Source organism: Apium graveolens, chromosome 8, assembly GCF_009905375.1.
Source record: "Apium graveolens cultivar Ventura chromosome 8, ASM990537v1, whole genome shotgun sequence".
In the NCBI taxonomy this organism is placed as follows: domain Eukaryota; kingdom Viridiplantae; phylum Streptophyta; class Magnoliopsida; order Apiales; family Apiaceae; genus Apium; species Apium graveolens.
The window spans coordinates 240,138,315-240,210,403 of NC_133654.1; the positions used below are offsets into that span (position 1 = coordinate 240,138,315).

Genomic DNA, 72,089 nt, shown 5'->3' on the forward strand with positions numbered 1-72,089 from the left:
ATATTATTTGAGTATTTTAATTTTTATGTGCTCAGAATAAAATATAGATAATTGTGATAATTTTCTGGTAATTTTTGGACTGTTAGATGATTTTATAATGATTTATGGATTTATTAATTATTTTCTGAATAATTACAAAACTATTTTATAAAGTCGGGAATCGTCGAACCTCAACCGTTTTTGCGTTTTTACAACCCGAAACTCTTCCGAAAACTCCTTCCTAACCTAATCTGGTAATTCCGGACATTTTCCATGTTTTGACTTTTTCAATCCGGATTACGGTTTGACCCGTGCGCGGCCCGGCGCAATATTTTTGATACGATAACCATTTCGATAAATCAACAAAACCCGTATTCTCGAGAAATGGGATATTTTTACATTATTTTCGTATATGATATTTTATAAAAAGCTCGGTTTTGATAATAATCCAATTCCGGTATTGAATTGTATTGTTTTTATAGTTACTTAGTGGCTAAGCAACTAATTTAACGATCCAAAACGATCCAGAACGAACCAATATTCCGTAAATATAAATAGTCTATTTCTTATTTTGTTTATTCCGTTTATTCATTTTGCAACCAGTTAAAATACCGTAAATACAGAGAAAAACCCGAGAAACCGATACGTTCCCGAGAATCAAACACACGAACGAATGCGTTATCGAACTCCGATTCGGGCGTGCAGCATATCAAAACGAAGCTCTCGAAATCTTCTTTCTGAATCAATCATCAGTTTCTTCCCATAAATCATGGTAATTTTCTTATTTATTTATTTATATTCGAATTATTTGATAATTAAATTATGAAAATTTGTTCTTGGTGTTGTTGATGTGATTTGATGCTTCCATGTTGTAGAGCATGTTTTTCTGGTCGATTTGGTATATTATACTTCAAAAATAGAGTTTAATATCATATAGAAATTGAAGTTTGATTTTCTGAAAATTAATTGAATATGTGTTCTTGGTGTTCTTGAAAAGTTCTGAGAATCAAACCCAAATTTGAGGGTGATGCAGATCTCAGTTTTTGAAGTATGAGTAACTAAAATGTTCAGATTTTCATGCTCTTTCTGTTTATGCCATCAAATCATTCAAACGATGGGTAATTTATTAATTTCGTAATTTAGGGTTTATACCCGAATTTGGGGCTTTTTGATTAAGCAATATTTGACTTGTTTTGATGGTTTGTATAGCTTTATGACGTTGTTTACAATCGATTTATGCTATTATTGTGTTCATTCTATTGCTAAATTGATGGAAAGTGAGTTGGTCGGAATCTATAGCTTGTCCCGCCGGTTTTAATGGAGTCGAAGCTGGATTCTTCGATTCGGTGACCAATTGTTGTGGTTCTGCTCATACATGAACTGATTGGATGGTATTGAGTGAGTTTGCTACGAAAACGGGCAGGAAGGGGCTGGCATGAGGCTTGAATCGCGGTTGGCCGTAAAATCGGACCTTCACCGGAATCTGCAAAAATCCGGCAAAATCCGGCGGTCCTAATGTTCTTGCTGACCCGTTTTATGACCCATAAACCCATCCTTGACCCGGTTTTTTTACCCATGTTTAATCTGAAAATACCCAAATCCATTTTCAATTTATGTTTCTACAGTTTTCTTTATTTTACAAATAAATCAAAATTCATTTTTTAGTTTTAAAAATTAGTTTCTTTTATTCTAAAAATCATTATTTTAATTCTGAAAATTTATTTTTAATTTAAAAATAAATCCAAATTATTTAGTTAATTAATTTTAGTTGATAATTAATTATTTAATTAGTCAATTAATTTAAGTATTAATTGATTAATTAATTTAATTAGTTATTAATTAATTTTAATTGATTATTTAATTAGATTTAATTATTATTTTGATTTAAAAATTCCGAAAAATAGTTTCGAGCTTTAAAATATTATTTTAAATTATTTTACAAGCTCGATAATTTTTCTAAAACTATTTTCGAGTGCTCGAGCCCTATTATTTAATTATTAAATGATTCGGAAACCGTTTTAATTCTGAAAAATATTCAAAAATTCATAATAAATAAACCGTTTATCCGTTTAATACGAAATGAACGCGTATAGACTCAGAAAAATATTTCGCTTTCATTAAAAATACTTTCGAGACCCAAATTCTTTTGTTTCGAAAGGTCGCTTATTTTACGAATCATTCTGAGTCCATTATTGATCGATAAATCGTATTTTGACCCAATTTCTGTTTTAAACGTACCGAGTCGACCCTTCTGATGAACCGAGTATTTTGTGATATGAATTATGTGATATATGAGTTATGTGCTTATGTGCTATGTGAATTATGTGTGTATGTGGATCAAGGGTCATGTGTTTGTTTGTTATATTTATGTGTGGGTTATCGTATGGGTAGTCGATAGGCTTTTGACGCGCAGTTCGTCAAGTGATTATCCTTTAGGCGATTAAAGTGTATCTTTTAATTATAGATGCGGATCGTTCGAGTGGATCAGGACAAGACGTTGGATAAAGAATAAGATGGAATGGTATTGGGTAGCTGGCTTCTAGCAATCGCAGGAGCAGAATATCAGTAAAGTGTTGAAAATAAAGACGGTGATGTCTTGAGACAGAATGTCAGAATAGATGCGATGTTACGAATGTGACTAACTGCTAAAAATCTCAAAGGCAAGTATTCTTATCATCACTTATTGTTCAAGTGATATTATTTCGAATCTTATCATGCAAGTATTGCTTTCCCTATTCTCAGTTTAGAATCGATAAATGTTTTACATATCACTAAATTAAATAATTCTGTTTATGCAAGTATTCTTCCGCTATTCTATGTTCAGAGTAGCTAAGTGATTTTACTTATCCAATTATCGGATTTACAAATGTTTTGGATTTTGAGAAAAGTGATTTGTTTGCGAATATTCCTATCCAAGAATTGGGGGAATAAAATTATTTCGGGTGTCGATTATTATGACCCCATTTCAATAAAAGGTTTTAAGATTGGATCATAATTGCGTAAGTGACCGGGACGGACGGTCCAGCGGAGGGCTATTTCTAAGTGCCATATGAAATATTATGACACCATTTTTCCACAGGCGAGTATTGCCTTTTGTTTGAGTGCTCGTGTTTTTGGGGTCACGTTTCTATGAATCATGACCTTGTGCTATCACACGGGCTGATCAGCATGTGATAGTACGTCCATCGGAGAATGATCATAATCTAAATTATCATATCGTTTTTGATATTCATAGAATAAATGATTTATCAACTGTTTCTGTTTTAGATAATGGTAAAATACAGTTTTGATTCAGATTCTGATTTAGCTTATACTTACGTTGTTGTTAAATATCAAAGGTGGTATTAGTATAGATGATTTATGTTAACTTCAGTATGGGTGTTGTGAGCATCAAAGTTCGTATTGATATCTAATTTGATATGACAACAAAGTAAGTATTAATTTGAAGAGTTCGGTTTTGAATGAGTTTATGATCTACTCTATAATCATTGTTTCATGTTATTGTTGTTTACGATATTTCCGTAAACACTGTTTTACGAGTTTTATTATCGTCAAGATTTAAAGTATTGTTGAATCATTTCGCTCAAAAAGATCAAAATGGTTTTGAATACAATTAAGGAATCAATTATGGGGTTCCTCAACTAAAATTTTATGATTCAGCAATTATGATTTTAAATGTTCTGCGCTGATGCAGATGTCGGTTTTATATCAAAACGACCCTATATATGCTATAATGATCTTGCTGAGCATTTCTTTCGCTCATACTTGCATGTTTTCAAATTTAACCTCCAGTGAGGATTAGCTTGCGCTAATTAGCTGTGTAATTCGAGGAAGCAAAGAAGAAGCTTTTGGAAGGTGGTTAGTCCAGGGTTTGCGGACTAGTGTAAGTTTTATTATATAAAGTTGTTTATATTATATTATATTATAGTTGTGTATTTTATTTGGGCCTAGTATACTTCATTTCGAAGTTATACAAGTGGGTTTAGTTTTGAGTTGGTATTTGTTGAAAAGAGTTTTAAAAGTAAAAGAAAGAGAAAAATTATTTATGGAATTTGGAATTCTTGTTTCTAGAACTGTAACCTTAAAAGATCTTGGATTAGTTTGGGGTCATAGATGTTAGATATCTTTCGCTGGCATATATTTATTGATTAAACAGGTTGATTTGGATTGAAGTTTTATAGTGACGACCAAATCCTCTGACCCCGGATTTGGGGGCATTACAGGTTGGTATCAGAGCTGAGGTTATAGTAAACTAGAAACGAGAGTGTGTAGGAGTGTGTATAGCTATGTGAGGACGTTTGAGCTCATATCGAGTTCTTGTTGGACTATCGGATATAGTACCAACGAGTAAGTTAAGATAGGCGCATTCGTTTGAGATGGTTGTGCTGAGCTGGATGGGACTTCGGGAAGCTGCAAACTTCTATGGTGGAATCTTTCGAGGCTACTAGGATTCGATGAAGATTATCGATAGCCTTGGAACATGAAGAAGTGTCTACAATCAGATGGCGAGTCAACTGGAGAGTTCAAATTGGAGATAAATATTAAGACTTTGGCAATACCTTTTCTTTTTATAAATTCTTTTGACTTCTTTCAAAAAGAAATATAAGTTAGAAGACATAATCCCTAACACCAGTTTATTCATTTTGTTCCAGAATTTTTATTCTCTGGATTTCATTTCCTTCAGAAATATCAGCTTTGAAATCTTTTCAGTTTTATCCATTTGATTTTGAATTTCTTCCCTATTCTTTTATTTTGACTGAGATGAACAACCCTATCTATAAGGGACACAAGGTATACATGTATGTGTGATAGGAGTTGGATGAGACGCCATCGCTTGTGTGTGTTGTGAATACATGAAGGTTAACAACCTTTAGTAGTGTCTTAATTTGGACACGCAATACCAAGTTCATTTGATCATATTGATCTCTCAATTATTCTTTTATTTCAACAATACTTTTTCTCAAATTCAGATTTTGGTCCTGTTATGGCTTCAAATTCTTTTCTTTTTGAAATTCTATGATTTTATCATTCTAAATATTCGAAGGTATGCCAATCAAGTTAAGCTGAGTATCCTGGTCAAGTCAAAGTAAGGCGATGTGATGGAATTACGAAGGACGACAGTGGAGTACAATGCGATTAAAAATGTCAATGGCATAGAGCGAAGTCAATCTGTTTCTTTATTTCTCTCTATCTTTCTTTCCTTTTTCTTTCTCTCTATCTTTCTCTCTATTCTTCTTTCTCGCGATCAGTAAAAAGTAATTCTATTGATGAATTGATCAAAGGATGTGAATGGAACAAGGGTGCCCAGTGAAGCACCTGTAAAAGTTTTATTATATAAGGAATATAAGATTTGTTTGAGATTATGGAAAGGTTATTTGGAAATGGAAAGTTGGTTAGAAAACCCTTAGTGCTTTCTTCTGCTAATTCCGAGGACGGAATTCTTATAAGGAGGGTAGATTGTAATATCCCATATTTTTAAATATTATTTTTATAATTATTTGGATTTGTTTATGTGATTTTTATGTGATTTTTATGTGAATTTTGGTGAATTATCTGATATTGGAATTGGTGTTTGGGTGTGTATATGTGATATTATTTGAGTATTTTAATTTTTATGTGCTCAGAATAAAATATAGATAATTATGATAATTTTCTGGTAATTTTTGGACTGTTAGATGATTTTATAATGATTTATGGATTTATTAATTATTTTCTGAATAATTACAAAACTATTTTATACAGGCCGAGAATCGTCCAACCTTAACCGTTTTTGCATTTTTACAATCCGAAACTCTTCCGAAAACTCCTTCCGAAAACTCCTTCCTAACCTAATCTGGTAATTCCGGACATTTTCCGTGTTTTGACTTTTTCAATCCGGATTACGGTTTGACCCGCGCGCGGCCTGGCGCAATTTTTCGATACGATAACCATTTCGATAAATCAACAAAACCCGTATTCTCGAGAAACGACATATGTTTACATTATTTTCGTATATGGTGTTTTATAAAAAGCTCGGTTTTGATAATTATCCAATTTCGGTATTGAATTGTATCGTTTTTATAGTTACTTAGCGGCTAAGCAACTAATTTAACGATCCAAAATGAACCAATATTCCGTAAATATAAATAATCTATTTCTTATTTCGTTTATTCCGTTTATTCATTTTACAACCAGTTAAAATACCGTAAATACAGAGAAAAACCCGAGAAACCGATACATTCCCGAGAATCAAACACACGAACGAAGGCGTTATCGAACTCCGATTCGGGCGTGCAGCATATCAAAACGAAGCTCTCGAAATCTTCTTTCTGAATCAATCATCAGTTTCTTCCCAGAAATCATGGTAATTTTCTTGTTTATTTATTTATATTCGAATTATTTGATAATTAAATTATGAAAATTTGTTCTTGGTGTTGTTGATGTGATTTGATGCTTCCATGTTGTAGAGCATGTTTTTCTGGTCGATTTGGTATATTATACTTCAAAAATAGAGTTCAATATCATATAGAAATTGAAGTTTGATTTTCTGAAAATTAATTGAATATGTGTTCTTGGTGTTCTTGAAAAGTTCTGAGAATCAAACCCAAATTTGAGGGTGATGCAGATCTCAGTTTTTGAAGTATGAGTAACTAAAATGTTCAGATTTTCATGCTCTTTCTGTTTATGCCATCAAATCATTCAAACGATGGGTAATTTATTAATTTCGTAATTTAGGGTTTATACCCGAATTTGGGGCTTTTTGATTAAGCAATATTTGACTTGTTTTGATGGTTTGTATAGCTTTATGACGTTGTTTACAATCGATTTATGCTATTATTGTGTTTATTCTATTGCTAAATTGATGGAAAGTGAGTTGGTCGGAATCTATAGCTTGTCCCGCCGGTTTTAATGGAGTCGAAGCCGGATTCTTCGATTCGGTGACCAATTGTTGTGGTTCTGCTCATACATGAACTGATTGGATGGTATTGAGTGAGTTTGCTACGAAAACGGGCAGGAAGGGGCTGGCATGAGGTTTGAATCGCGGTTGGCCGTAAAATCGGACCTTCACCGGAATCTGCAAAAATCCGGCGGGTCCTGATGTTCTTGCGGACCCGTTTTATGACCCATAAACCCATCCTTGACCCGGTTTTTTTACCCATGTTTAATCTGAAAATACCCAAATCCATTTTCAATTTATGTTTCTACAGTTTTCTTTGTTTTACAAATAAATCAAAATTCAGTTTTTAGTTTTAAAAATTATTTTCTTTTATTCTAAAAATCATTATTTTAATTCTGAAAATTTATTTTTAATTTAAAAATAAATCCAAATTATTTAGTTAATTAATTTTAGTTGATAATTAATTATTTAATTAGTCAATTAATTTAAGTGTTAATTGATTAATTAATTTAATTAGTTATTAATTAATTTTAATTGATTATTTAATTAGATTTAATTATTTATTTTGATTTAAAAATTCTGAAAAATAGTTTCGAGCTTTAAAATATTATTTTAAATTATTTTACAAGCTCGATAATTTTTCTAAAATTATTTTCGAGTGTTCGAGCCCTATTATTTAATTATTAAATGATTCGGAAACCGTTTTAATTCCGAAAAATATTTAAAAATTCATAATAAATAAACTGTTTATCCGTTTAATACGAAACGAACGCGTATAGACTCGGAAAAATATTTTGCTTTCATTAAAAATACTTTCGAGACCCAAATTCTTTTGTTTCGAAAGGTCGCTTGTTTTACGAATCATTCTGAGTCCATTATTGATCGATAAATCGTATTTTGACCCAATTTCCGTTTTAAACGTACCGAGTCGACCCTTCTGATTAACCGAGTATTTTGTGATATGAATTATGTGATATATGAGTTATGTGCTTATGTGCTATATGAATTATGTGTGTATGTGGATCAAGGGTCCTGTGTTTGTTTGTTATTTTTATGTGTGGGCTATCGTATGGGTAGTCGATAGGCTTTTGACGCGCAGTTCGTCAAGTGATTATCCTTTAGGCAATTAAAGTGTATCTTTTAATTATAGATGCGGATCGTTTGAGTGGATCAGGACAAGACGTTGGATAAAGAATAAGATGGAATGGTATTGGGTAGCTGGCTTCTAGCAATCGCAGGAGCAGCATATCAGTAAAGTGTTAAAAATAAAGACGGTGATGTCTTGAGACAGAATGTCAGAATAGATGCGATGTTACGAATGTGACCAACTGCTAAAAATCTCAAAGGCAAGTATTCCTATCATCACTTATTGTTCAAGTGATATTATTTTGAATCTTATCATGCAAGTATTATTTTCCTTATTCTCAGTTTAGAATCGATAAATGTTTTACATATCGCTAAATTAAATAATTCTGTTTATGCAAGTATTCTTCCGTTATTCTATGTTCAGAGTAGCTAAGTGATTTTACTTATCCAATTATCGGATTTACAAATGTTTTGGATTTTGAGAAAAGTGATTTGTTTGTGAATATTCCTATCCAAGAATTGGGGGAATAAAATTATTTCGGGTGTCGATTATTATGACCCCATTTCAATAAAAAGTTTTAAGATTGGATCATAATTGCGTAAGTGACCGGGACGGACGGTCCAGCGGAGGGCTTTTTCTAAGTGCCATATGAAATATTATGACACCATTTTTCCACAGGCGAGTATTGCCTTTTGTTTGAGTGCTCGTGTTTTTGGGGTCACGTTTCTATGAATCATGACCTTGTGCTATCACACGGGCTGATCAGCATGTGATAGTACGTCCGTCGGAGAATGATCATAATCTAAATTATCATATCATTTTTTATATTCATAGAATAAATGATTTATCAACTGTTTCTGTTTTAGATAATGGTAAAATGCAGTTTTGATTCAGATTCTGATTTATGCTTATACTTACGTTGTTGTTAAATATCAAAGGTGGTATTAGTATAGATGATTTATGTTGACTTCAGTATGGGTGTTGTGAGCATCAAAGTTCGTATTGATATCTAATTTGATATGACAGCAAAGTAAGTATTAATTTGAAGAGTTCGGTTTTGGAATGAGTTTATGATCTACTCTGTAATTATTGTTTCATGTTATTATTGTTTACTATATTTCCGTAAACACTGTTTTACGAGTTTTATTCTAGTGGGTTTAGTTTTGAGTTGGTATTTGTTGAAAAGAGTTTTAAAAGTAAAAGAAAGAGAAAAATTATTTGTGGAATTTGGAATTCTTGTTTCTAGAACTATAACCTTAAAAGATCTTGGATTAGTTTGGGGTCATAGATGTTAAATATCTTTCGCTGGCATATATTTATTGATTAAACAGGTTGATTTGGATTGAAGTTTTATAGTGACGACCAAATCCTCTGACCCCGAATTTGGGGGCGTTACAAATTCTCTTTTCACCAGAGTATTGATTGCTTTGTAGTTCAAGTGAGAGAGTTTCTCGTGCCAGAGTTTGCTTTGTTCACTAGATGCCTTGGTATAGAAGCAACATATTTTATCCTTGTTTGCTGAATTCAAATATGCAATAAACAGGCTTCCATTTCTTACTCCTTTCAAAGCAACTTGGCCAGTTTTCTTGCTTATGATTGAGCAATCTTCTTTTTCAAATTGACCTTAAAACCTTTGTTTGTAAATTGTCTTACACTAAGAAGATTCACTTCAAGACCTCCAACCAGTGTTATATCTTCAATGATAACATTTCCAGAAATTACCTTGCCATATCCCATTGTGAATCTTTTGTTGTTGTCTCCAAAGGTCACCAAAGGGCCAGCCATCTCCTCAAACTGTGATAGCAGAGCTCTATCACCTGTCATATATCTGAAACATCCACTGTCAATGATCCATATGACTTTATTCTTCTTGCCTTGTACATAATAAGTTTTAAGTGTGTTTATCTACCCAAACAGTGTTGCGCACTTTCTTCTTTTTCACATAATTAGCAGAAGTAGAACTTGAACATTCAAAAGGAAAAATATTCTTAGTTTGATCAATATTTTCATCTTTAATCATATATCTAAATTTAACTTCTTTAAGATCTTTTCTCAACTTATGAAAACTGGTCATAACTTTCATGTTGCATAGAATGCAATCAAACTTGACACAGAAAGAATATGGGTCATCTGTCTGTGCCTCATTGTATTTGCAAGCTCCATACTTTGGCTCACTAACAGCCTTTTTACAAAAGTGAGTTATATAATTGGCTGAGCCACATTTTTTACACTACTTTCTTAGAGCATCTGCAACATAGGCATAGTTGTTTCTCTTGTTCACACCTATTTTTCCATTCATGTTCATTTTCTTTTTCCAACATTATCAGTTTTAACCTCCTTGGTTGGTGTCTTGATAATTTGATTGATTATTGGCTTCTTTTCACGTTCATTTATGGTGGTGGTTTCTGCATCCTTTTTTTCACCGTCTTCATCTGCAAGTTCTTGCTTGATGACCAACTCAACCTCACTGAAATTAACCTCACATGCCTTGTACAAAGGTACATCTACTTTTCTCAGCATAACTAGGTTATCTTGATTTGCAATTGATTTCCCTTTGTCACATTCATTTTTCTTGTTACTGTTCAAGGCATCATAGTCCAAACCAATAGCTATATTAGCATATGATTTGTTTTTCTCATGGTATTGTCCAGGCAGTTGAGATGCATTTTTGAATGGTTTGAGCTTCATTTCATTGTTCTCAGTTCTTTCTCTCAACACTGCTTCTACTTCACCAGCACACTTCAACTTGTTCTTGAGGTATTCATTTTCTTATTTAACTGTTTCAAGACTAATAAATTGTAGTTCTAGCTTTTATTTTTCAATATCAAGTTAGTTGTTTATTTTTGACAACATATTTACTTCCTCAATAGCTCCCATCATGCTTGTATGAATGTGGAACATTTCTACACTCATCTTCTCAACAGTTTCATTATATTGTGCAGTATTTAAATCAATGGTTGTTAAGGTAGGTACCTCGGATTTAGATACAGATGACTCTCCTTGCTCCAATATCAGGAGAGCGTAGTTTCCATGTTCTTCATAATTATTTTCATCATCGGTGCCATCCCAACTTTTACTGTGACACCCTTGTACCTTATTTTATTTATATGATTTAATCTAATTGAATATATATACTCATAAAAACCAAATAGGTTCAAGTGCTCAAATTTTAAATTCACACAAACATATGTACTAATATTACAAACCACATTCTTCCTCTAGTTATACAAACGGATTCGACACAAAAATTATAAATAACTTCCCAAAAGACTTAGCCACATATAGCTATATATACAAGTGCTGAAGAGTAGGGAGTCTGGAGCATTAGCTGGCCGACCTATGACTTAAACATGTATTTACCACTCCAAACTTGCCATCACGCAAAAGTCTATTTTTTTGGATAACATGTAAAATATTTGCATTTGATATGAGTTGCAACTCAATGAGCATAAATCAATATAACTTTTACTCTAATAAATTTAAAAATATAAAAGAATAATAAAATACTTATGTCATGTACATGAATATATATGTGCTAATATTCTCTTGACTTTTATTGTTGTGACCAATCAATCTTTTAGTATCATTCCGGAATTCACATTGTTTCACGTTATTACCTCAAAGGCTCATAATTCACGTTAATAGCCAAAAAGGCTGGAAATTCACATTAATAGCCACAAAGGCTACTAATTCACGTTAAAAGCTAGCTAGGCCTATCTTTGATACTATAATATTGATGGTCACGGCGCCTTTAATTAATCCAAGTGCTTATTCATCTTTATAGCATGTTAAAAAGAATCCAAGTAGCAGTTTATACGATTATAACTATTTTACAGCCAGTACAACATAATAAGTATACAGTCACATAATATAAACAGTTTACAACATGCACATATAATTAAACAATATATTCAAGTAATATTCTCATAATCAAGTAATTAAAATGAACTTATAAAGATAATTATATTAGGACAAAATTCCGATTTATACTCACCTCGTGTTGCTTTCACGTTGATTAATTTATCCAAATTCCTCTACAGGGTATTAGTCTTATCACCGATTTTTGGACAGACCTTTATCCGCGAACAAGAGCAAGAGACTAGTACTTGTGCTTTGTATTCTCAGCCACCTTTCTTCATTTTTCTCCTTCCTATTTTTTTATCTTCTTTTTTTTTCTCCCTCTAACATATCTCTCTCCCTCGACTTAATACTACCATAGAGGGTTAGTAACACCAAATATGGACACTAATCTTACCCCCATATCTCCACGTTTAGCAGCCTCAAATTATTAACTATTAAACTTATTTGATATATCCAAACTTAAGTTATTGGTAACCATCCAATAAACCCATTTTTCTTTATTTACTTAAATATATTATATTCAATTTCTTTTACCAAAACTAAGATCCTAAAGTAATATCAATAAATAAAAGCCCCTAGTGTAAATTTTCATATTTCGATCCTAACCTAAAAGTTCTCATAATTCGCTTAATTACAATTTAATTTTTTTCTAAACCTCAAATCAACTATTATTTTACTATCATTCAATTCTATTATTATCAACAAATATGGCCACATAATTATTTTTATTAAAACAAACCATTTTTTTGTAAGAAATTATTAACTAATTAATCTATTCTTTATTCATTTTCTTTTTAAATCTAATATTAGCCTAAAATAATTTGATAGCCAATTCCATATGCTATCTTATCATTTATATAATAATAGATTTTTGGCCATAAACCAAGTGACCTCAAGTTGGTCACTCCCCGTACATGCCCATTTTCTAATTTCTCTCTTCTTCTTTTTCAAGGATACAAACTAGAGACTTGGTTTTATTACACCCTTTTCTAATTTATAACATAAATAATTTGTGTGACCATTTTAATATTAGATCATGGTTCTCCTCTTTTTAGAACACTTAAAATAAATGATATATTATAACACATCTAACCAAACTTGTTTCTAATAATTGGTTCATAAATGAGATGTTAAAGAGCATAAGAGGTAGCCCATTTTAATTATTATTATTATTTCATTTTTTCTATTTTTTTTGGCCCATCTCCCCTTAGTAATCTATGTCAACACTTCATTTTAATTGGGCTTTGCAAATTATAAAAGAAGGGCCTATGAAACCGAACTCATGTACTACTAGTTCATGTACTTTAATAATATTATTTATTTCTTTTACTAACATTCAATATTTTTTTATTATTATTATTATTATTATTATTATTATTATTATTATTATATATCATCATTTGTTTATACATCTACTTCTATTCTAATTTAATTTTAAATACATAAACTTGATAATGATCGTGTAACTCTTGACATTTTAATATAACTCCTTTAGCCTCAACTTGTATTTGAAAATCAAATTTAGCATAACCGTATATCAATTTAAATATTTACCTAGCAAATTTTGAATCTCTGTAACTTTAATAATTACTTTTCTGATAATATTAAGCTACCACATAAACGTCAAATAACTATATGCATACACTTCGAAATATTTAAATATTTTACATATTTGATACTAAATTCTCTTGACTCATTATTAACAATAACAAATAACACAATTAAAATCTTAAATAAAATATAAATGACTTATTATTAAATATTAAATGCATGCTCGTGTGTGCTTCTCCGACAGAGATGTGACAACTCTCCCCTCCTATTAAAAATTTCGTCCTCAAAATTGGATACCTGTATTGTTGAATAGGTAGGGATATTGACGTCTCATGCTCTCCTCTGTTTCCCACGTTGCTTCTTCTCGAGTATGATTCCTCCATAATACCTTAACTAGTGGTATCTCTCTATTCCTTAACTGTGTGATCTTTTGACCCGTAATTTCTACTGGTTTTTCTATATAACTTGCATTTTCATAGATCTCTATCTCTGGATCTTTTAAAACATGTGTAGGATCAGAACGATACCTCCTTAGCATACTAACATGGAAAATATTATGAATCTGAGAAAGCTCTAAAGGTAATGCTAGCTTATAAGCTAAGGGTCCTACTCTCTCAATAATTTCATACGGCCCCATATACCGGGGACTTAACTTTCCTTTGTTTCCGAATCTCATCACCCCTTTCCAAAGAGAGACTTTTAAGAACACCTTTTCCCCAATCTAATACTCCATTTCTCATCTGTGTTGATCAACATAACTCTTTTGATGATCCTGAACTGCCTTCAACTTTTCCTTCAAGATGTTAACATTATCAAGTGTATTTTAAACAATGTCAGGTCCCTTCAAGATTGTCGTACCTTCTTTATCCCAATACAATGGACTTCTGCACTTTCTTCCTTATAATGCTTCGTAAGGTGCCATGTCAATACTACTATGAAACTGATTATTGTATGCAAATTCCATTAAAGCGATATATTCATCCCACGAACCTCTAAATTCAAGTATACAGGCTCTCAATATACCTTCCAAAGTTTGGATTGTCCTTTCTGATTGACCATCTGTTTGAGGATAATACGATGTACTGAAATTTAACCGATTACCCAAGGCATCTTGAAAACTTTTCCAAAATTGTGATGTAAATCTAGGATCCCTGTCAGAAATAATCGATAAAGGTACCCCGTGTAGTCTCACAATCTCATTGACATACCTATTTGTTAGATGATTAAGTGTGCAACCCCAACGAATAGGTAGAAAATGATCCGACTTTGTCAAACGATCAACAATAACCCATATAGCATCATTTCCCTTCTGCGTCTTAGGTAAACCCATTACAAAATCCATAGTAATTCATTCCCATTTCCATTCAGGAATTGATAAAGGATGCAACTTACCAGTTGGAGCTTGATGTTCTGTTTTCACCTGTTGACATGTCAAACACTTTGCTGTGAATTCTACTACTTCCTTTTTCATTCCAGGCCACCAATAATGAGGTTTCATAGTCTGATACATTTTGGTTATTCCAAGATGCATAGCGTATAGTGCATTATGAGCTTCATCCAAAATTTCTCGACGTAGATTATCAATATCAGGAACACAGATTCTCTCACCACACATAAGGCAATCGTCTTGTAATCTAAAATCGGTATATTTTCCTTGCTTCACATTCTCGATAATATCTACCAATTTTAGATCACGTGGTTGTGCTTCTTGTATCCTCTCTTTCAACACTAGTCATATTTTTAATATAGCAAACAACACTCCAATACTCTCAATATCTAAACTTACATTCATTGCCCTCAATTCAATCAAGGATGGTAGGGAAGATACCTGAAGACTTGACAAACTGCTATTACTTTTTCTGCTCAATACATCTGCCACTGTGTTTGCTTTTCCTGGATGGTACTCAATAGTGCAGTCATAATCTTTTAAAAGTTCGACCCACCACCTTTGTCTTATATTTAAATCCTTCTGACTCATTAAATACTTCAAACTCTTATGATCAGTAAAAATCTGAAATATTTCATTATATAAGTAGTGCCTCCAAATTTTTAAAGCAAATACCACTACTGCTAACTCTAAATCATGAACCGGATATGAAATTTCATGTGGCCTTAGTTGTCTTGAAGCATATGAAATAACCCTTCCATATTGCATAAGAACACATCCTAATCCTTGGTGAGATGCATCACTATAAATAACAAAACCTCATTGACCTGATGGAGTAGCCAAAATAGGAGCTGAGGTCAATCGATGCTTCAATTCCTCAAAACTTTGTTGTGTTGCTTCATTCCATTGAAAAGGCACATTCTTTCGAAGTAACTTAGTCATTGGTCCTGCAATCTTCGAAAATCCTTTTACAAAATGTCTATAATAACCAGCCATACCCAGAAAACTTCTTACTTCTGTGATACTTTTTGGTGCCTCCCAATTAAGTACCGCCTCTATTTTCTTTGGATTAACTTCTATCCCTCTACTAGAAATAATGTTTCCTAGAAATACCACATGGTCTAATCAGAATTCACATTTGCTCAACTTGGCATATAATTGTTTCTCTTTTAAGGTTTGCAAAACCGTCCTCAAGTGTTGTTCATGATCTTGTGCACTTTTGGAGTAAATGAGTATGTCGTCAATGAATACTATAATAAACCTTTTAAGAAAAGGTTGGAATACCTTATTCATTAGCGCCATAAATACAACTGGTGTATTAGTTAATCCAAAAGACATAACTAGAAATTCAAAATGACCGTATCGTGTGCGAAAAGCAGTCTTGGGAATATCTTCCTTTGCAATCTTCAACTGATGGTAACCTGATCTCAAGTCAATCTTTGAGAAAACACATGCACCTTGTAATTGATCAAACAAATCATCAACTCTTGATAATGGATACTTGTTCTTTACTGTGACCTGGTTCAGCTTCCGGTAGTCTATACATAATCTCACGGTACCATCTTTCTTTTTAACAAGTAATACGGGCGCACCCCGAGGTGAAACACTTGGACGAATATAACCTTTCTCTAGTAACTCTATCAATTATTTCTTTAACTCTTTCAATTCTACTGGTACCATTCGATATGGAGAATTGGAAATTGGTGTTGTACCTGGAAGAAGCTCAATAGAAAATTATGTATCTCTATCTGGTGGCATTCCTGGCAATTCTTCTGGAAATACCTCTGAAAATTCCTTAACCACGGGAATATCTATAGATTTACTTGTAGTGGCATTAGTATCAACTACATGTGCTAAATAAGCATCACAGCCATTCCTAATCATCTTAAAATCTTTCAAAGCATAAACTAAACAACTTGGTATCATTTGACGACCACCACAAAATAATACTCTATTCTGACCAGGAGAATCAGTCACAACTTCCTTGGTATAACAATCAACCTTTGCATGATGTCTAGATAACCAATCCATACATAATATTATATCAAACTCATGAAATGATAAGACTATCAAATCTGCATGTAGCTTTGCCTCGCTTATCTGAATAAAACCATCTCTATATATTCTATCTACAACTACTACCTCACCCAGTGGAGTGTAAACATTCACTTTAGAATCTAACATGTCAGGATTCTTATGCATATGTGATGTCATTTTAGATGATATGAATGAATGTGTAGATCTAGGATCAATAAGAACACAAACTTCTAAGTTATTGAAAAGAACTTTACCAGTGATTACTTCAGGTGCTGCTGCGGCTTCATCTCTGGTTAACGCAAAAACTCGTGCATGTGTAGGTGCCCAGAGCTTTGTGCTTCAGACTGGCCAATACCACCACCAGCGTTAGTAACTTTTCCTCGACCTCTACCAAAAGATGTTCTCGTTCCTCTATTCTGAACAGTTGTCTCTGATGCAGCTTGCCCACTGTTTACTCTTCTGGGATATTTCTCACAAAATGTCCTTGTTCACCACAAAAATAGCATCCTCCAGAAATTCCTCGGCATTCCCCAAGATGTTGTCTATTATAGTGCGGACATATGGTTTTTTTTTGCATTGTTGCTGGTTGATTTCTGTTAGTATTCCCTGAAAATAAGGACCTTCCACCCCTAGATACGAAAGTACATCCTCTTGTAAATGATTGTGCGGGTGAACTAAAATTCTGACGTTTTCCTGGTCTTCCACCAAATCTACCAGAAAATCTGGATCCTTCTCTTTTGGGCCGTTGAAAGAAAGTTGGTTTTTCCTTGATTAAACGTTCAGCCCTAATGGCTGCAGCTCGCAAGTTAGTGTAACTACGAAGATCTCCAGGAGTAATCTTGCTTCGAATATCATATTTGAGACCTTCTTCAAAACACCTACATCGATTCCTTTCAGTTGAGACCATAGTCACTGCATAATGGGATAATTGTTTAAAATTTACCTCATATTCAGCCACACTCATAATCCCTTATTTCAAAGTCAAAAACTCCCTTTGCTTTTCATCCCTGTATATCTCAGGCATATACTTGTCTCTGAACTCACGTAGAAAATCATCCCAAGTCAATATTGGTGGTTGTACAGCTGAGTCCAGAACGGTCTCCCACCAATCATATGCATCTTCTTGCAGTAATGACACTGCATAATCAAACTTCTCCTCTGGAGCACAACGCATCATAATGAATACCCTTTCAGTTATTTTCAACCATTTTTCTGCTTCAGCGGGATCTACAATGCCATAGAAGTCAATTGCCCCTAACTTCCTAAGTTCTTTATAGTCACGTTTTATATGTTCATCTCCAGGAACAATCCTAGGTCCTTCCACTTCATGTTCTATATCTACATTTTGTGCATGCAAGTGTACTTGTGGAACATATGATCCACTTCTAGACTGTTGGCCAGCTACTCCTCCACTCCCTTGTGCAATAGGAACGTGAATATTTTGATTCATATCCATAGACCTATAAATATATGCATATAGGTTAAGACTATATAAAATAACTTATCATATGCACATGAATCAATATATGTCCTAAGAATCATATCCCTGCTCTGATACCAACTAAATGTGACACCCTTGTACCTTATTTTATTTATATGATTTAATCTAATTGAATATATATACTCATAAGAACCAAATAGGTTCAAGTGCTCGAATTTTAAATTCACACAAACATATGTACTAATATTACAAACCACGTTCTTCCTTTAGTTATACAAACGGATTCGACACAAAAATTATAAATAAATTCCCAAAATACTTAGCCACATATAGCTATATATACAAGTGCTGAAGAGTAGGGAGTCTGGAGCATTAGCTGGCGGACCTGTGACTTAAACCTGTATTTACCACTCCAAACTTGATAACACGCAAAAGTCTATTTTTTTGGATAACCTGTAAAGTATTTGCATTTGATATGAGTTACAACTCAATGAGCATAAATCAATATAACTTTTACTCTAATAAATTTAAAAATATAAAAGAACAATAAAATACTTATGTCATGTACATGAATACATATATGCTAATATTCCCTTGACTTTTATTTTTGTGACCAATCAATCCTTTAGTATCATTCCAGAATTCACATTATATCACGTTATTGCCTCAAAGGCTCATAATTCACGTTAATAGCTAAAAAGGCTGGAAATTCATATTGACAGCCACAAAGGCTACTAATTCACGTTAAAGGCTAGCTAGGCCTATCTTTGATACTATAATATTGTTGGTCACAGCGCCTTTAATTAATCCAAGTGCTTATTCACCTTTATAGCATGTTAAAAAGAATCCAACTAGCAAGTTATACGATTATAACTATTTTACAGTCAGTACAACACAATAAGTATACAGTCACATAACGTAAACAGTTTACAACATGCACATATAATTAAACAATATATTCAAGTAATATTCTCATAACCAAGTAATTAAAAGGAACTTATAAAGATAATTATATTAGGACAAAATTCCGATTTATACTCACCTCGTGTTGCTTTCACGTTGATTAATTTATCCAAATTCCTCTACAGGGTATTAGTCTTATCACCGATTTTTGGACAGACCTTTATCCGCGAACAAGAGCAAGAGACTAGTACTTGTGCTTTGTATTCTCAGCCACCTTTCTTCGTTTTCCTCCTTCCTATTTTTTTTATCTTCTTTTCTTTTTTCTCCCTCTAACATATCTCTCTCCCTCGACTTAATACTACCACAGAGGGTTAGTAACACCAAATATGGACACTAATCTTACCCCCATATCTCCACGTTTAGCTGCCTCAAATTATTAACTATTAAACTTATTTAATATATCCAAACTTAAGTTATTGGTAACCATCCAATAAACCCATTTTTCTTTATTTACTTAAATATATTATATTCTATTTCTTTTACCAAAACTAAGATCCTAAAGTAATATCAATATATAAAAGCCCCTAGTGTAAATTTTCATATTTCGATCCAAACCTAAAAGTTCCCATAATTCGCTTAATTACAACTTAATTTTTTTCTAAACCTCAAATCAATTATTATTTTACTATCATTCAATTCTATTATTATCAACAAATATGGCCACATAATTATTTTTATTAAAACAAACCAATTTTTTGTAAGAAATTATTAACTAATTAATCTATTCTTTATTCATTTTCTTTTTAAATCTAATATTAGCCTAAAATAATTTGGTAGCTGATAGGGGATAAATAAATCCTGATTGTGTAATTAAATATTACATTAATTATACATGGTTTGGGCTACTAGGCACAACAAGAAGATGTATGACATTCAGACCAAAAAGGTTAACACATTGATCAGGCTTGATGAACCAGATCAGGCCTGATGGAACAAAGAAGGCCCAAAACCCTAAATATTAATTAATTTCATAATTAATTAATAAGGAAAAAATCAGCTATTGAGAAGAGTCCCAATAAGGACATAAATCCTTGCAGATTAGCCTCTAAGGGACCTAGAAGGATAAGGAATCAGTTTCCTACCATTTAGGACTCCAAAGTCCATTCTAATTCTGAGACTTGGCTACCAAGTCTCCTATACCAAGTCCAATTCAAGGACCCCCAACATCTATATAAGGGGCCTCACCCCACAAATCAGAACTACATATTTTGACTTGATCCTTGACAATCAGCAAGGTACGTAGGCATCTTGTTAAGGCAGATTAAGTCACGAAACATAAGAGTAGTCAAATCGAGCCTTGAAGCTCACGTTCCTTAGTAATAAATACAGCAGTTATAATACTTTAGTTTTTGATCCATAACATTTGGCGTCGTCTGTGGGAAAGCACAACAACAACCATGGCGAGAACACAGAGAACAGTTAGAGCCCTTGAAGGAGGAACACCAACGGGGACAACCCAAGTGATTTCGTCAACCGTGGAGGTACCTCCTCATTCAACTTATGCAGCCACGCAAGGAGAAGCCCAGATAGGGGCAACTGAACCTCAGCCACAAGGGATGATTCCCTCGACTACTCAAGGTACGAATACCCAAGTTCAACAACTACATGCACCTGTGAATTCTTGACCCATTGGGTATGAGTATTCAACTATTGTGACTACTAACCCCCCATATGGGATGCCCCTTTAGCCCGAGGTTGGAGGAAGGGGACATGCTGGGCGGAGTGAGGCACGAGGGCGATCGCCCCCTATATACAAGGTTTGGCTCCAATCCCTGAGGATCAGGAATTTTCTGGTCCTTACACTGAGAGAGACTCAGAATCTTCAGATGATGAAGTGGCCCCAAGAAGGAGGCGTGCTGGCAAAGAGCCGATGGCTAATGGTCGCCAACGTCCTAGGTGCACCCAAGGGACGAATTCCCAAGAAGTGCAGGAAAGGATCAGGGCTCATGAGGCTGAGATTCAAAGGTTGAAGCGCGACTTGGAGTCACACCAGAACACCAGACTCCTATTACCCCCAAGGGGGAGGAATTCTCCCCCTATCATAGACCTGGATGGTCCGATACAGAGAAGGGCTGTTGTCTCAAGGGCTGATCCGAGCAATCTTCTTCCCCTAGGAGATCCTGATGATCCCACTCCACCATTCACTGAAGAAATAATGAATTCCCATATCTCAAGGAAGTTCAAGATGCCCACTATTAAAGCTTATGATGGCACTGGAGATCCCGCCAATCATGTCAGGACATTCTCCAATGCACTGTTGCTACAGCCCGTGAATGACGTTATTAAGTGTCGGGTCTTTCCTCAAACCCTGTCGGGTATGGCTCAAAGGTGGTATAGTCATTTACCTCCAAACTCTATTGGGTCCTTTAGAGAATTAAATCAGGATTTTATTAAGCAATTTATCAGTGGGAGAGTGCATGAGAAAAGCTCAGCATCCCTCATGAGCATTGTGCAGGGGGCGAAGGAATCCTTAAGAGACTACCTGAATCGTTTCACAAAGGAAGCTTTAAAAGTCCCGGACCTTGATGACAAGGTAGCCATGAGAGCACTGCAACAGGGAACTAGAGATGAGTTTTTCAAGATGTCCTTGGCCAAACGCCCCCCTGAAAGTATGTTGCAGCTCCAAGATAGGGCAGGGAAGTATATCAAGGTGGAAGAGAGTATGAGAAAGACAGTCGTGAGTAACGAGCCCGCTGGAGGCAAGAAGCGGAAGACCGATCTGGAATACATCGCTAAGGATAAGTATCCTAGAACTGAGCAGAATCCTGACTCAACTCCCAAGAGAGGAGGACCTGGACAAAAATTTACTGAGTATGCTAAGCTGAATGCTCCAAGGAGCCAAATTTTAATGGAAATCGAGAAAGATCTAGATATTCGCTGGCCTAAGCCCTTGAAGGTCGATCCTGCCAAGTTAGATAAGAGCAAGTATTGTAGATTTTACAAGGATATTGATCATGACACCGATGAGTGTAGGCAACTGAAAGATGAAATTGAGTTCCTTATTAGAAAAGGGATATTGAACAAGTACACTGGAGATGGAGGAGACAGGAGCAACAACATGAGAAAAAACTTTGATGATCGAAGAAGAGATCAAGAAGACCAGGGGCGAAATCCCCAACCTAGGGGACCGGTGATAAATACAATCTTAGGAGGACCGCGACCCCGAGGGCCTGTGATAAATACAATTTTTGGAGGACCAACTGCTGCTGGGTTATCCAAGAACTCCAGGAAAGCGTATGCTCGAGAAGTTATGCATATTGTTGGGGAATCCCCGAAGAGGGCCAGGACAGGAGTAACAATGTCTTTTGATGATTCTGATCTGGAGGGTGTGAAATTTCCCCATGATGACCCGTTGGTCATAACCCCGATAATAGGGAACAGCCCGGTAAGAAGGGTCCTTGTGGATAATGGTGCTTCAGTGGATATCTTGCTCCATGACACCTTTTTAAGGATGGGATATAACTACTCCCAATTAACCCCAACCGACATGCCGATATATGGATTTACGGGAGTGGAGTGCCCCTTAGAAGGGATAATCAAGTTGCCAACAACCATAGGACAGGAACTAAGGCAAGCAACTCAGATGTTGGACTTTGTAGTGGTGAAGGCTAGTTCGACTTACAACGCTATCATGGGAAGAACAGGGATACACACCTTCAAGGCAATCCCTTCTTCCTACCATTCAGTTATAAAGTTTCCAACCCGAGATGGGATCGGAGAAGAGAGAGGAGATCAAAAAATAGCTAGAAGTTGTTATGTTGCCTCTTTGAGGGCAGACGGAGTTGGGGGGCAGGTTCTTCCTATTGAAGATCTGGATATCCGAGAGAATGACGAGAAAAGAGGAAATCCAGCAGAAGACTTGGTTTCAATTCCTTTAGCCCCCGAAGATCCTGAGAAGGTGACTTTTATTGGATCCACGCTTGAGGAGCCCCTTAGAGGGAAGTTGGTAAAATTTTTGCAAGAAAATAGTGACGTATTTGCATGTTCAGCAGCTGATATGCCAGGCATAGACCCAGAACTGATTACTCACAAGCTGAATATGGACCCAAATCGGAAGACAGTGAAGCAAAAGAAAAGAAGTTTTGCTCCAGAGAGGCAAGAAACTATAAAACAGGAAGTAGAGAAGCTCTTAGAGGCTGGTTTCATTGAGGATATTCAACATCTGGAATGGTTAGCAAACCCTATAATGGTAAAGAAGGCCAATGGAAAATGAAGGATGTTTGTGGACTTTATTGATCTGAATGATGCATGTCTTAAGGACTGTTTCCCGTTACCAAGGATCGATACTTTGATAGATGCCACTGTTGGGCATGAGATGTTGAGCTTTATGGATGGGTTTAGTGGATACAATCAGATCAAGATGCACACAGACGACATTCCAAAGGTATCATTTATCACTGACTTTGGTGTTTATTGTTATCTTGTTATGGCATTTGGTCTCAAGAATCCAGGAGCCACCTATCAAAGGTTGGTAAATAAATTTTTTAAGGATCTTATTGGCAAGACCATGGAAGTCTATGTTGATGACATGTTATTCAAGAGTCTAGTAAAGACTGACCATATAACCCATTTGAGGGAAGCTTTTGAGGTCCTGAGATATTATAAGATGATGTTAAATCCTACGAAGTGTACTTTCGGAGTAGGGTCTGGAAAGTTTTTAGGATTAATGGTCTCCAAGAGAGGAATCGAGGTAAATCTCGATAAAATAAAGGCAATCCTGGACATGGAGCCGCCAAAAACTATCAAAGATATTCAGAAGCTCACAGAAAGGGTTGATGCGCTGGGACGATTCATCTCCAAGTCAGGGGATAAGTGTTTGTCATTCTTCAAGTCCCTAAAGAAGGTCAAAGATTTTGAATGGAGTGAGGAAATCCAGAAGGCATTTGAGGAATTAAAGAAATATATGGATCAGACCCCGTTGTTGGCCAAGCCAACTTTTAATGAATTTTTATACTTATACTTGGCCGTTTCAGAGAATGCCTTGAGCGCTGTATTGGTCAAGGAGGAACTGAAAATTCAAAACCCCGTGTACTATATCAGTAAAATTTTGCATGGAGCTGAGTTGAATTATTCAACTATTGAGAAGTTTGCTTTAGCCTTGGTAATGGCTCCGAGAAAGTTGTGTCCTTACTTCCAGGCTCACAATATTGAGGTGCTAACAAATCAACCCCTGAGAAATATCATTCATAGTCCGAAGGCTAGTGGAAGGCTGATTAAGTGGGCAATAGAGTTGGGAGAATTCGACATCAAGTATAAGCCACGAACGGAGATAAAAGCCCAGGCATTGGTTGACTTCGTGGTGGAATGTACCATACCCAACCAAGAAGTCAGGGGGCAGGAAGATACCATACCTCAAGACAAGGAAGTTGATAAGGAGGACAAAGAAAAGATTGATAAGGAGAAAGAATATTGGGTTCTCTATTTTGATGGAGCATCAAAAATAAATTCAAGTGGAGCAGGTTTGGTTTTACAAAGCCCTGATGGGTTCTTAATTGAGTATGCCATGAAGTTAGACTTCCCAACCATAAACAATGAGGCAGAATATGAAACTCTGATAGCTGGTCTTGGCTTAGCAGGGACACTTAGAGTCAAGAACTTAAAAGTCTGTGGACACTCGAAGCTGGTCATATCCCAGGTGAAGGGAGAGTTTGAGGCAAGGGATAATATGATGGCTAAATATATTCGTCTAGTAAGGGCTGTGATGACCCAATTCGATGAATTCCATGTTGAGCACATTCCGAGGGAGGAAAATGCCAAGGCAGATGCATTATCAAAGTTTGCTTCATCGGAGATAGAGGAGAGTTCAGGAAGCGTGTACTTCCACGTTCTGAAGACACGGAGCATTGATGTTAAGCTTGTAGCTCTTATAGGTCTGGGGATGTCATGGATAGATCCCATTAAGACTCATTTTCAAACCGGTTGGTTGCCGAACGATGCTACTGAAGCACGAAAATTGGCTGTTCGAGCACTAAGATACTCTTTGATAGATGGAATTATGTACAAAAGATCTTTCGTGGTTCCTTACTTAAGGTGTCTGAGGCCCGATGAGGCACGCTTGGCTCTTGAAGAAGTGCATGAAGGTATCTGTGGGCAACACTTGGGGGGCAGGGCCTTAGCACATAAGATAACCCGTTTAGGCTTCTATTGGCCGGAAATGATGGCTGATGCCAAAGAATATGTAAAAAAGTGTGACCGCTGTCAAAAGCACGCACCAGTCGTTAGACAACCCCCCGAGATGCTGACCTCCATCATCTCGCCCATCTCCTTTGCTATGTGAGGAATGGATATACCGGGGCCTTTCCCCATGGCCACGGCACAAAGGAAGTTCCTGATTGTAGCCATTGATTATTTTACTAAGTGGATTGAAGCCAAGCCTTTGGCCAAAATCACAACTAAGCAGGTTACACAATTCTTGTGGGAAAATATCATGTGTCGGTATGGAATTCCCCGCATCCTAGTCACTGACAATGGAACACAATTCAACAATGAGGAATTCAAGAAGTATTGTGAGGAGAATGAAATTGAGTTACGATTCACCTCTGTAGCTCACCTGCAAGCCAATGGGAAAGTGGAAGTAGCGAATCGAATAATCCTGGATGGACTAAAGAAGAGGATCGAGAAGTCAAGGAATAACTGGGTGGATGAAATACTCCCAATACTATGGGCCTATAGGACTACCTGTAGAGTCACGACTGGAGCAACTCCCTTCATGTTAGCATATGGGGCAGAAACAGTTGTTCCTGTAGAGATATCACATTCCTCCCCTAGGATTCAAGCTTTCAATGCTGAGGAAAATGAGGAAGGGCAAAGGTTAGCCCTGGATCTAATTGATGAAGTACGAGATGAGGCACATGCGAAGATAGTGGAATATCAGAAAAATGCTTCATTCTACTATAACCTAAGGGTTAAAGAAAGGTTCTTCAAACAAGGTGACTTAGTCTTGAGGAAGGTGGAAGCTTCTGGTGTAGGGCAGAAAGGGAAACTTGCCCCTAATTAGGAAGGGCCGTACAAGGTTAAGAGCGTTCAAGTTAGAGGAACCTACAAGCTGGAGACTATGGATGGTTTTGAAGACCCGAAAACTTGGAATGCACAAAACCTGAAGGTTTACTATATGTAAAATAGTTAAGCACGATTCTCACTTGTCAGAAGTGACAAGTAGGTTTAAAAGCACCTTGAAGCTTTGCTTGCTTAGGATTTTTATAGAAGATATGTTTAGATTTTATCAGGGTTGAACCCATCTCATGTAAGGTATCAAGAATACCAAGTTATAATAAAAAGCGTTCGGCTTATTCTAGCCTATTAGATTGATGCATTGTGAAGGATAAAACCAAGTTATAAACTTGAGTTCAAATACTCGAAAAAAAACACGATGATACTTGGACAATACAAATGAAAATAGTAAAAGTCAATTACAAAGTTTGATATTGTCTAAAAAAAGAAAAAAATACATAAAACTTAGGCCTTGGAAGGCTCAGATTCTTCAGAACCACTATCCGAAGTCTCCTCGGACGTCTCTTCAGTCGGTCCCTCGGAAGTCTCTTCAGAAGTCTTCGCAGAGGTTTCCTCGGAACTATCCTTGGACGTTTTGGATGCCGCAGGAGACGCTGGTTTTGGATGCTCTTCTACCCTGGCCTTTTTTATAACAGGCTCGGTCTCCTCCTCAGAAGAAGATTCCTCCTCTTCAGAGCTGGATTCAAGCACCTTCCTTTTTTGGCCTTGGCCCTGACTTCCTGATGGGCCGTCCTTAATCAGGTCGGCAAGCTTATTTGCAACGCCCCCAAGTGTTGGGACTTGCACAGGGCAGGGGAAAGAAGATTGTTCAAGAACCTCATAAAAATCTTCATGTATAACCTCCACAGCAGCGTCCCAGCCTTCTTTGTAGCTGACTGGATGTAGGAGGGCATCATGCTCCACCATTAGGTCTTTGAATTCTTTAGTATCCATCCAGCCGTCAAAGGCTTTGTCTTTTTGAACCTTGAAAATAACAACCTCAGCCCTGGCCATTTCAAGATCAGAAGATGAGGAGGCAAGTTGGGCTTCAAGAGGCTCTATACACTGGTTAGCCTCCTCCAGCTTCTTGTTTGTGTCTTCCAGACCAACTTTCCAAGCCTTGGCTTGGTGAATTGCCCCTTGAAAGTGGACGTTCGCCTGCAAGAAACAAAGGAAAAGTGAGAAACAAGAAAAATTACGGCAGGAAGCTATAGATATCAAAAGAAAAAGGCGTACCATAGCCAAGGCCTGAGCTCCGAAAAGCTCGTTAGCCTTCAAGTCCTGTTGAAGGACAAGATCATGATAATCCATAGGAGAAATAGAATGCATAGACCATTCCTTGGCAAGCGTTGTGTTGCCAACAATCGAATCCTTTCCCCGGATTCCCCAAGCGGGTTGAAAGAAAGCCCCTGGTTTTTGTTTTATACGTAAAGGTTGGTTGGGGCCTTCCTCGCCTGCTTTCTTCGCATGGAGTAGGAACTTCAGAAAGCGATCCCCTAGGCGCGGATCTTTGAAGACCTTCCCAGCACATTTCATCCTGGTCGTTTCCAGGTCTTTAGGCTTTGTAGCCTCCTCGATCTTCTCATCCACTGCAACAAATAAGATAAGTGAGTTGGGAAATTAGCAAAGTAAAAAGTGGGAGAAATGAAGACAACTAGAGAAGGAAGGAAACATACTCTTTTTAGGAACAGGAGAAAGGCCACGTTCTACAAGAACGGTCTCCTTGATAAGATCCCAAGAGTGGGAAGTCCCATTATCTTGAGTAAGGAGGTTGAAAGCTCTGGTCTCCTCCTCAGACAAAACTATATCATTAGGGCTCCCATCTACAGCTAGCACAAAAGATGAACGAAAGAGAGTGCCCCAATCGCCGCCCTCCCAAAGGACGTACAGAAAATCTTTCTTCCACCCCAAATTATTGTCAGGGATGGACTTCCCGTTCACTAGTGGGGAACGGTTGGGCGCTGGTTCAAAGAAACCCACCCCGGATTCTTGTCGGGACTGTTCTTGAACTGAAATTTTTTCTAAATACAGCAACCGAGGTAGGAATGTTGTGTTTGGCGCATTACGATAAATAGCACAAAATCAACCTCCAAGAGTTTGGAGGGAGTTGGCAAGGGCTGATGCCCACATCAGCTAGCAAAACAGGGATAAACGGGTGAAAGGGGAGTCTGATACCTGCCCTTAGAGTGTCCCTGTAGACATATAGTGCATCCTTCATCCATTGACAGGCCCTGTCGGCCGGACCCGCAAGAACCAGCTTGAAGGGCTCCTTGATTTTGAAATAAGCAGTTAACTTGTCCAGCTCCTTTGGATCCCGGAAGACACTGATATGGTCATGCATGTCCAGATGCGCGTCAGATGGGTACTCATCCCCTCGGCTGTTGATCATATCAATCAAGGAAGTGTACCTCGATCGAATGGGGAATTCACTGGACTTTTTGGCCACGTTCATCTTGGCCAAACGTGTAATTCTCTTATCAGCCATCTGAGAAAAGGGTGCAAAAGAAGACAATTTTAAAATATGAGCTATGCAAAAACGAGCAAAAGAAAAAGAAAGGAAGGTATTTTACCTGAAGTAAACGCTGCAAAAAGGGGCTGGCTTACTAAGTAAAGGTTTTGGAGACTCAAAAACTCCGACCTACAATTATTTCTCTGAGAGCATTAGAAGAAGAAAAGAGAAAGGAAATACAGAAATGAGAATGTGAGAAAATGAGTGACCCTAGTTACTCCTTTATATAGGCAGAAAAGGGAAGATGAAAAGGCAGAAAAGCCCATTAAGCTGAAGGCCCAAAGAGAAAGCCCAAATTCTAGAATGTTTTAGAATATCTTGAGAGTTATTAAGTTCTGGAACCTTCCATAATATCTTCAAGAAATTCTTATGGACCGAAACAGGGCCCAAATCCAAAAAGGGGTTTGGAAAAGTAAAGGCCCAAATCCGAAAAGGATTTGGAAAAATAAAGGCCCAAAACGAGGCCCAAATCCGAAAAGGATTTGGAAAAGTAAAGGCCCAAACAAGGCCCAATCCAAGTTGGGTTAGGAAAAGCCCAATGAAGACCAGGATTGAGGTCGAATTTGAGGTCGTAAATCCTATTCGAACTCTTTCGAACAGGCGCCCGTAAAGTTCGGGTTAAAAGACCAGGATGAAGGTCGAAATTGAAGTCGTGGATCCAGTTCGAATTCTTTCGAATAGAAGCCAGAAAAGTCTTATCAATAAGACCTGGATTGAGGTCGGAATTCTGGTCATAAATCAAACACAAAAATTTTAAAAAAATCAAGATAAAGGTCACAGGTTCGACTAGGATCCAGGTCGAAACCCTGGTCGAGAATCCTGGTCGAAACCTTTCGAACAGGAATCAAATAAGGCTGGAAAACTCGACTAAAATCCAGGTCGAAGGTTCTACTAGGATCCTGGTCGAAAACCAGGTCGTGAATCCTAGTCGAAACCTTATGAACAAGGGTCAAATAAATACAGAAATTGCGACCAAAATCCAGGTCGAAGGTTCGACTAGGATCCTGGTCGAAAACCAGATCGTGAAACTTAGTCGAAATCCTTCGACCAGGAATCAAAACCAGGACATAATTTTCAACCAAAATCCAGGTCGAAGGTTCGACTAGGATCCTGGTCGAAATCCAGGTCGTGGATCCTAGTCGAAATCATTCGACCAGGATTGAGAGGCTGGCCCAAAATTCGACTAGGATCCAGGTCAAAATTTCGACTAGGATCCTGGTCGAAAAAGGGCTGAAAATTAAAAAAAAATGTTTGTGAAAAATTGTAGAAAATTTGGGAAAAATCTCGGAAATAAAGGGAAAATTCCTAAAAAATACCAGAAAATTTCTAAAAAAAGGAAAAAGGTAAGGAAATAATAGGGAAGTTTTTAAACGACCCTGAAGCTGCGTGCAAGGCAAATCGTTGTGAATGTGTAGGTCGCTCTACACTTTACATAAAACGATATCCTGTAAGGGAATGAGTGAACTTAACTTTTGCGAAATCTTATACGGTTTCCCAAAAGTTGGGGGGCAAATGATAGGGGATCAATAAATCCTGATTGTGTAATTAAATATTACATTAATTATACATGATTTGGGCTACTAGGCCCAACAAGAAGATGTATGACATTCAGACCAAAAAGGTTAACACATTGATCAGGCCTAATGAACCAGATCAGGCCTGATGGAACAAAGAAGCCCCAAAATCCTGAATATTAATTAATTTCGTAATTAATTAATAAGGAAAAAATCAGCTATTGAGAAGAGTCCCAATAAGGACATAAATCCTTGCAGATTAACCTCTAAGGGACCTAGAAGGATAAAGAATCAGTTTCCTACCATTTAGGACTCCAAAGTCCATTCTAATTCTGAGACTTGGCTACCAAGTCTCCTATGCCAAGTCCAATTCAAGGACCACCAATATCTATATAAGGGGCCTCACCCCACAAATCAGAACTACGTTTTTTGACTTGATCCTTGGCAATCAGCAAGGTACGTAGGCATCTTGTTAAGGAAGATTAAGTCACGAAACACAAGAGCAGTCAAATCGAGCCTTGAAGCTCACGTTCCTTAGTAATAAATACAGCATTTATAATACTTTAATTTTTGATCCATAACAGTAGCCAATTCCATGTGCTATCTTATCATTTATATAATAATAGATTTTTGGCCATAAACCAAGTGACCTCAAGTTGGTCACTCCCCGTACATGCCCATTTTCTAATTTCTCTCTTCTTCTTTTTTCAAGGATACAAACGAGAGACTTGGTTTTATTACACCCTTTTCTAATTTATAATATAAATAATTTATGTGACCATTTTAATATTAGATCATGGTTTCTCCTCTTTTTAGAACACTTAAAATAAATGATATATTATACCACAGCTAACCAAACTTGTTTCTAGTAATTGGTTCATAAATGAGATGTCAAAGAGCATAAGAGGTAGCCCATTTTAATTATATTTTTTTTATTTTTTTTGGCACATCTCCCCTTAGTAATCTATGTTAACACTTCCTTTTAATTGGGCTTTGCAAATTGTAAAAGAAGGGCCCATGAAACCAAACATGTACTACTAGTTCATCTACTTTAATAATATTATTTATTTCTTTTACTAACATCCAATATTTTATTATTATTATTATTATTATTATTTTATATCATCATTTATTTATACATCTACATCTACATCTACTTCTATTCTAATTTAATTTTAAATACATAAACTTGATAATGATCGTGTAACTCTTGACATTTTAATATAACTCCCTTAGCCTCAACTTGTATTTGAAAATCAAATTTAGCATAACCATATATCAATTTAAATATTTATGTGGCAAATTTTGAATCTCTGTAACTTTAATAATTACTTTTCTGATAATATTAAGCTACCACATAAATGTCAAATAACTAAATGCATACACTTCGAAATATATAAATATTTTACACATTTGATATTAAATTCCCTTGACTCATTATTAACAATAACAAATAACACAATTAAAATCTTAAATAAAATATAAATGACTTATTATTAAATATTAAATGCATGCTCGTATGTGCTTCTCGGACAGAGATGTGACATTTACCTTCTGCAATATTACATTTTCCTTGTTGCTTTCTGAGAAGTGCTTCATACTTAGCTTTCAATTCCAAATATGCCTTGTCCTTCTTCACCTTCTTTGGCTTCCTGGATTTCGTGCCAAAGTAACCAAGTTCATCACAGTTGTAGCACTTAATCTTTGATATGTCCACAGATGCTGACTTGTAGTCACTTTTGTCAGTTATATTTGTCTGAGTTTTTCCTTTCTAGTTGTTGTTGAAGGATGTTTGGCCTTTACCCTTGAAAATCTAGGCTTCTTAACTCTGATATTTAAAAATTTCCTTGCTAGATAAGCCATAGATTGGTCCATTTCATCCATTTCATCAAGAGTATAGTACTCATCTTCTTCCAACTCTAAAATAACTTGTTTTTGAGGTTCCTTGTTTTTCTGCTCAACAGCTTGAATAACTTGAGTCTGGGGTTCAATTTCTTCTTCAGTCATTTTCTTGTCATTTATTATCAAGGCACTTGATACATCCACAACATGCCCTTTACTTGCTTTCAATGACTTTCTTTGCATCATTTCCAACTCATAATTATTGAATTTATGTAATCACTCAATGTATAAAATGTTGTATTGTTAATATGTCAGTTTTTATGTAATAATTTGTAGCTTAAGGTTAGTCTTGTTATCAGGAATGAATTTGTGTTAAGCAATCTTCTCACAAATTGGGGGAGATTGTTGTGCAATACATGCCTACATGATAACAAGACTAAATCACATTGACAACCCTAAGATTTAGTTGTTTGATATTCAACTTTGTGTTGTGTATTGTATTACTTGATCTGTAAAATGGTTAGAAGATTAGACTTGAGTATTTTTCTGTAAACAGATTCAAGCTAAGGAATAAATTCTGGAAGAAGATCAAGCCATGATCATGCCTCAGAGAAAAGTGAAGAATCTTGGAGTTGAATAAACTGTTTTATGAAAAATGTTCAAAGTCAAGATATCGACAGGTCACAGATCAAGTAATATAGAGAAGTCATTCGAGAACTCCAGAATGACTTATCGAGAAGTCCAAAATGGCTTATAGAGAAGTACCAGAGATATCGACAAGTCAGATGAAGATATGAAGATTGGAGATATCGACAAGTTAATTTTTCATTAGAGATCTCAGACATATCGACAAGTCATTCAACATGCAAAGATCAAGAGACCTCGACAAGTCAAATATACCTATAGAGAACTCAGAGATCTCGATAAGTCATTTTACTTATCGAGATGTCACTTCTCTATAGAACAAACCGAAGATTTTGATATGCCTCTCAAATACAGAATGCAAACAAATGAAGATTCAAGATTATCAAACAATAAATGATCTATCAACTAGATTGAAAAGTCGACAAAGTAGCTGGAGAGAATACAAGATCAAGGGCCAAGATTAACTAGACAAAGGATGGTCACAGACCTGCAAGATTCTGCATAGATTTGCTAAGCTAGAAATGGAAATAGAAATAGGTTGCTTTATAAAAGGGTTTACTACATTTTAGTGCAAGTTTTGTGAACCCGTGCTGCTAGTGTATAAAGCATGCAATGGTCCTTAATTTAGAAGAAACAAACAAATCTGCTACTTCTTTTGAGACAATACAAGATTTCTAGATTTGTTTTATTTTTTTAAACAAAGGACATGTGACATATTTTACAGAACAACATGCACAACTTACAAATATTACACCAAAATGGACTAACACATTTTCAAAAGTCTATTTGTCTATTTCCATTTAAGTGTCGCACATCTTCATACAATATAACAGGTCTGTGACCCTCCTTTGTCCAGTTAATCCTGGCCCTTGATCTTGCATTCTTCAAGCTGCATTTGTAGACTTTTTAATTCAATGATAATTGTTAGTTGACTGATAATCTTCGATCTTCAAGTTGTATGTATTTTGAATGTTGAGGTTGTTATCGAGATCTATTCTACTCAATAGAGAAGTCACATATCGATATGTAAAATGACTTATCGATATCTCTACTTCTCTGTAAGTATTATGACTTGTCGTGATCTCCAGTTTTCTACAAATAGATTGACTTGTCGATATCTCCAGTTCTCTTTATAAGCTTTTGACTTGTCGATATTTCCAATTCTTTACAAGTATATTTTGACTTATCGATATCTCCAGTTCTCTACAAGTAGATTTTGACTTGTCAATATCTCCGGTTCTCAAAATGGACTCTTTGACTTGTCGATATCTTCACTTCTCTACAAGCAGATTGACTTGTCGATATCTCTTTGGACTTCTATACAAGTCATTTTTGACTTATCGACAGACATCTCTATACATCTTGATATGTGACTTGTCGATATGTGACTTAGAATATTTTTTCAAAAACAACATTATTCAAATCCAAGCTTCTACACTTCTCTCTGAGGCATGATCAAGATTGATCTTCTTCCAAAGTTTATTACTTAGCTTGATGGTTGTTAATAGAAATATCCTACAGTCTAATCTGCTTAACACTTTTACAAACTCAAGAAATACAAATACAAAATATTATTAGATTACCATACAACTAATTCTCAGGATTGTAAAAGTGACTTAGTCTTGTTATATAGAGGCATGTATTGCACAATATTTTAAAACAAAAACAAATTTACCCCGTGATAACAGTTTAATATTAATTTAATGTTTACTATAAATTAATAATATTTTTTATTAAATTTATTAATATTTTAATAGATTACGAGACACATTGTTCAGATAATGTTCTAGTAAGTAAAACTACTAAATTACTCTTCCAGTAGTTAACGGTGTTAACTATCTTTGACGGAAGTAAATAATTTGCTAGATTTTAATAAGTACATGTATACACTTTGTTATATATCAAAATTGAGATACACAAAATTGAGATACACAAATTGCATAATTGTGTAACTCCAGCTACACACAATGCATTTAACTCAAAAAGTGATAAGAGATAGTCATTAGGCCTTTATTTTGTAAGCCCAATCCAAATAACTACTGTAAACACTGTTTTTATCCAAATTAATATCATGTTGCTGGGCCAATCAAATTTAATAAATAAATATAATGAAATCATAAAACTTTCAGACAGCTTGTTAAAAAAACTCCTAGATATGGTCTTTGGGCCTTTATTATGTAAGCCCAATCCAAATAACTAATGTAAACACTTTTTTTATTCAAATTAGTGTCATGTTGCTGGCCCAAACAAATTTAATAATTAAATATAACAAAATCATATATGTGAAAGATTAAAACCTTAAACAGTTAAGATAAATTATAACAAAACCATAAAATATAAAAGATTTACTTTAAATGGACGGCACCAGTTTGAGAGCTTTGAAAAATTGGGCTTGGACAAGTTCTGAAAACTGTATAGTGAGTCAAAATCCAGGGAATGCCAGACAAGCTGTGGGCTTGCTATGCCTTCTCCACTGCTTGAATAATGTATTTGATATCCTATCACACATGGGTACTTCATATTTTGTTTGTTATGTTTTCTAAAGATAAACTGAAATTATACGAAAAATTTAAAATTTACCATACACAAACATGGAATGTGGTCAAAATAAAATACAGAAATGCAATATATTTACATTATAGGAATTAGGAAATAATGAAGTAGTAAGAGCGTATCAGACCAAACAGGACACCAAATATTATATTTGGACTGTATCATTAACTAGGTATCCAAGTAAACTATTGTGGCCCATATCCTTGTTTTTTGCGTGGGGATTAACATCGAAGTTTGTAAGTTGTTTGTAACCCGGCTGACCCAGAATTTAGATCCTTAGGCCGGATAAGATTGGGAACAAAGAAAAAGTAAATTCCATCAATAATTCACACAAAGTAAATACTTTGAGTTGGAACGAAGCAAAACATATTCAAAAATTTATTGTTGGTAGTAGGGGCTGAAAAACAACCACAAAATTTCGTAAAAATGTTCAAATATAATCAAACACGTGTTCATGTCTTTTGTTTTTGAAATATTTAAAATTTTGAAGATGTTATTGAGTTTTTTAAAAAAGTACATGAGATTATTAATAAAAATGTTATGACTGCAGATTCAGCTTAATATATTTTTGTATGTTAGAATTTACTATTTAATGAGGTACTGAGGTACCGTTTGTTGCTCATTTATCTCATACATTTGTATAAACTCTTTTTATCCATTTATAATATATATAATAAAGTAAAAAAAAAAGTTTTTCTTACTAAATACTGTATCTTAAGATTATTTAATTTATCCAAAAAAAATGCAACTAATAAATCTATAATAAGTATTTGGTTGAGGTTCTGATAACAAAAAGTTAAAGTTGCACTAATTTAATCACAAAAAAATCAAGCAAGACGTATCAAATTGAGTCGTGGGTAATTTTAGATAATACGATTTGTAATGAATAAACCAATTAAGTTGATACCTATTTTCATAATGACAAATTTCTGAAGCACGTATTCATAGTTTCGTATCCAAATTAAGAAATGTAAGAGTAAATTATTAAGTAGTTTTTTTTGCTAAATAAATTATTAAGTAGTTTGTTGTATTTTATATCGATTTTTAGAATAACGGCCTATTTTTTTGTTCCCTTAAAAAATGAATATCTTCAGCTTTCTTTTAAATTTTCACGGCAAACTAATATATTTAAAATATAAATTATAAAATGATAGTGGTAAATTACATTTATTTTTTATTTTCAAAATAGTGAATCTACTTTTGAATTTTTAAAATGATGGTATATCGTCATTGTGAAATAGTTCCATAAAGATTTATAGATTGATGCTAATATTCGGTGTCAATTAACAAATTACTCCATAATCATGTTAATTATGGGTTTTTTTGTGGATACTCATCTTTATATTTTTGCTAAATAATTTATTTGGGGTCTTATGTGAGTACATATAGTAATTTGACGAAACCATTATTTTAGAAGGAGAAAGATATTAACAATTTATGAAAGTTTAACAAGTATTTTAAATATAAGTGTAAAATATAGTTATAAATTTTAATTAACTCTTTAAATATGGAAAAAAAATGTTTGTTAGATTATCTTAAGAAAATTTTTAAGAGGTGCATTTTAGTTTAAAACATTAATGATATTTTAGTAAAGGCATAAAATATTGTGTAGTTAGTAGTTACTACAATACCCTTGTATATTAATACGAGAACATTTTTTAATCTCGGGAAAATGTGTTTAAAGTAAACTCATGATCATCGATTTTCTTAATTAGTTAAGAAATGGAAATTTACAATCTATACTGCTATATTAAAGATAAAATATTAAAAATTTTAGTCCTTGGTTATCTTTATTTGAAAGAATGCCCAAAATACACTACTTTCCAACTTCAAATGCCCAAAATACCCACCGGCGGTAAAAGTGTCCAAAATATCCACCGAATACGCATGTTACAGATGCGTATTCTATTTTTTTTAAAAAAATACAAAGAATACGCATACGCATGTCTCACATGCGTATTCTTTGTATTTTAAAAAAATAGAATACGCATGATGGTAATGCGTATTTAGTGGGTATTTTGGGCATTTTTTCCGCCGGTGGGTTTTTTGGACAAATCTCCCCAAATGGTGGGTATTTTGGTTGGTAACTCTAAATCTGTAATTATATTTAAAATAAAACATCATTTCTTAATACACTTATACTCGCGATATAATTATATAAATGCAAATAGAATTAAATATGTATAATGGTTTCTAGTAGGAACAAAATAATATCTATCTAAAAATATAGTAATTAAAATTGAAAAATAATTAGACCACCTAAACATATATATACATACTTTTATTAGGGTTAAAAAATTATATAATATATCTGAGCTTAAATAAATTGTATTAAAAATTAAATATAATTACGTGAATTTTGTCGATATAATATGTTTTTGGCTAAAATAAAATAATGTATACAACTGAAGGCTAAACCAAGGTTAAAATCAAATTAAAGATAATTCCTCCCTATTATGTTAAAATTATTAAAATAAAATAATTAATAAAATATAACAAATTTAAATATTAAAATTTTAAAAATATAACTACAGTTATTTAGAACAACTGTGCATCGCACAGATTATTGACTAATAATCATTTATTTGGAAAGCGAAGAAATTTTGACAACTATTTTTAGAATTTAGAATTTGATCACTATTTTGAAAATAAGATACCACTTGATAATATATTCAAATAGAAAAAAATTATGGAGATTGTATTTTTATCGGATAGCTCGAGACCACCTATGTTTTTCAATTAAAATACTATAAAATATATTATCATTTTGTTAGTGATGTTCTACGAATATCACTAATTTATTAAAATTGTTGAAGATCATTTAAATTTAATAAGTATAATGCGTATGTCTACAATTTAAACAAATATTGTGCAAACTAAACATGTTTTTTACAATAAAATATTTTGTAATGTTTTACATGTATTATATTCAAGATTTTAAATAGAATAATGATCTTTGTAAAACCTAATTCACAAAATAACAAAATAATATGTTTTGTAATGTTTTTATGCAAAATTTCAGTTATAGAACATACATAATTTCCATGTCCTCCAACAAAAACGTGATTATCATTGACTTGAATTTAAAAATTTAAAAAGAAAATTGATTAATTGAGAGTATTTATACATAAAACGTCAATTGCTCAATTAATAAAAGTTAAAAGATGTCACAGTCAAGGTGGCCCAAAAATGGTCGATGTTGTACAAAAATAATGTATGACAGTTCCTGGGGTACGTAATGCAGTAGCATCAAGTATTCTAGTGGTTGCATTTGATCCGAGTTGAGAACTTGAGAACCAGCGGGGAAACTGAGCAAAATTGAGACCACTCAGACATTGACAACTACATGTAAACCAAATGGGGTCTGTATATCTATTTAAAAAAGAAGGGGCCTCTGTTTTAATTTCTTATTCCAGCTTTACAGTGATGTTAGGAGTGCGAAGACAATATTTTATTTCTTAAACCCATTTCAGCTTAGTAAAATAAAATGTACTTGCTCCCATGTCAAATAAATAAATATAATAGCAGGCTCTGTTAGCACCAATATATTATCAAATTACTCAGGAGTTGTTTACTTACAAAAAAAATTTCCAGCTTTCTTTTTTTCAATTTTTTAAAATTTTCTCACTTTTCTATTTATTAGAAAATTATTGAAAAATGAGAAAACATGTTCCAAATTAACTTTAAAAAAAATTTGGAAAAAATATATAAACATTTCTTAATTTGAAATATATAATTCTTTTATATAATCCATGAACAATTATAAATAATGTTATTGTCAACAAAAATTATATTATGAGAACTTGTTTTTAAATTATTCAATTATATATATATATATATATAGTTTTCAATATTTGTATCATATATCAACTTTTATGTATTATTATGTTAACAATTTATTTGTGATTACATCATTAATATAAAACTTTTAAATTTTATGCGAGTTTGTTTTGTTTTTATTTTAAAATAAATGTATTAATATTTAATAATACTAATTGTATTACTATTAATAATATTCATGTATTTCCATAAAAAATAATATAATAATATATTACGCACATCTTATTTAAAAAGGTAGTGAATAAAAATATAGTGAATGTGTGTATATTAGGGTTATAACGTGGTTATTTTATTTTTATTTTTTTAATCGTAGGTAACCCGTAGCCCTTCGGGTGCGCACTGGGTAACGTATGGGTGTTTTCTGTTTTTTTATATTAGAAAACAATAAAAAACTGTTTCACAGAGTTTTCTCATTCCTAGTTATAAATCATAAAACCGTGTTTTTCAATTTTCTAGTTTTCATTTTAGAAAATATGTCAGTTTAACACATATTCAAAATTTTCTATTTTATAAGAAAAGTTTTATGAAAAACTGGTGAAGTAAACACCCTTAACTTTTCTTATTTGATAAGTCAATTGTTCACATTTATAGAAGAGCTCAAATCGGTTATTAAAATTTGTTTGGAATAAAATGACGTGATATTTGCCATAATTTATTTTATCAACTCATACGGTAAAATCTCGGAAAATTAATATACTCAGGACCGGATAATTTTATTCATTTAAAGAAAGTATTCATTTATCGAATTTAAAAATACATTATCTTTATATATTGAGATCATAAAAAATTATTCATTTGTCGAGATTATTCGTTTATCGAATATTCAATTATTGATATTGTACTGTATAAATTTATGCGGGTTGGCATTTCATTATCAAGAAAGTTATAAAGTGTATCTCTTACTAATTATATACCTTTCACATTGGTATTTCAGAATAATTTTGATAACTATTTTGGGACCTTGCCATTTTTCTTTATAAAATAGCATAATTCTTTGCATTAATTTAATCGAATTTGATTATGTATTAAATTTTTTATCTTCATTAATTTCTTTTTCTCAATAAACGTATTATTTATGATGAAAATTTACTGGAATCGGATTAAATCAGTATAATTTTTTTCTTCATTATAAAATTATATAAGATAATTAGATATAACTTTGTTTTCAGGGGTTTCTTAATTTTCTCTGTATTCGGTTATATATAACTTTGTTAGGGGTTTCATAATTTTTAATGATAAAATTATATAAAATAATTATGTTAAAATAATAAATTAACCAAGTGAGAGTAATTAAGTAATTTCAGTAAATACTATTTATCATGAAAAATTGAAATCTAATTAAAGAAGTGTAAAAAAATAAATTATAGTTAGAAATATTTTTCTTCATTATAAAACTACAAGATAATTCACATTTTAATTTATTTATGGTGCGTGTGTTTTAAAATCCGTAAGATTAAAAATTACTCGCTCCGTTCCTAAATATTTTTCCTGTTTATATTTATGTTGAACACGTTTGCTAATGCACATTTTTTATTGTTAATATTTTTAATTTTATATTAATATTAAATATAAAAACTTCTTTAATATACGAACACTCATAAATACAATTTAACAAAATCACTTATAGTTAATCTTATAAATTAGAGGTAAATTAATGATCAATGAAAATGCTGTAAAAAGTCAAAACAATTTTTGGGAAGGTAGGAGTATAAAATATATTTTGTTAAGATTATGTCTCCCAAAAGATATGACGTGGTAAAACATTTAATCAACAATTAGTTCTGGAGACATTGTTGGTACGTTGCTGACTTGAAAAAGGTTGTTTGACTCCAGAAAGCGTTAAATTATTGCCAGTTCTCACAACTTTATCATGTTATGCTACTCTATTTTGAGCTTTCAATCCAGTTTAACTTACTTTTCGTAAGCCGTTATAGTTATGCTATTCACACCAAACATTACTTAAGGACAAACTAGTTGTAGTTTCTAGATTCAGTTGTGTAAGAATCTGTTTCAGTTTCTCGATATGGAAGGTACTGTATCTGTACGACTTGTAGGCTCTGAGATTCATGGTTTTCATACCATGGCAGGTAATCTTTTTATATTCATCTACATGTGTACTTTTATTATATGTGTACCGATTTTTGTTCATATAGTTGAATTCTTAAGATGAAGTAGTACGACTCTCATACCGTGTTAAGTACTAGTTCATGTAAAACTTAAGATTAGGAGGCAGTAGTAACTGAACTCTAATACCATGTTAAGTACGAGTTTTTGTAAAAAACTTAAGATGTTAGGAAGAGGACCCTGTTCTTATATACGATCCAAAGTATGAATTATATAATTGTTAGTAGCATAAATAGTATAAGTTTGCTGTAAAGTGAAAGTAAAGAAGTTTATTGTACAAACTAAGTGTAAGTGTCTGCTTAAGTCAAAGAAGTTTGGCAGTTGTTTTATAAATATATGCCATTAGGGAAATAGTGTAAGAAGCTATGTTTGATAATCATCTACATTCTATATCTTAATTGAAAGTTGTTATTTGGTTATGTTTAGGAATGAGAAATGTTTCTTATTTACAGTTCTGGTAAGTAGTTAATGATTGAAGAGCCTGAAAAATGTTTTACCTCTGGAAATGCATGTTAGAGTTGATGTCAGCAAGAGGTGTTAATGAGAGAATGACAGTTAGTTGATGAGTTTAGGGGCCGAAATGTTGTGGTGGCAGTAGCTTGGCTTAAATAACATGTTTAAGTTTTTTCTCCTAACTAGTATATCGATGATCAGAATGAGGTCTTCTGGTTGTGGGTCTGACAACTGACTAAGAAGTATCTCCTGTGTGATCACAAATAATTATAACTTGTAGTCATGATTTTGAGGTGTTCTAATTAGGGGTGAGCGCGGGTCGGTTCGGTTTTATGATGAAACCGAAACCGAAACCGTATACCTTCGGTTTTTAAAATTGAAAACTTCGGATTCGGTTTCAAAATTATCGGTTTCGGTTACGGTCGGTTCGGTTTCGGTTTCAAAACCGCACAAAATAAATTTAATAACTAAACAAGTATGCATTTTATTCAAGCGCAAAAATATATTTTTTCATCAAATATACTACTAATTGTTATACAAAAATGTAGAACAGCGATACTTGTAATGTAAAGAAAGAAAAGAAAAAGTATTAATCATGTGTGCCAGTGAGAAAAACAAGCAGGTAGGGTACCAGTAGCAATGGAAAATACAGATTATCATGATTAGTAATGACCTAACTACCTTGATCCAAGCAAGTTACTTTACTAGATTAACTAACCAACTGAGGAAGCCGAATAGCCCTCATACATACTGACATAAAACATATGTATATTTAAAAAAATGGATATAAAACATAGTATTTATATGAATTATCGGATCGGTTCGGTTTTCTTCGGTTCGGTTTTAACATATAACCGAAACCGATTTCGGTTTTTATTTTTTCGGTTTCGGATCGGTTCGGTTTTTCACGGTTCGGTTTTTATCGGTTTCGGTTCGGTTACATTTCGGTTTTTTGCTCAGCCCTGGTTCTAATTGTCAATTCATGGACTAGAAATAGTATTCCTCTATGATTGCAATCAAATCCAAGTTATTATTCTTATATTTTAATGCACAATATAGTAAGATCATATACTGTTCCTATACCTGTAGAAGGGAGAAACCATGATTTTTCCTAGTTCTGATATGACAATTATGTATCATATCCTTCCAGCTAAAAGATTAGAATTTTAACTTTTGTCCTGTAATACTGGAGATTACATTATATCTTCTATATTTGAATTAGTGATTATTTACTCGAGTTCAACAATAATCCGTGGTAATGGAAATTCAAAGATGCCTGAACTCCTATGACCTAACAGAATGGAAATGAGAAGAACTGTAAATGACATGTGTCTTTAATTCATCATTTACTTGTTGTTTTATCATACTATCATAGTGTTTGACTGGCCGGGTTTTTTTATTTTTGTGAACAGACTTGGATATTGGCAATGTGATGGAGGAAGCTAAGTCAAGATGGCTCAGACCAAATGAGATCCATGCAATACTCTGTAATTATAAGCATTTCACAATCTATGTCAGGCCAGTAAACTTACCACCAGGTATTTTATTATTTGCATAAATGTATTCACTCATTGTTTGCCAGTTGTTTCTAAAGACATGTCTGTTATTGGCTTATTTCTGGATAACAATGAAGCCTATGTTCTCTGGTAAGTTGTAAATGTATTGAAGTACACATGCATCTGTTCATAACTTAAAAATAGGGCTTGGGTGAATTTTAGAGTCTGGACTAATGACCCCCCTCCCCCAGCTAGCCTAACCTTGAAAATATGAAGAGTTGTCCTTGTTATTTTTCAAAAAAATTGGCATAGTAACAAAATTCAAGTCATATCTACATCCACCTGCCTGACACTCTTTGTGTTCTAAAGATTTAATTATTCGGACAAGCTCAGAATACACCGAATCCATACCAAGCCCCACAAATCCTCCACTAAATTAATCTTTCCATGCTTATCCAAGTTGGAGTATAGCTGGATTGTAATTCTTAACTTCTAATATCCTACATCTTTATTGCAATCTATCAGCTGGCATGATGGTATTATTTGACCGGAAGATGCTGAGGAACTTCCGGAAAGACGGACATAACTGGAAGAAGAAAAAAGATGGAAAAACAGTTAAAGAAGCTCATGAACACTTAAAAGTGAGCGCCTTTCGATGCTTGTGTTACATTTCACTTATAAGTTTATTTAAATGGATAGTTATAGACCTTAGCTGATGAATGGTTGCAGAATTTGATATCCACTTGAGGGACATATGCTTAGAGTCTCAAAAATATGTTGGTGTCAATCTCAGAAAGTATGTAATGGCACCGATTATCGCCCCCTCCCAACCTCTATTCTGCATGTCAAATATAGCTTGCTTGTGGGTATAACAGTCCTAAAGTTATTAAATTGTTCTGCTCCTAATTTACTAAGCTATCTAGGATCCGAAATTCTTTGATATTAAATAATAAATACCTCCCTAAGCAAGATAGTTGCTCCTCTCCTAAAGTACTAACACGAGCTAATAGCAAAAGAAAAGCTAGTAGCCGGCCGCTGCTATCTCTTCTTATATAGCATAGCTTCCAAATAGCTCAAAGCTGTTGTCCTATGTATTCACTTTCCTGTTAAAGGATGAGAGAGTTTGTCACTTCGAGCAATTGGACCCTGTTTTTAATTATATCATGGTGATTAAGACCAAGTATTGCATGGGCTGATGTCAAACTCCAGGACAAGGAAAATCCAGCTGAGCTAGGTAATTGAATAGCACTCCGTATTTCCTTTGGTGGTTATATATGTCTATGTTAGTCTCTTCTTGATCAACCATTTTACCGTGACAAGATCTGTAGCCTGTTGGTACCCGGATGGCAATTGATCCTATAAGCTTTACCCCTTTTAGTCGAGGGCTAGAATTTTACAAGATGTACCCATTCTGCAGAGACATGTCTCATTTTTGCGCTGCTTGTTTACATATATTTGCTTCTTTTTTTGTGTGTGAGTTTCTTATTTGTACTTTTTCCAAATATTTATTATAAACTTTTGGCATAGGAATCGGTGGAAAGTTAAATACAACCTTAATTTCTATTTATGGCATGAAGGATGCACAGACTGGTTAAATAGAAAATTATGTTGTTATAAATTTAAGGTTTTCAGTATTTAGGTTGTCATCGGTTTAAAGTCATTTGTAAATCACATTTTGGGAAGACAGAGTCAATCTTCTTATCACAGATTTAAACTTTTATTATAGATTTTTTTTCGAACTGGTTACATCATAATTAATTTTCCTTTTTGCTTTATGTCCTCTTTAAAGGTTGGCAATGATGAAAGAATTCATGTATACTATGCACATGGCGAAGATAATCCAACTTTTGTTCGCAGATGCTATTGGCTACTTGATAAGTATGTTCCAACTTCTATTCAGTGTTCATATTGGTTGATTAATTTTTCTAAATATATTAAAATGTCATATAAAAAAATTATTATCATCTTGGAAAAAAAAATTATTGGTAGTGCTCTAGTAGTTATTCGCTCTAACATAAGTAAGGGAGCCAACAAGGTCACCAACCATATGGAAATGTAAAAGAACACCTTAAAAGCTCATTTACTTAAACTTTGCTGCTTTAGATCAAATTCTAATGTCTTTTTTTTATTATTTCAGAAAATTGGAACATATTGTCCTAGTGCACTATCGCGACACTCAAGAGGTTGGTCCCGAACACCTTCTTTAACACTATCTTTATTTATGTATGTTTCTGTGATTTAAACATCATCTGATTTAAAGTATTAGTACTGCAATTGCATAAATAGTTTAAACTTTAAAATGCCATGGTGGATTTTGCTACTCTATTTCTGTTTGATATTCTAGGCCTGCTCAAAGTACGTGGAACGCTTTTTTTTTTGGTCTTCCGATGAAGTTATTCCTATTTTATTACCTCAAAGCTTTTCCTTTATCTAAATACACTGTACTTTATATTTCAATTTATTAATAGTCATACTACGAAAACTATAGAAATTCTGAACCTATATTTTGTTCTATACTGAAAACGCATGTATAATGTATGTGTGCGCTTATATATGATTACATAGAGAGATATATAGCTATATATAGACACACACACATGTAATAAGTTCTGCTCCAAGTTGGCATTAAAACCAGGAATGTGAACTAATGATACATTGGGGTATGCCTATTGAAACCCTTGATGGTGACCTATGTACTCTAGTTCAGCCAATCATGCATTGTTTACCTATCACAAAGTCAACAAGAATTAGGGTAGGGAAAATAAGTGGCTGTAATTAAAGTAGTTAATTGAAACTATTGTTGGCCCTTCATGTAACTATTAGGTTAATTATACGGGTCTCGTCTCCTTTGTTGTTTTCAATTGGAATGTTGTTGGAAAAATGTTCTTCTTGTTGTTAAGTGCTTGATGAATCTAAACGTGATTTATGAATAACAGTTTGACCTTCTTACGTGATCACTACAAGTCATAGCTGTTTGGTAATTGGTATAACCTTGTTTTTAGTTTCTGATGGACCTATAGCAGATACAGAGCAGGCAAAATCCATTTTAGGCATATCCAAGTACCCAAGCGTTGAATTTTAATTGTTTCCTTCATGTCAAGAGAATAGACCTTATTGTTGACTCTCATTTGAATCAGCATAACTGAGGTAATTAAATTATGGTCTTATATTGCATGCCTGCTGTAGTCACAGGGTTCGCCCGCTGCACCTATATGCTCCAGCTCTTGCTCAATCCTTTCTGAACCACCAGCTTCTCGGATTGTACCAGGAGAATCTAATTCTGTGGTTGATGAAGTATACTATACAAACGAGAAAGCATATTTAGGTAACATTAGTTTTTCTCTTAAGTGGCAGCATCTTTTGCCTGATTTTTTGCAATGTATTTATTATTTTTATTTTAAGAAAGCAGCCGATTATATGTCACACATGAAGTTTATATGGTTAACATGTTCCAACACACTTCGACAAGCAACACTAGTGGATTAATTCACTTGTCTTTTTGTAGTCGTTCAACGTTTTCATAATGACTGCTGGCTAATATCTCATCTTCATGTTGTATAATTTAATTTTCCTTTCCGAATGTATGTCATGCTCTCATTATCGTATTTTTTAAACTTATATAGAGCCCAGTGAAAACATCCAAGATCATGAAATTAGACTTCATGAGATAAATACGCTTGATTGGGATGAACTTGTGGTGCCAGAAGATCCCAGCAAGTTGAATGCACCTGAGACTGGTAACAGTTTTCATATTGTCTGCACTAGAATTAGGCTCAAAAAATGAGACCACTATACATATTGTGTATCTAAAAAGTTGTTATGTCAGGAATAATCTCAGGATTTGAGCAACAGAATCCATATGGAATGAATTTCTATGGGAATGATGTAAGTATATCCAGCTGTTTAGCAATAAGAATCTAACTCATTGCACTTCATGCAGTCACATCTCTTGAATATATCTTGCATTTTAATATATCTTGCATTCTCGTCTCTTAATGTTTTATTCTTTCTTTTCACAGTTGATAGTTATCTGAGTGTAAAAACCTGTTAATTTCAGGATTAATTCTCTGGATAAAATTATTTTTTTCTTGAGCATAAGAGTGATAGTATTGGGAATTGGGAGTCTTGATGGAAAGTTGCATTTTCTGTAGTAGAGTTTTAAAAATTAACCTAAATCTGATGGAAAGTTGCATTTTCTGTTGTAGATTTTTAAAAACTAACCTAAATCTGATCCAATTAGACATGTTATGTGATAAATAAATGCTAGCAAGGTTAAACAAAAAAAGTGTGACTGCAGAGTTTCTCTATTACCTCTCTGAAAATAGGTTTGTGTGTCACTCAAAAAAGATTTAGTTAGAGGTGTTATGCTTTAAGCAAGGTCCCAATGTCATGACTTGCGTACCGAGAGGATTTAATGTGGTCCACATGCTCTTAGGTTTGAGATGCATTTCTGCAATTAATGTGCTGCATCCAAATATATATTTAAAAGAAAAACTTGATTTATGTTGTCTGCCTGGCTATCAAACTTTAATGACATGTAATGCATTAAGTCTCTTGATACAGATACGAGCTATTATGGGTTGTTTGGCTTAAGTTTATAAATAGAAGAAAGAGTCTTACATTAGTTGGTCCTACTGTGGTTTTTTTTTTAATCTATAGACTTTGTTTTTAGGCCATATTTAACAGCAGATCATCTTTGCAGAGAAACCCTTTATCAGCCAATATATATTCTGAAGAAAAGACCCCATTAGACAAATTTTCTGATCTAGTTGTTGGGAGTAATTTGGATCATTCCAATATTTCAAGCAATGTTTACTCCGGTATTGTGGATGGCCAAATAGAATTAAATTTGCAGAGAAATGGTAATAAACAACTGACTGCAGTCTCTGGTGACTCCTTGGACACCATCAACAGAAATGCCCTCCAAAGTCAGGACAGTTTTGGAAGATGGATGACCTATGTCATTACTGATTCTCCAGATTCAGTGTTGACAGGTGATCAAAATCTGGAATCGTCTTTTTCAAATGGTCAGGAAACATCTACGTTAGGAGATCAACATCAGTCGTCATTCTCAGAGCAGATATTCAGTATAACAGATGTTTCTCCTGCATCCGCTCTTACAACCGAAGAAACAAAGGTTCTTCTATTTAAACTCCATACACTTCCGCAAAATGATATCAATTTGTCACTTTTTAGCAAATTCATATTAATCTGGAAGGAATATGTTGTTTATTTACTTGAAGACTATGATAAAATGAAAAATGAAAAGAGTGGATTTTTTTTGAACTGCAAAATATTTTTTTGCCATGAATAAAATAATTTTAGATTGACGAGTTATTATGGATGGACTGAGTGGGAAGTACACATTACAGTACAAACAAAATTAAGCAAAAAAAAATCAAAATTTTAGTTCGTATTTTATTGAAATTTGTGACGTTGATCACTGAAGTTCAAAATTTATTCCAATTCCTTAAACTTAAGGCTGGTAGTGCATGCAGTTTTTGTCTTCTATGTTTTGATATATAGAGTATGTACAATGATACAACTTTGAACTGCCTAATTATGTGTAGTTGAGACCACCAAGTTAGATAGGTCCAGAAATTTCAGTAGTCAATGATTATTCTTTAAGGACTGATGTTATATGTTTCCTTTCTTTCTTCATGTCAAGTAGACTTGTGTTTTTTCTCCATGTCTTATAAAATTATTCCGATAATTAATTTTTTAACCACCAATACATACTGCTGCAGATTCTAATTGTTGGATATTTTCATGAAGTGCATTCCCCATTTGAGAAGTCCAACTTATTTTGTGTATGTGGAGATGAATGTGTTCCTGCAGAACTTGTTCAACCTGGAGTGTACCGTTCCTTTGTTTCACTACACAAGCCTGGAGTATTTGATCTCTATTTGAGCTTTGATGGCCAGAAGTCTATTAGTCAAGTTGTGAACTTTGAGTATAAATCCCCTCCAACGGAAAAGTTGGTCAATCTGTCAAATGATGAATCCAAGTGGAAGGAATTTAGGAATCAAATGAGGCTTGCTCATTTACTCTTTTCTACGTCAAGGAGATCCAATACATTGACTACTAAGCTATCACCACATGCCCTCAAAGAGGCCAAGTTGTTTTCTCAGAAAACATCTCAAATTTCCCGTAACTGGGCATCTTTTCTGAAGTGTATAAATGACAATAAATTATCATTCCCACAAGCAAAAGACAATTTGTTTGAACTCACTTTACAGAATAGACTACAGGAGTGGCTATTGGAAAGAGTTGTAGAAAGGTGTAAAGTCACTGATTATGATGATCAAGGCCAGGGAGTAATTCATCTGTGTGCAATCCTAGGTTATAAGTGGGCTGTACCTCAATTTACGTTATCCGGCCTATCATTGGATTATCGGGACAAATTTGGGTGGACCGCTCTTCATTGGGCCGCATACTGTGGAAGGTTGCTGGTGAAATCTTTTAAAAATTTTGTTGCTGCTAAAATTTCTGTGCCCTGTTTGATCTCTAATCTTTTGTAAAATGATTTCAACTTTTTTCCTTCTAGAATAAATTAATAATCGCTTTTCCACAGTGATGAATTATAATGACATTCATCATGTCTTAGTCATGATACTATTTTGAGGAAAATGATTATTACTTCCACTCTTCAAGTAAATGTTTAAGGAAACACCTTAAAAGGTTACTCGGGACTGTTTATACTGGGGGTGTGTGTGTATGAATCAATGCTAACTATTCAATCTCAATTCAGGGAGGATATGGTTGCTATTCTTTTATCTGCTGGGGCAAAGCCAAATTTGGTCACTGACCCCACTTCGGAAAACCCTGGTGGATGCACAGCAGCTGATCTTGCATCCAAAAATGGTTATGATGGTTTGGGGGCTTATCTTGCAGAAAAGGGATTAGTGCAGCATTTTGAAGACATGACCTTAGCCGGAAACGTCAGTGGTTCACTGCAGATTACTACAACTAATCCTACTAGCCCGGGGATATTTACAGAGGAGGAGCTGTATCTGAAGGATACTTTGGCAGCCTATCGAACAGCTGCAGATGCAGCAGCGCGTATTCAGGCTGCATTTAGGGAGCAATCACTTAAGGTGCAAGCAGATGCTGCTAAGTTTTCCAACCCCGAGGATGAAGCACGCCATATAGTTGCAGCGATGAAGATCCAGCATGCATACCGCAAACATGACACACGGAAAAAGATGGTTGCTGCTGTTAAAATCCAACACAGGTTCCACACTTGGAAGATGAGAAAAGATTTCCTCAATTTGCGTCGTCAAACCATCAAAATTCAAGTAAGTTGTTTTCCTTGCCTATATAACTAGCTTATTAATGACTTGTACATTTTTCTTGTGGAAGAGCCAAAAGTCTTTTAGTTCAATTAGTTTCCAATGAATTTGAAGCCTTGTTGTGCCATTACCTTTCATCCTCCCTTTTAGTATATTTAAATTTAATAATTCTCCTCGTAATTCTCTTATAATCATGTTCTTGAGTTCTGAAGGTGAGAAGCGGAAGAAGAGGCGGAGAGATTTAATCTAAGCTTCTCCAAATTTTTCATTCAAAAAGTAGCATGACTTGCAGGAAATCTATAAATTTATAAATTAATTATAATTACATGAATTTCTTATATTCTTCCCTCAAAAAGTTTGGGAATAAATGTCACTTTTATTCTCTTCGTTAATTATTATTGCAACAAGAAAATCGAGAATATACTCTAGGTTAGTTGATGTGCTTTCTACCCTGAGGGATACTATCCAGGATAAATGATTTGGCATTGCTCAAAGTTTATATCCTTCTTTGTCGTAATTCGATTAACCTAATGTATGCACATATGAAGCAGAGTGCAGCTCGCAAAAGATGCAGTTTGTTTTCTGATTATATAACTTAAATTTATGATTGAAGATAATAAACATTTTATAACTTATTTTATGAATATTCAAAAGTTTTAATATATTATTATATATATAGAAATTACAATCTATCAAGGAGTTATTTATTGAGAAAGTTATGTTGTCCTAATAATGTGATCAAGGTTTACAAGGCCCGAGGGATTCTCACCTACATTTATAAAAAAAGCAAGTAAATTATCTGACTCAATATAATTAAATCTTTCAATTGAGTTGGATTAAAGAAACTTACTCTGAGGAAGATGCTGAATTTAAATGGTTCGCCTTGCGTTGAGTGTTTGAATTATAAGTGAAAATTAGACTTTACTGTTACATACCAGTTTATCAGGTCTGAGTAATGAATACCCGTTTTGTAGGCTGTTTTTCGAGGTCACCAAGTGCGGAAAGAGTACAAAAAGATAGTATTTGCAGTTGGAGTGCTTGAGAAGGCAATACTACGTTGGCGTTTGAAGAGGAAACGTATCCGCGGTCTTCAGGTTAGTCCAGATGAAGCTGCGAAAGACCCAAAACAAGAAGATGTAGTTGAGGATTTCTTTAAAGCCAGCCGGAAACAGGCAGAAGAGCGTGTTGAGAGATCCGTTGTACGTGTTCAATCCATGTTCCGCTCTAAGCGAGCACAAGAAGATTACAGGAGAATGAAACTAGCTCATAATAAAGCCAATGTAAGCACTTCTATTTACAAATACTGATCTATATAAATTTCAAAAATAGCAAAGCAACATGCATAACCTAACTTGACGTTTCATGTGTAGCTGGAATATGAAGGGTTTCTTAATCAAGACACTGATATGGGTTGAACTAGCACAAGGCATTGGCTAATTACAATTCCTAAGCTGCAATACCAGCGATTATACAGCTTTATATAAATGGCTGTTTTTGTTTTTATTTTACAATGTATATCAGGTAAATATGTATATCCAAGTAGTTGTAAACTTCTAGCTCATCTACATGTTTTTACAAGAATGCGAGCTTAATGATTTTAAGTTTGATCTTGTGCAATTTACAATAGCACATTCAGTTGCTGTTAGTTTGTGGTTTGTTTGATGGTGTGACACGATTGTGCTAGTTTGAGTTTGGTACAAATGTAACCATATGCCAAGTTCCTGTTCCTTGTTTGTATTCCTCGATACTATTTTTTGTAAATAGGTTGGTTCTGCAACACTGTGATGATGATGGATTGCACAATTTGGAATGCTGGTTTATCCATATCAGTTGCTCTTGTTTTAGATAGTTTCACCAGGCGTTGAGCCTGAACGTAGCTGTTCACGAAATCCAACTCTGGCATGTATATTCTAATTTCATTTTGCTTGTCATATTCATATTTTGTAATTTCATTATTTTAATGTCGTCTTTGTATTGTAATCGATTTTTGAAATCCCATTAATTCCTATAAATTTTTCTTTATCGGAGTATATATAAATATTTATTAAAATTAAAATACTATGTTCATTTAAATATGAATAATTATAGAATTTATAATATAAACAATGTATTTTTGTTAATAATTAACTAATATAATAATAAGAATGCATTAAATAATATTTTAATATATTAAAATACATCCAATTTTTACTCCTATTAATCCTGTATTTTTGATTAATTTCAAACAGCTCAACCGATTATGTCTGATTCCCGATTTTTACAACAATGATCAAAATTATTATTTCATGTAATTTTTAATTTAATTTTAATTTTATTTCAAAAAAATATAACTGATTTACCAAATACATTATTAACTAATATAAGTTACTTTTCTGGCAAATAAAAATATAAGTTACTTATATGTAAAATTATCCAAATACTTAAATAACTTATAATTTACCATATTCATACTTTTCAACTTTAAGATATAAATTACATTATTTAAGAAATCCTAAACAAGTTATCTAATTGCTTGTAGCATACATTCATTTTTGTTAACCGCCCCTCTTTAGGATTGACAGTATCGTAAGCACATTAGAAATTTAACTCAAAATCAAGATTGAAACAAGTGGTCCTTGAAATTACATGCTAAAACTTGTTTTCTACCAAAGACACGCCCCCAACAATTTATAGCATTCGAAAAAGTGAAAAAACTAACCAACCTATAAGAATATTGGGGGATTTAATGTTCACCAATTATGAGCACGAGGATTCTACCTATTAAAATAAATAAATTCTATGTGATATTTTTTATTTTTTTATTGATCTTTGCCACTGACCAAATCAAATCAAACATAAACATAAATAAAATACAATACACAATTCCGAAAATTTCAAATCACTTTTATTCCACTTAAAAATACTTTTGATATCTTAAACTCAATTTTGTTTAACTTTGTAAATCAAATAAAGAATTAGTGTCAGAATTAAGCACGATAATAAAATAAAAACAAAGAAATAAGACACTATAAATCAATCAATCATCTCTTCTATATATAATAGGAGAATAAGGGTATAATTTCATGAGATTAAAAACTCTCGTTCAAAATACTAAATTATCCCTATTTTTAATATTTATATAAAAAATGTGGTTTGTGGGAATCAAACTCAAGTTATTTCATTCAATTATACAACTTTTTACCACTACACCATATTGTCGCATGTGCTTTTTATCATACAGATAAAATGTAAGTGTGCTAAATGAATATATTTTTTTTAACTTTAAAAATACATACTTGATAATAGTTAGTTGAATATTTGTGCAGTTAATTTTAAATAATTGAATTCCAAATATAAAATTAGGCATAGTACATAAATGAATTATTATCTTATTTATTAATTATTTTTTAGTTTAAAAATATATCTCATATACTTTTAACATATTTTTTATTAAAAAAAGTAATTAAAATGTACATATATTATTTTTTATAAAATATATATTGAAAATAGAATCGCTTATATATAAATAATCTATATTGGTATTACATATTTACATAAGTTCGAATTATAATGACTATATATAATAGGAGAACAAGTGTATAATTTCATGAGATTAAAAAGTTTCATTGAAAAGACTAAATTACCCATGTTTTTAATATTTATATAAAAGATGTGGTTTGTGGGAAATGAATTCAAGCTGTTTCATTCAACTATACAACCGCTGAATAAATATTTTATTTAACTTTAAAGATACTTACTTGAATTCCGGAAAAAAATAGTTAGTTGAATATTTGTGCAGTTAATTTTAAAGAATTGAATTCCATATATAAAATTAGGCATAGTACATAAATGGATTATTATCTTATTTATTAATCATTTTTTAGTTTGAAAATATATCTCATATATTTTTAACATATTTTTTATTATAAAATGTAATTAAAATGTACATATATATTTTTTAAAAATATATATTGAAAATAGAATCGCTTATATATAAATAATCTATATTGGTATTACATATTTACATAAGTTCGAATTATAACGAGTCGATATATTTTATAACTTGGTCCATTGTTCAAAAAATACTCGAAATTTGACTACATGATCTGGCCGAAAAATATCGTCACATTCTACGTTTAGTAAATTTAAATTACAAGTTCAGCGAAAATATCTTACCAATAATGTAAAATTTTTTAATATTTTATGTCATATTGTCATGTGTTTGAGATCTTTATCGGATCAATTCAATTGATTATTTATATTAAAATTACTAACTTCACTGATAACGCATTATTATTTTTGGGATTTGTCCCAATTTTAAGAATATTCGAAATTTGATATGAGATCTCACAAGATTTGTTAAAACTATGATGATATAATAAATCGATTTATTTTTCATTTTTCACTTTAAAAAAATTAACTTTTTAAAAAGAATTCTTTTAGATCAGCAATATTCATTGATCAAAATAATATTGTACAAATAGTTTGAATTATTTTAAAATTTTGAATTATTCAAATAAAATTTATATCAATACTATATTTTAGCATTTAATTCAATGCATTTTATATTATCTAAGGAAAAAATATATATTGTTCAATAATTTGAAGGAATTAACCAGTTCAACTGATATTTATAAAATTTTATCGAACTGAAAATTTTTAATTTTAGAAGAATAGTATAAAATGTTATCAAATTATTATATGAAGAAATATTAGAGTCGTAATGAAAGAAATTTAAAAACGGTTTAAATAACGATATAAATACAATTTTTCTTTCGAATTCTTGAAAAAAATTATGAATATCAATAATAAGTCTTAAAAATATACAATTCATTTTTATATTACAACCATGATTGATACCCGGTTGCGTAAAAAATAGATATGGATTGTTTGTCAGTGATAATGTGAATAACATATATAAATTATAGCAATTTATTTATTACATAATTTTAATTTTTGAATAATTATAAATGCATGTTATTTAAGTAATTAATTATCACACTAGATGTTAATAATGATTATACATGTACATAAATCAGATATTTAGCCTATAAATAATTGAAACCATCATAATTTAGTAAGAGATGTAACATACAATAATTTACATGCTAACACGCACATACATATAACTTAATCTTATTTTGTTAATAGTAGTGTAAATAAAAAACTAATATTTTCTCATACATACATACGTTGAATTTCAAAAACTAATATTTTTCATTAAAATCAATTTTAATATTAAGTTTAATCGTTTCGTTTTAAACGTACACTTACTATCATGTTTATATTCATCTATTAAATATAAAATAACGTGTAAGAAAAATATAATATAATAATAGTTAAGGGGATATTCACTCCTAAAAGCAGTGTTGTAAAAAGCGCAAATCGGACCTAAGCGATGAGATCACATTCTAGCGCTTAAGCGCTAAAGCGTACGCTTAAGCAGTTTTAGAAGCGGACGCTTAATCAGATTATAAATAAATAAAAAATATGTATATTTTAGCAATAATGAATAATTTTTTGAATAAATAGATAACATTCATGCATTATAATAAATCAATAAAATAATCATTCAGAAAGTCATGATCAACTTAAAAATACAGGTAACATTTAAAAATATCAAATTATACCTTTTTTAAAAATAAGATTTATTTTTTTCTAATTATTTTTAATCCCCCTTTTAATTGGTTAAAAACCGCTTAATAGGTCAAAATCCGCTTAATTCCGCTTAGAGCCGCTTAAACCCGCTTAAACTTTATTAAACGCTTAAATATTCGATTTTGCATTAATCCAAGCGCTTTTACCACTGATTCCGCTTAAGCCCCCGCTTAAATGTCCGTTTAATGCGCTTTTTACAACACTGCCTAAAAGTGAGGAAATATTTGAAGATTCTAATGTTATAAAGGGGGACATGAAACTTGTTGGAGATAAATTTTATCTCTATTTCTACAAAATTTGACTCAAAAGCCTATATAAGGATATTGTTGGAGTTGCTCTACAAACATTATAATTGCATGATGTATAAAAAACTATAGAAAATGACCCGTGCCTCGCACGGGTTATTATACTAGTTCTAATTTGATGCCTCCAAAGCCTTCTATCTTATAACATATCTCCCAGTAAGTTTAAACGCAAATCAAATAAAAGTAGGTTATCCCAAGTTCTTTTCGGTCTTTCTTTCTCTCTTGCACCCGGCAACACTAAACCTTTCACTCTCCGCACTGAAACAGATATACGTCTCCTCCATATCATGTCCAAATCATCGCAGTATACCTAGCCTTACTTTATATATATATAAAATAAATGCAACTCATAATTACCTTCTGAAAATACCAATCGGCAATTTATCTAACCTGGTGTGACCACAAATCGACAATCATGTATGCGCAAAAAATTCCCATCAATCATTAAAAATAAGTTAAACTCATGAAAATAAAATTTCCACCAATTAAAATTAGTCTTTCATAAAAAAATGCATAAAAATTTGTACTTGGACTATCACACCAGGTTGCTCGAATTTGAATAAAATATTACAAATTTTTGTATTTCATGTTACATATAAGGTTACAAATGTTACATATAAGTTTGCAATATAGTTTTGAAAATATTTTCTGTAATTTGGGAATTTTTGAAAAAATCCCTACATTTTATTTTGCTTAAAATGATTTTTTTTTTATGAATTATAAACATTTTCAAAACCGAAAACAAAAAAAATAGTCCTCTACAGTATTTTGCAGATATTTTTTCATTACCTTTCTCAAGAATATTTTTTTTTAAAAAAGGTAACAAGTGGAGTAAGTTGCTATTTTCTAAAACAAATGGGCTGGTATCTCAAATTTGGTCACCCAGCGACAAAAGCCCAATTTAAAAGCCCAAATACTCAAAATCCAAACCCTTGGGATCTTTAAATACCTGACCTAAAATCACAATCTCTCTCCTGTTCGTCGAAACCCTAAGCCGCCGATCAGGTATTACATTCTTCCCTGTCAATCAATTCATTTAACCATACTTACAACCCATCTGTATGTATAATTTTAGCACGTAATTATCCTCTTCATTTCATATAATCACTAACACATAAATTCAATTTGTTTTACAGGTAGAGAGAGAGAGAGGAGAGAGAGAGAGAGAAGAGAGAGAGATGGCCAAGTCGAAGAATCACACAGCACATAATCAGTCACACAAGGCTCACAGGAATGGTATTAAGAAGCCCAGGAAGCAACGAAACATCTCCACCCGTGGCGTATGTATTCTGCCCCCCTCTCTAATTTTGTCTGTTATGTATCTGCATTGTTTTGTTTTCGAAAGTTTCAATAGACGGGTGTATTTTTTATCTTGATGAATTAGTAATCTCTTTAGAATAGTTAAATGCTCCGGTTCAGTAATTAGTAATTTATATTTACATGTGAGATATTGGATTGATGAAATTCTCTTGGTCCTAGCTTGGTGTATTATTTATCTTGATAAATCTGTAATCTCTTTAAACTAGGAGAAACTAGTAAAATACTCTGCTTCAGAAACTAGTAATGCATAGTATTATGTGATATTAGATTGATGAAATTGTATCGGTCACTTGAATGTATACATGTAGAGTTTTTGTTACTTATGTTTGTGAATTTGTGTTTTGGCTTCTAATTTGATGCATTTGTAATATTCATAGTGTAATGCAATTCTCTATTGGTCGGATTGTCCTGGATTGTTTAGATTTGTGAATTAGTAATCTTGATTGTTTAGATTTGTGAATTAGTAATCTTGATAATTTAATAATATAATTTTATTTATTAGGTTACAAATTACAATACTATGCGTGTTTATGTGTTGTTTTTGCTGGTGATGTATGTGAGTTTGTGTGTTGATTAATGTGATTCGGATGACAGATGGACCCAAAGTTTTTGAGGAACCAGAGGTATGCTAGGAAGCACAACAAAGCTGCTGATTCTGCTTCAGTAGAAGAGTGAACTCCAGTTTCGTGTTAAGAGTTCCATATGTTTTAATTTCTGTTATTGAACTATTAATAGGTTTTTATGTATTGGTTTGAACCTTGTAATGACTTTGGTTGAATGATATTGGTTGAATTCTCTGTTATTGAACTAGTTTTTGCCTCTTTTATTGTTATGTTTCAGTTTTTGTACTGTTTTCTATTTGCGACTTCTATGAAGTTTGGGATATGCAATGTCCTGATGTCATTAGGATGTAGTAAAGCTGATCCAAATTTCGGTCTTTTGCAATTTTGAGTGTTTGGAACCTGATATTGCTTGTAGCAATAGCCATGCTGTTTATATAATTGATTGGTAGAGTTCAGCATGTGTTCCTTGTCTGGTGGTTAATGGTCTTATGATGGTGCACAAAGTTTTATGGCTAATTCCTGTAGGTGTAAATTTAACTTACCAAGGTGGAGAACCTGTCTGCTTCAGCGAGGCAACATTTGTGGAGGACTTGTTAAGAGAAACTAGCACCTGTTTAGTTATCTTCATTCTCAACTTTATTTTGGCCTCTGACTCTTGTAAATTTCCATCAAATTTGTGGAATTTAGATTGATAAGTCATAAGAGTAAAAAGCCCTTGGTGGTGTTTCCATCTTAGCTTGATCTATTACTTCTATATTATTTTCTTTAGGGGTATGGTATTTTAAAAGAAATAAAAAGTAGTCTACTAGCTTTTTGTACATGATGCAACTTCAGTTTTAGCTTCTATTATTTGGAGGAAGCTTTCTGATCTGTTTTTGTAGTACATGATCTGGTTGTTACTATAGACTACATGGTATATGCGTCTCTTAGTATGCTGCTTGGTACAAATTACAGAGTATATGGTATACTTGAATTTCTTTATCCTGCATTCAAAACACAACCTTTTGATTAATGTGTATTGTTATGTTCATAGTTTTGGACAGTGTTACAGAAATCGCTAGACGTGTCAGGGTGGTGAGGGTACCTTCGAGAGATTAATCGGCAAGTCGGAGATTAATCGGAACATTAATCGGAAGAATATAAATATTATCTTTATTTTTTATAAATATATAATGGTCAATATGTCAAATATTTATTTGAAAAAAGAAATTAGAATGATATAATATCTACAATTTGACATTCTTTATGTACTAATTATTGAGTTTACAATATTAACTATATTTTAATTTACACTATTAAAATAATTACAATATGTTTTTTTTATATTTTAAGTAAGAAAATAAATATATTAGATTACTTGTTACGTGTTACCAATACTTTATATTAGAAATTGACATGACATTGTCTGAAATTATGAAATTAATGAATTAAAATTATAAATATATATAAAAAATATTTTTTTTAATTATTTCTCGCATAGACCGCCTAGGACCGATTTTTGACCGCTTAGCCCGCCTAATCTCGATTTTGACCCGATTTTTCTAAAAAATGCCTAAATCACCGCCTAGGTCCGAGTCTGAGCGTTTTATCACCGCCTAACATATAGGCGCCACCTAAACCGATTTTTAGAACACGGGTTTTGGACGAGTAGATGCATTTTGTTTTGATGTACTGTCCTCGTCATGTCTTGTGCTTTCTATATGCATAGACAAATATTTTATCAACAAATTATAATTGCATGCATGTTGTTAGAATGTAAGTCTTGTTGCAACTTGCAACATTATGAATACATTTGACATTAGATGATCGCACAGGTACCTGGATGAGTAGTTTCTTACAGTTGATATATATTTGACTCGTATAGTTGGTTGTGGCAGGATTGTCTTTGTGCATTTCCTTTGTTGAATTTGACTGCATTTTCATAAAGTGTAACTTGCGCTTCTTACCTAAAATATTACTAGTGAAATCTCTTCTATATATAATAGAAGAAGAATGATATAATTTTATGAAATTAAAAAGTTTCATTAAAAAAACTAAATTACCCTTATTTTTAATATTTATATAAAAGATGTGTTTTGTGGGAATCGAACTCAAGTTATTTCATTTAATTATACAACTTCTTACCACTACATAATATTGCCACATGTGTTTTTTATCATACACATAATATGTAATTGTGCTAAATAGATATTTTATTTAACGTTAAAGATACTTACTTAAATTCCGCAAAAAAAAAGATAGTTAGTTGAATATTTGTACAGGTGATTTTAAAGAATTGAATCCAGATATAAAATTAGGCATAATATATAAATGGATTATTATCTTATTCATTTTTTAGTTTAAAAATATATTTCATATATTTTTAACATATTTTTTATTATATAAAGTAATTAAAATGTGCATATATAATTTTAAAAAAAATATTGAAAATAGAATCGCTTATATACAAATAATCTATATTGGTATTACATATTTAGATAAGTTCGAATTATAATGAGTCAATGAATTTTAGAACTTGGCCAGTTGTTCAAAAAATACTCGAAATTTGACTACATAATATGGTCGAAAAATATCGTCACATTCTACGTTTAGTAAATTTAAATTACAAGCTCGACGAGAATATCTTACCAATAATGTGAATTTTTTTAATATCTTATGTTAATATAAATTAATGAGTTTTAGGTCTATATATGATCAAGTCAATTGATTACTTATATTAAAATTACTAACTTCACCGGTTACACATTATTATTTTTGGGATTTGTCCCAATTTTAAGAATATTTGAAATTTCAAATGAGATTTCACTAGATTTGTTAAAACTACGATAATATATTAAATAGATTTATTTTTCATTTTTCACTTTAAAAAAACTAACTTTTTGAAAAGTATTCTTTTAGATTAGCAATATTCATTGATCAAGATAATATTATACAAATATTTTGAATTATTTTAATATTTTGAATTATTCAAATAAAAGTTATATCTATACTATATTCTAGCATTTGATTCAATGCATTTTATATTATTTAAGGAAAAAAACATATATTGTTCAATAATTTAAAAAGAATTAACCAGTTCAACTGATATTTATAAAACTTTATCGAATGGAAAATTTTTAATTTTAGAAAAATAGTATAAAATGTTATCAAATTATTATATGAAGAAATATTAGAGTCGTAATGAAAAAAACTTAAAAACGGTTTAAATAACGATATAAATACATATCAATAATAAGTCTTAAAAATATCTAATTCATTTTTATATTACAACCATGATTGATACCCGGTTACATAAAAAATAGATATGGATTGTTTGTCAATGATAATGTGAATATCATATATAAATTATAGCAATTTATTTATTACATAATTTTAATTTTTGAATAATAATAAATGAATGTTATTTAAGTAATCAATTATCTCACTAAATGTTAATTATGATTATATAGAAACATAAATAAGATATTTAGCATAAAAATAATTGAAACCATCATAATTTACTAAGAGATGTGACATACAATAATTTATATGCTAACACACATACATATAACTTAATCTTATTTTGTTAACATTAGTGTAAATAAAAAACTAACATTTTCCCTTACATACATACGTTGAATTTTAAAAACTAATATTTTTCACTAAAATCAACTTTAATATTAACAATAATGTAAATTTTACATTATTGTATATTATGATTACAAGTCATTCTGAATTCAGTTATGCATTTTTTATCTTTTTAAATTGAGTAAGTTAATTGTAAGTTAGTAGTAAACTCGATAATAATACAAAGCAGTACATATAATTTATTTAAATAAAATTCAAGAAGTTTTTTATCGTAGGTAACCCACAGCCGCTACCCTTCGGGTGCCACTGGGTAAAGCCTACAGGCTCACGCAATAGCCTGCAAAACATGTGAACCAAGGTAAACCGCATTCAAGCGACAAGCTGTGACTCATGAGGTATAATCATAAATTCTCCTTCCGTGGGATTCGAATTTGTCAACTCTGTATTCAATATATATGTTAATTTGTAACTTTTTATTTGTAAACATACTAACGGCATTCTACAGATTAAGTTTAATTGTTTCGTCGTTTTAAACGTACACTTACTACCCTGTTTATATTCATTCATTAAATATAAATTAACGGGTAAGAAAAATATAATATAATAATGGTTGAGGGGATATTCACTCATAAAAGTGAGGAAGCATTCGAAGCTCCTAGTGTTATAGAGGGGGACATGGAGCTTGTTGAATTTTTTTTTTATCTTCATTTCTTCAAAATATGAATCAAGAGCCTATATAAGGATATTGTTGGAGTTGCTCCAAACATTATAATTACATGATATGTAAAAAAACTTTTAGAAAATGACCTGTGCTTCGCACGGGTTATTATGCTAGTTCTGTATGAAGAGGCAAACTTCCAAGCTGATAAAACTATGAGCTGCAAACGAACAGCACTGAATCGAGTTCTGTCCGAGCCGAGCCGAGCATAATTTTTTTTAAAACGAGCCGAGCCGAGTTTAAAAATTGAGCCCAAAAAAAATGTTCACAATCGCCTCGTTTATAAATGAGGAGCCAAGCCGAACACAAGTTTATTTCACAAGTCGAGTTTTAAGAACAAAATCAATTTTATTTTAAATTATCGAGACATTCGTAACTTTAGAAATCGGACATTACTTTTAAATTGCTGATGTCGATTGTCAAAGATTTAATAATTTTTGATATTTCAGTTAAATTGATTTTGAATTAGAAAAGACATATAAAATAAAATAAAGGAAGCAAACCCCTTTAAGTGGTCAAGAAATATAATTATTAAAAATTATTTTATCTCTTTCTTAAAAATATTATAATGTTATAATTTATTTTAACAACTCACTATTTTAATTTATTTGAAATCATAATTTTGGTCGATTTTATCATAGACTCCTCTAAAACTGTAAGGTGAAATTTAGGGTTAAGTTTAATTAAAAATTATTTGTTAGAGTAATCAAGCTCTAGTTATATGTATTAAATTAATTATTTTTATTTATTATTAAAATATGTATTAAATTTTAATTAAATCAATTATTTTACTTTAAAATAAGTATTAAATTTTAATTAAAAAAATTTAAAATCTTTATACAAGTGATTAGTAAATATTTATTATTTGTTATGTGTTGTGCAAGACATGCCTCTATTATAACAAGACTAAGTCATACTGACAACCCTAAGATTAGTTGTATTGTAACCTTAATCTGTAATTCATACTTATAACACTTAATGTCTGTAAAATATAAATGGAGTAGACTTGAGCATTTTTCTCTAAACAGTGTCAAGCCTAAGAATTCTATCTGGAAGAAGATCAAGAAGATCATGCCTCCGAAGAATTATGAAGAAGCTTGGAGTTGAATAAATCTGTTTGGTGTAAAACATTCTAAGTCAAGATCTGTTAGGAATATGTGTATTAGTTTGATAATAAGTTAAACAAAACACTTAAGTAGAAATCTAGTGTTTGTAGCCTCATCGGATAAGACCATCTTGACTATCCGTTGAAGGAGTAGCTTTACTTAGCAATAAGTTTAGTATTGTAGCACATTTCATTCTCTGGATTCAAGTTGTAATTCTTAGATGTTGTAGGAAAGTATCAGTCATGTTGACTACTAGTGGATATGCAAATAGGAGGGCTAATTGTAAATATTTCATGCCTTGTAATTTTGTATAAGTGAAGAAGTATCAACTGATATTGAAGACCTTCAACGGATAAGAAACAAAGCTTCAACGGATGTCTCTAATGCTTCAATGAATAATATCCATCAACGGATAAGTGCTTCAACGGATAAAGACTTCAACTGATAATTCATCAACGGATAAAGCTTCAACGGATAAAGCCTCAACGGATAAGGCATCAACGGATGAAAGCTTCAACGGATGCTTAGTTCATTAGCAGTTGATAGTGACAATTCATAAGCTGACAGAGGCACATGGGTTGACAGAGACAAACTGGAATGTGGAAGCCTCTAGGAGGAATCAAGAAAATGCAGCATTTCCATTCTGGTGCAAACAAGGAAGTATTCAAAGATCAACAGCTAAGCCTAAATTACATTGGATAGAGAAATGAAGAAGAAACATGTGAAGAGCCTTTTTAATTGTATTTTACAGTTTTGTCTTCATTTGTAAACTTGGTGATATATAAACCAAGTAGCAGCTAGTAATTAGATATGAATTTTTCAGAGCTGTTTAGAAAAATCCAGAGAGAAAATCATCTAGTTTGTACTAGGAAGCAACTGTGATTTAATTCTTTGAATCACAGATTTTCTGAAATAACACATCTCTGGTGGAATAACAAATCCACCAGAAAAGTTTTTAAGTTCTCTGTGTTCTTTATATTTGTGTTTGAATATATATCTGTCTGCATTAGCTTCAAGCAATTCACACACACTTGCTTTCAAAAACACTTAGCCTTAGAAACTGCTCAAAACTTGAAAAAGTTTTGAGATTTACATTCAACCCCCCTTCTGTAAATCTCATTGTTAGTCCACTGGGAATAACAATTGGTATCAGAGCAAGCTCTTAACATACAAAGAGTTTAAAGATCTATTCTACTAACATCATGAGTAAGAAGGATATTGGTGTAAAGATTCCAATCTTGGAAATAGATAACTATCATCACTAGAAGGTGAAGATGCATTTACATCTTCTCTCTCAAGATGAAAGCTACATCAACTGCATTGAAAATGGTCCTCACATCCCTCACAAGGTGGCCACAACTACTACTGCAACAGTTGCTGTTGGACACTCTATTCCCAAGCCAAAAGCAGAATGGACTGTTGAAGATATTGAAGAGGTTCACAAGGACAAGAAAGCCATGAACATTCTGTTTAATGGCCTGGATCAAGATATGTTTGACAATGTCATTAACAACCAAACTGCTAAGGAAATTTGGGATACTGTGCAGCTTATCTGTGAAGGCACTGAGCAAGTTAGAGAAAACAAAATGCAGCTTCTCATTCAACATTATGAATATTTTTATTTTGAAGAAGGAGAATCATTGAATGATACCTTCAACAGATTTCAGAAACTGTTGAATGGATTGAAGCTGTATGGGAGAATATACCAAGTCAAGGACTCCAATTTAAAATTTCTAAGGTCTCTACCAAAGGAATGGAAGCCTATGACTGTTTCTCTAAGAAATTCTCAAGATTATAAGGACTTCACACTTGAAAGATTATATGGAATTTTGAAGACATATGAACTTGAGATGGAGCAAGATGAGCTGTTGGAAAAGGGGAAGAGAAAAGGAGGATCAGTTGCACTTGTAGCTGACAGTGAGAAGGTTGAAGCCAAGAATGAGGAGAAGACAATGCCAAGTCTCAAAATTGGCACAAGTAAATCAGAATCAAGCAAGGGTAAAGAGCAAGTAGCTGAGGATGAAAACAATTCCAGTCAGGATGACTCTGATGATGTTGATGAACATCTGGCTTTTCTGTCCAGGAGGTTTGCAAAGATGAAGTTCAGGAAAAATACAAAATTCACTAAGCCAAACAAAAACATGGTGGACAAATCCAAGTTCAAATGTTATAACTGTGGTATTAGTGGACACTTTGCAAGTGAGTGTAGGAAGCCAACCTTTGATAAGAAGAAATTTGAGCAAGTTGATTTGCTCAAACAAAAGGAAAGAGCTTTTCTCACTCAAGATGATTGGGCAGCAGATGGAGTCAATGAAGATGATGATATGGAATATGTCAACCTAGCCCTGATGGTTAATTCTGATGAAAATGAAACTAGTTCATCAAGCAACCAGGTAATTACTACCGATCTCTCTCAGCTTTCTAAAAATGAATGCAATGAAGCCATAAATGATATGTCAAATGAATTATATCATTTGCGAGTTTCCCTTAAATCACTAGCCAAAGAAAACACTAGGATCAAAGAGAATAATGTGTTTTTAAGTGATAGGAATGCTGTGTTAGAGGATCTAGGTAATTGAGCTTGAAAAGATTAAACTTAAATGCTTGATTGTTGAGAGTGAACTAGAAGAAGCTGTTAAGAAAGTAGAAATTCTTTCTAAACAGTTAGAAAGTGAGCAAGAGGTAATCAAGGCCTGGAAAACATCTAGGGATGTTAGTGTTCAGATTGCCAAGGTTCAGGGAATTGAATCATTCTGTGAGGATGCCTGGAAGAAAAACAAAAAGGAGTTAGAATTAATTGATGGATTGTCAACGGATGTGGAATCAACGGATGATGAAAGTTATCCGTTGAAGGAAGAAAAAGAGCATCCGTTGAAGGCTCATCAATTAAAACAGGCAAGTAATTTTAAAAATAAAAATCTCAATAAGAAGGAGCTAGCACATCCAAAGATGTCAGTAAGGTGAATATAGGACACATGACTTTAGATCAGCTGAAAAATAGGCTTCAGTTGGTTGAGGATAAAAAGGAAACTAAAAGAAAATCTAAAAGAAATGGGAAGGTAGGGATTAATAAACCTAACAATTACACACCTGATAGGTATGCTCCTAGAAAAAGCTGTGTGCATTGTAAACGTGTTAATCACCTATCTGATAATTGCAAATCTGTTAAAAATGCTCCCATGCCTTCAAATCCCTCCATGCCTAACATGTCTATGTCACCTCTGCATGCTATGCCTGTTATGTCTCATCAGAATCCCCATGCACATTTTACAAACATGCCATATATTAATAATCCTTATTTTACTGTATTTAGTATGCCTCAAATGCCATACAATATGCCTATGTGGAATAGCATGTTTGCACAATCTATGTATTATCAAATTCAATCAAATGTGCTAAATGATTCTGTGACTAACCCTACACTTCAACCAACCACATCTGAGATCAAGGTTGACCAAAGTTACCTAAGTCAAAAGATGCAGGAGGAATGAAGTCTAGGAAAAAGACTAACAAGGCTGGACCCAAGGAAACTTGGGTACCAAAATCAACTTGATTGATTTTGTTGTGTGTAGGGAAAAAGAAGGAATCTATGGTACTTGGACAGTGGCTGTTCAAGACATATGACAGGAGATTTCACCCTGCTCACAGAGTTTAAGGAGAGAGCTGGCCCTAGCATAACCTTTGGAGATGACAGCAAAGGATTCACTATGGGATATGGCTTGATTTCAAAAGAAAATGTCATCATTGATGAAGTTGCATTGGTTGATGGTCTCAAACATAATTTATTGAGCATTAGTCAACTATGTGACAGAGGGAATATTGTTTCCTTCAATTCTGAAGCCTGTATTGTCACAAGTAAGAAGGACAATAAGTGGTTCTAACTAGAGTTAGAAAAGGGAATGTGTACTTAGCTGACTTCAACTCTACAGATGCAAAATCCATTACTTGTCTTCTCAGCAAAGCAAGTCCAGTTGAAAGTTGGCTATGGCACAAGAAGCTGTCCCATTTGAATTTCAAGACAATGAATGATCTAGTCAAAAAGGACTTAGTTAGAGGAATGCCTCTAGTAGAATTCACAAGGGATGGACTGTGTGATGCTTGTCAGAAAGGAAAGCAAAATAAAGTATCATTCAGTAAGAAGCTTGAATCTGCAATTGATGAACCATTACAACTGCTACACATGGATCTTTTTGGACCAGTCAATGTATTGTCAATTTCAAGGAAAAGATATTGCCTAGTGATTGTAGATGATTTCTCAAAGTTTTTATGGGTTTATTTTATTGGATCAAAGGATGAAGCTAGTGAAATCATTATCAATCATATCAAGCAAGTCAACAATCATCCTGATTTCAAAGTAAGGAATATTATAAGTGACAATAGAACTGAGTTCAAGAATTCAACCATGAAGTTGTTCTGTGAAGAAAATGGGATCATGCATGAGTTCTCAGCTCCAAGGACCCCACAACAAAATGGTGTGGTGGAAAGGAAGAACAGATCACTAATTGAAGCTGCAAGGACAACGCTTGAAGAGTCAAAACTCCCAACTTACTTTTGGGCTGAGGCTGCTAACTGTGCATGCTACACTCAGAATATTTCTCTAATCAATCAGGCAAAAGGCATGACTCCCTGTCAATTATTCAAGAGAAGAAAACCAACTTTAAACTTTCTGCATGTCTTTGGTTGTAAATGTTACATCTTAAGGAATCAATCTGATCACAAAGGGAAGTTTGATGCAAAGGCTGATGAAGGAATATTTGTTGGTTATTCTGCTGGAAAATCATATAGGGTCTACAATCTAAGAACCAACATTGTCATGGAATCTGTGCATGTTGTGTTTGATGATAAAAAGATTGATGGACTAACAGATGAGGGACATCATGAAGGACTCAAATTTGACAATATTGAGATATATTGTGATGATAGTGAAGATGAGAATGATGAAGAAGGCATCTCAAGAAGAATTCAAAATCTGATTTTGGATAATGCACATAATGCTGCATCCGTTGAAAGTCATAATTCAGCTTCCGTTGAAAGAGGCAATGCAGTATCCGTTGAAAGACAAAGTGCATCATCCGTTGAAGTTCATAATGAAGCATCCGTTGATCACAGTCTGTCAACGGATAATCAATTCACTTCATCAGTTGATAGAGCTCCCAACTCCTTTCAAAGGATCAGCAACTCATTGGGAGTGTTAACCAATCAACATTCTATCTCACATCATGACAATACTGAGGCAACCTCATCTAGAGCTAATCTACCACCTCAAAGGAAATGGACCAAGAATCACCCTTTTGAACTGATCATTGGTGATGCTACATCTAAAGTGCAAACTAGAAGGGCTACTCAAGATGAATGTCTGTATAGTAGCTTTCTATCACAGGAGGAACCTAAGAGAGTAGAATAAGCTCTATTGGATCCAGATTGGATTTTAGCAATGCAAGAGGAGCTAAACCAATTTGAGAGGAACAAAGTATGGAAGCTGGTACCCAAGCCAAAGAACAAGAGTTCTATTGACACAAAATGGGTATTCAGAAACAAGATGGATGAAAATGGCATTGTCATAAGGAATAAAGCCAGATTGGTTGCTAAAGGCTATTCTCAACAAGAGGGAATAGATTTTGATGAAACATTTGCTCCAGTTGCCAGACTTGAGGCCATCAGAATCTTTCTAGCCTATGCAGCCCATGCCAATTTCAAAGTCTATCAAATGGATGTCAAGAGTGCATTTCTAAATGGGGAATTGGAGGAAGAAGTTTATGTAAGCCAACCTCCAGGGTTTGAAGATCCAAACTTTCCAGACTATGTGTATTATCTGTTGAAAGCACTCTATGGACTAAATCAAGCACCTAGAGCCTGGTATGAGACTTTGTCAAAATTCCTTCTAGATAATCACTTCACAAGAGGTACTGTTGACAAAACTCTTTTCTTTAGAAATGTTAATGGCTCTACAATACTTGTTCAAATTTATGTAGATGATATTATATTTGGATCTACAAATGATAAGCTTTGTAAAAAGTTTGCTAAGTTAATGCAAAGTAAATATGAAATGAGCATGATGGGAGAGCTAACTTATTTTCTTGGTTTACAAGTTAAACAAGTTAGTGGTGGAATTTTCATAAGTCAAACTAAATATATTTATGATCTTCTAAAGAAGTTTAACTTAATGGACTGTTCATCTGCAAAAACTCCCATGGCCACTGCCACCAAGCTTGAATTAAACAAGGCTGAAAAGTCTGTGGACATTTCAAGTTATAGAGGCATGGTTGGCTCACTTTTATATTTAACTGCTAGTAGACCTGATATAATGTTTTCTACATGTCTCTGTGCTAGATTTCAAGTTGACCCTAAAGAATCTCACTTAGTGGCTATTAAAAGAATCTTCAGATATCTCAAAGGGACTCCAAATCTAGGAATTTGGTACCCTAGAGAGTCTGGTTTTGATCTAATTGGCTACTCAGATGCAGATTATGCAGGCTGCAAAATAGACAGGAAAAGCACAACTGACACCTGTCAATTTCTAGGGAACAAGCTTGTGTCATGGTTCAGCAAGAAGCAAAATTCTGTTTCTACATCAACAGCTGAAGCTGAGTACATTGCTGCTGGTAGTTACTGTGCACAGATACTATGGATGAGGAATCAACTATTTGACTTTGGACTAACTGTTGACAAAATTCCTATATTCTGTGACAACACAAGTGCCATTGCCATTACTGAAAATCCAGTGCAGCACTCAATAACCAAGCACATTGACATCAAGTACCACTTCATTAGGGAACATGTGATGAAAGGTACAGTGGAACTTCATTTTGTTCCAAGTGAAAAGCAGATTGCAGACATATTTACCAAGCCACTTGATGAATCAACATTCACAAGATTAGTAAGTGAGCTAGGTATGCTTAATTATTCATAAATTTATGTCCTCTATATAATCTGCCTTGAAGCCTGAAATGAATTTGCTGCAAGAACAAAGTTGGCTTTAAGTATGACTTATTCTATCAACGGATATTCCCTATCCGTTGAAAGCCAAAATCGTTCTATCAACGGATGTTCATTATCCGTTGAAAGATAAATACATTTCTGGTAATTTTATCCCTCAACGGATAAAATAGTGTTGATCATCAACGGATAACTATTTACCTTATCCGTTGAAGTGTCACATCAGTTACTTTAAGTGAGTCACAGCCGTTGATTCTTTTACTTAACCGTTGATACATATATACACTGTTGTATATATTTGTATTAAAGGCAGTTTTCAGAATTTCTACAGTTTTCTTTATTCTTAAACGGCTGTAATTTATTTAAAAGTATCATTTAATTATTTTAATTTACGTTTTAATTCAAGAAAGTATAAAAGCCCATTGAATTCTAATTTTCACTTTACGCTTTCTTGCAATTTTTATTCTCCTTCTCTCCCAAAATTCTCAAGTTTTTCTCTGCAACCTCTACTCACAACAATGGCACCAGTAGTCAAAATTATGTCTCAATCCGGATTTGTTTATGAAAAGAATAATTTCGTAGCCTTGGTTGAAAAGAATGAAGCCCATTCTGATTATCACAAGATGATGGACTTCATCAAAAACTGCAAACTAAGCTATGCAATGCTGGAAGCCCCAACCATCTATTGTGAGGTGATTGAGGAGATTTGGACAACTGCAGAGTTCAACTCCACAAATATGACTATTGCCTTCTCCCTCAAAGGTAAGGATTATTGCATTAACTGTGATGATATACAGTCTTGCTTTAAGTTACCTGAGAATAATGCCATGACACCACACACTGATAAAGATGTATATGCTATGTTAGATTCCATAGGCTATGCTTTTGATTCTGCTAGTTTAGGTAGTATTAGAAGGAAGGGCCTTAGGAAAGAATGGAGTTTTCTTGGAGATGCCTTTATCAAGGTTTTCTCTGGGAAGATTAGCAATTTTGATGTCATAACTTCATCTCTTGTTAATATGCTCTATATGCTAGTTTCTGATAGGTACTTTAATTTTAGCAATTGTGTCATGCTAGAATTAGGTTCCAGATTAGGTAACAAAGCTAATATACCACATAACATCTACTATGCTAGATTCTTTATGTTATTGGCTAACCATGTTGCTGAAGGATTGGTTATATCAAATGAGAAGAATAAACTCAAATGCTGAGCACAAGAGAAAAGGGTCCTTGCAGACATTTTGAGAATGAACCTCAACAGCCAGGTGCCATTGGTATATTTGCCAATCATGAATGAACCACAGGTAAGTGAGGTAAACACTTCTATAACTCCTACTGTTTCCAACCCCATTGTTTCTTTTCCTTCCAGTGTGGCAATGGAATCTGTGTCTTTATCCAAACAGGTTCCTACCAAAGCCACCAAAACTAAAATTTCAAAACACAAGTCAAAGAAAACCACCTCTGTTGTCTCTCAAAAGACAACAGTTGTAACAACT

The 72,089-nt window shown here is 33.2% G+C and overlaps 2 protein-coding genes across 4 annotated transcripts; both read left to right on the plus strand.

Annotated features, from left to right (window-relative positions):
* The first annotated feature begins 40,870 nt into the window (after nucleotides 1-40,870).
* LOC141677071 (calmodulin-binding transcription activator 6-like) lies at nucleotides 40,871-52,372 on the plus strand. 3 transcript variants are annotated; one of them, XM_074482809.1, is made up of 13 exons: nucleotides 40,871-41,163; nucleotides 43,066-43,191; nucleotides 43,675-43,790; nucleotides 44,939-45,027; nucleotides 45,287-45,332; nucleotides 46,336-46,474; nucleotides 46,773-46,886; nucleotides 46,988-47,034; nucleotides 47,852-48,286; nucleotides 48,897-49,594; nucleotides 49,901-50,447; nucleotides 51,416-51,721; nucleotides 51,812-52,372. In XM_074482809.1, the coding sequence occupies exons 1-13, from the start codon at nucleotides 41,100-41,102 to the stop codon at nucleotides 51,854-51,856; spliced, it is 2,772 nt and encodes a 923-aa protein (XP_074338910.1). In that variant the 5' UTR covers nucleotides 40,871-41,099; the 3' UTR covers nucleotides 51,857-52,372. The 3 variants fall into 3 exon arrangements, with proteins under 3 accessions (XP_074338910.1, XP_074338909.1, XP_074338908.1); XM_074482808.1 differs by having other exon boundaries at nucleotides 46,342-46,474; nucleotides 46,976-47,034; XM_074482807.1 differs by having other exon boundaries at nucleotides 40,872-41,163; nucleotides 46,976-47,034.
* A 4,898-nt stretch (nucleotides 52,373-57,270) lies between these two features.
* On the plus strand, nucleotides 57,271-58,513 carry LOC141676731 (large ribosomal subunit protein eL29z-like). Its single transcript, XM_074482434.1, has 3 exons — nucleotides 57,271-57,388; nucleotides 57,520-57,663; nucleotides 58,298-58,513. Exons 2-3 carry the CDS (start codon nucleotides 57,562-57,564, stop codon nucleotides 58,376-58,378), a joined length of 183 nt encoding a protein of 60 aa, XP_074338535.1. The 5' UTR covers nucleotides 57,271-57,388; nucleotides 57,520-57,561; the 3' UTR covers nucleotides 58,379-58,513.
* Nucleotides 58,514-72,089: the final 13,576 nt, after the last annotated feature.

Bases quoted from the DNA above. Each gene is read 5' to 3' on its own strand.
- LOC141676731 (XM_074482434.1), top strand. From the start codon at position 57,562: ATGGCCAAGTCGAAGAATCACACAGCACATAATCAGTCACACAAGGCT. The intron at 57,664-58,297 runs GTATGTATTCTG...TTCGGATGACAG, and splicing joins GAAACATCTCCACCCGTGGC to ATGGACCCAAAGTTTTTGAG.
- LOC141677071 (XM_074482807.1), top strand. From the start codon at position 41,100: ATGGAAGGTACTGTATCTGTACGACTTGTAGGCTCTGAGATTCATGGT. The intron at 45,333-46,335 runs GTTGGTCCCGAA...TGCCTGCTGTAG, and splicing joins ACTATCGCGACACTCAAGAG to TCACAGGGTTCGCCCGCTGC. The intron at 51,722-51,811 runs GTAAGCACTTCT...TTTCATGTGTAG, and splicing joins TAGCTCATAATAAAGCCAAT to CTGGAATATGAAGGGTTTCT.